Source organism: Miscanthus floridulus, chromosome 9, assembly GCF_019320115.1.
Source record: "Miscanthus floridulus cultivar M001 chromosome 9, ASM1932011v1, whole genome shotgun sequence".
Classification (NCBI taxonomy): domain Eukaryota; kingdom Viridiplantae; phylum Streptophyta; class Magnoliopsida; order Poales; family Poaceae; genus Miscanthus; species Miscanthus floridulus.
This window is the reverse complement of record NC_089588.1, coordinates 11,289,200-11,360,829: the sequence shown is the minus strand read 5'-3', so window position 1 is coordinate 11,360,829 and position 71,630 is coordinate 11,289,200. Positions and strand designations below refer to the sequence as shown.

General features: G+C 46.2%; 4 protein-coding genes across 4 annotated transcripts; 2 read left to right on the top strand and 2 right to left on the bottom strand.

The window, feature by feature from the left end:
- Positions 1-27,382: 27,382 nt before the first annotated feature.
- On the bottom strand, positions 27,383-27,859 carry LOC136479230 (uncharacterized). The gene has a single exon (XM_066477164.1). It carries the CDS (start codon positions 27,857-27,859, stop codon positions 27,383-27,385), a length of 477 nt encoding a protein of 158 aa, XP_066333261.1.
- Positions 27,860-34,567: 6,708 nt separating this feature from the next.
- Positions 34,568-37,917, bottom strand: LOC136481351 (receptor-like protein EIX2). The gene has a single exon (XM_066478709.1). The coding sequence runs from the start codon at positions 37,883-37,885 to the stop codon at positions 34,973-34,975; it is 2,913 nt and encodes a 970-aa protein (XP_066334806.1). The 5' UTR covers positions 37,886-37,917; the 3' UTR covers positions 34,568-34,972.
- A 6,594-nt stretch (positions 37,918-44,511) lies between these two features.
- On the top strand, positions 44,512-46,203 carry LOC136479228 (uncharacterized). The gene is made up of 3 exons (XM_066477162.1): positions 44,512-44,857; positions 44,929-45,570; positions 46,166-46,203. Exons 1-3 carry the CDS (start codon positions 44,512-44,514, stop codon positions 46,201-46,203), a joined length of 1,026 nt encoding a protein of 341 aa, XP_066333259.1.
- Positions 46,204-64,634: 18,431 nt separating this feature from the next.
- Positions 64,635-67,262, top strand: LOC136483414 (ferritin-1, chloroplastic). The gene is made up of 8 exons (XM_066480477.1): positions 64,635-65,045; positions 65,420-65,503; positions 65,631-65,691; positions 65,795-65,882; positions 66,303-66,364; positions 66,537-66,602; positions 66,740-66,803; positions 66,892-67,262. Exons 1-8 carry the CDS (start codon positions 64,753-64,755, stop codon positions 66,933-66,935), a joined length of 762 nt encoding a protein of 253 aa, XP_066336574.1. The 5' UTR covers positions 64,635-64,752; the 3' UTR covers positions 66,936-67,262.
- Positions 67,263-71,630: the final 4,368 nt, after the last annotated feature.

Genomic DNA, 71,630 nt, shown 5'->3' with positions numbered 1-71,630 from the left:
CTAAATCTTCCCATGGGTTTTTATGCATCCCCCACTATTGACACCCATAGCTGGTAGGCCCAAAACTGAGAGGCATAAAGGTGGCACTGAGAAGAAAAAAAGAAAGGGCCAGCACCAGTGTCCTATTTGCCTAGACTATGGGCATCATTGGCACAATTGCAAGAAAGGCAACCCGGCTGACATTGAAGCTATGAAGGCTGTGAGGTAAGAAATGTGTTCATATTTTGCTGCATCAAATAATTTGCTACAACCCACTTACTAATCTCTTATTGCTCAATGTAGAGGACCACGAAAGAAGAAGGCAAAGACTACAAAATCTGCTCAAAGTTATATTATGCCTTTAGAGGATGAAGTACCAGCGCTATCTATGTCTTTTCCACCTAGGTAAATTTCTAAGTACAAAATTTGCTTACTTGTGCTCACTTGTGCTGATTTCTATGTACAAAATCTGCTCACCTGTGCTGATTTGTAATTATATTGTTTGATAACATAGTCAAAGCTTGGGAACTACAACTAAGAAGTCTCCAATTAAGAAGATAATAAGTAAGAAGAGAAAAAAGCCTGACTCTACATCTAGACCTTCAAAGAGTTCAAATTGGTATTAAGATCTCTTTTCTATTTTATTTATTGAAACATGGTTTCCAATCTAATTAGAGAACCTAATTACCAATCTTCTCTCACCATAGCCAAAGCATGGAGACTACAAGCAAGCAAAATGAGAAACATGGTAACTCCAGCTCTAGAGCATCAAAAAGGTAACTCACTATCTTCACACTGGAGAGTGTACTTAACATAGTATGAATTTGCTTGTATATATGTACATGTGCTGGCATCCTGTATATATGTACACGGGAGATGATCAACTCCGTTGTCTTTGCTCTGTACAGACAACCAGTACATATATATCAACTTTTTTGGATAGTGAGTTACCACCGGATGTACACTAGAGAGCTGCTTCTGAATGTGTTGCATAATGGAAGATTAGCAAGCAAAATGAGACAAGACTTGCTTGTATATATGTAAAATCAACTTGAGAACAGTACAGTCGAAGTTTTACTAGTATATATGCCATCAGAGGCTTAGCAAATGCCAGTTACAATTCTCTGCTGTAGTCTCTATGCTGCCAAGTTGGGTTGGTGCTACACATGCTGGAATCAGCTGTTAACCAAGTAACTGACTGTCACCTCTGTGCCAGTTGATGTCTTTGCTCTGTAGTATGAATTTGCCAATCTTGTCTCGTATTTCTGAATATTATTCTGTAGTCAACGAAGAGCAAGGATGTCATCCTAGTTTGAATGTACATGTGCAGGTCAAGAAGCAGCTCCAATCAACCCGAGCCAATTTCCACCGAGTTTCAATCTCCATCAAAGGAGAAGGCTAAAAGGACCAAGAAACAGCTTGCTTCAAACCTGAAAAAAATTGACAGTCCTGCAATGGCCACCAGAAACAAAACAGCTAACCTTGCTAGTCCTGCAAATAGCACAAGAAGCAAGAGAAGGTTGAGCTTGTGATTCTCTATGTAGATGTGCTTGGCAATATGTAAGGCATATGCTCTATGAATTGTAATGTGAACTTAGACTCTCTATGTATGAACCTTCATGTGTTTATGTTTATGAACCTGGTAATGTATGCATAACCTGGACATGTGAACTGTAATGTGATTCTCTATGTAGATATGCTGACAATGTGGTCAGATTTGTGAAGCTTGTGCATCAAGTATATTTGTCATATTTGTGCTTTCCTTATTTGACATTATGTCCATTTATTCTTTTTCTATCTAGCACTACATGTTCCTGTTACATATAAGGGCATATATGTCATTTTAGGTGGCACTTGACACCGTTACTGCCTAAATGGACGGAAGTGCCATATACGGAAGGAATCTTTAAGTTGATGCTAGATAAGGAAGTTCAAAATTTCCAGTGCCAAATACAGAAGAGCGATTTGTTTCAGTGCCAAATAAAGAATTCTCTCCAAACATAAACCCTACTCCCCTTTTTTTAGTTTTTTTAAGGACGGTATGGTGGGGCATTTCCAAGCAATAGTCTCAAAAGACAGTGCTTCGCACGTATTGTTCTCCAACACTCAATTCAACAGTCAGCAACATATTCCAGTTCATATTAATTATAAGGCAATACGTAAATCATGGCGCACAGGCGGAGTTACTATTTATTATTGTTCTGCAAATGAAAAACAGTCTACAAATACTGAAGATAACAACTTACTTGCAGAGTGAGTATGATACCAAAGGATGCAAGTACTCTTCGAAGTCTTTTTCTTAATGTTGAATCAAAGACTCACCCATCCATAACTCCACTTCATGCCTCCACTGCATAAATTCTCACCTAATTGAACTGCATGTAGATAAAGCAAATCAACGTTTTCCAAATATAGTAAGCACAACTGTGCACAGCTAGCACCACTTCCCAGATTGAGCAGGGTAGGCAACCACGCTGCAATATGTGGTTAAGGATTGTAGTAATGTAATCAGCAAACCTTTGTAGTAAATATGCCAATGACAAATGACATGATCCATGTAAGCATCTTATTTCAATGCAATTGACTTTTAATTAAACTTTTTGAGCTGATGAAACAAGACATGATGATCTAGTCACGGTTTTCTTATTTATTTCAGGGGTCCAATGCCACAAAACTAAGCTGAAAAATACTGTTCTATTTTGGAGAGCTCATGAACAGAGGTTCTGGACTACTTAAGAAAACGAGGACGGCTGGCATGCACGTGCTGCCAATGCCATTCCCACATACCCAATATTTCAATCAACAACAACAACAAAGCCTGTCCCAAATATATTAGGGTAGGCTAGAGTTGAAACCTAGCAGAAGCAATCAAGGTTCAGGCACGTGAATGGTTGTTTTCCAAGTACTCCTATCTAAGGCTAAGTATTTGGGTATATTCCATCATTTCAAGTCTTATTTTATTGCCACTACCCAAGTCAATTTCAGTCTTCCTCTGCCTCTCTTCACGTTACTAACCTGGCTTAGGATTCCACTACGCACCGGTGCGTCTGGAGGTCTCCGTTAGACATGTCCAAACCATCTCAACCGGTGTTGGACAAGCTTTTCTTCAATTGGTCCTACCCCTAATATATCACGTATATCATCGTTCCGAACTCGATCCCTTCTTGTATGACCGCAAATCCAACGCAACATACGCATTTCTTCGACACTTATCTGTTGAACATGTCGTCTTTTCGTAGACCAACATTTTGCACCATACAACATAGTATGTCTAATCACTATCCTATAAAACTTGCCTTTTAGCTCTGTGGTACCCTTTTGTCACATAGGACACCAGATGCTTGGCGTCACTTCATCCACCTTGCTTTGATTCTATGGCTAACATCTTCATCAATATCCCAGTCTCTCTGTAGCATTGATCCTAAATATCGAAAGGTATCATTCCTAGGCACTACTTGACCTTCCAAACTAATATATTCCTCATTCCGAGTAGTAGTGCCGAAGTCACATCTCATATACTCAGTTTTAGTTCTACTGAGTCAAAAAACTTTGGACTCCAAAGTCTCCCGCCATAACTTCAGTTTCTGATTTACTCATGTCCGGCTTTCATCAACCAGCACTACATTGTCCGCGAAAAGCATACACCAAGGGATGTCCCCTTCTATGTCCCTTGTGACCTCATCCATCACTAAGGCAAACAGATAAGGGCTCAAAGCTGACCCTTGATGTAGTACTATCCTAATCGGGAAGTCATCCGTGTCTCCATCACTTGTTCGAACACCACAACATTGTTGTATATGTCCTTAATGAGCCCGACATACTTCATTGGGACTTTATGTTTGTCCAAAGCCCACCACATAACATTCCTTGTTATTTTATCATAAGCCTTCTCCAAGTCAAACCTTGATAAAACCAATGGTGAACACATGTTGGTTGATGAATTTGAGTGTTGCACTTGCACTGTTGCTTGCTAGTGTGTTTGAAACATGCTGCCATCATCTAAAATAAGATGCTGCAAGCCTGCAATTAGGAATGTATACTGAACTGAAGCACGACTACTGTGGGCGCACAAATCAGAGTAAAACTAAAACCATAGGTAGGGCGCACGAACTAGCAATAGCAGTGCATAATCTGCAGCACACCTAATGCTGCAACCACTAATTTCGCTGGGTGCTGACCTCGACATCGCCTACGAGCGTGAAGCAGGGCCGGTCCTGAGATTTTTTTTTTGACCTAGAACGAAACTAAAATTTTAGGCCTTTTTATATAAACACGATAATACTAGTACCATTCATGGCCAGTATATATACACAAATATATAAAATGTTACTAATAAGCAGTTAACTGAATGCAAAAGCAATATTCATGTGAAATAATTTGTATACATATTGAATTACCTCAAAATTTTCTTCTAACATTCCTTGATGCGAAGACCTCGATGATGGTGCCAATATCAATCTCCAACAATCGCTTCTCAATGATTAATGTTTCCAATCCATTTAACCTTTGGATCTTCTGGATTAGCGTTAGCTGGTTCCTCCATATCTCAAATCATCTGTTAAGAAATTTATGAAGATCCCCTCTCTGTTATTGTATCAAAACATCTATTCGTGTTTTCTTCTTTCTTTTGTCATTGTCAGAAGCATACTTTCTTGATGACATGGTACCATTAAAATTTAGAGAAACAATTAGTTAAAGATTAAACAGTTTGCAAATCTAAAATTCCAAATGATGTCCTTGCAGGTACGTGAAATCTGAAACAATGATTAACCTTTACCTTAGCGGTCGGCAGTACATGGTTAGGGAATACTCCCTCTGTCCCTTATTATCTGTTGTTTTCTGTTTTCGTGCCACAAGTTTGACTAGATTTATAGATAATGTGTGCAACATTTGTATCTCCAAATAAATTTATTAAAAAACTAGATTAAAAGATCTATCTAATGATATCAATTATGAATCATAAATATTAATATCTTTTTTATATAAATTTAATTAGAGTCATTCGGAAAGCGAGAACGACAGATAGAGAATTAGGGATCGTACAGGAGATAGGACAGAGAATCAGAGATTTGTACCTATGCGGATCACGTATTCACATTCAGTCTCACTCGTTCACGTGCGGCCGTGCCTGCCTGCAGCCTACCTGGCTAGCCACCGCCCGCTGGCAACTCGCAGAGCGGCAGAGTCACAGTCGTATGAGAGGAAAGAGAATGAACAGTCACCGACTCCGCGACTCGCAGTCGAAGGCTCAAAGCGTCTCGCGTCGTCATGAGGACCGAGGAGTCGCTGCTGCGGCGTGCCTACGTCTGCGACTCTGCGTACGTACGTTTGTTACTAGGCTCACATACGCCGAAATACTACTAGTGTCTGCGTACCTGGGGAGGGCCCATGCGGCTCCCTAGGCCTGGGACGGTTGTCCCTCTCGCCCCACCCCAGCGCCGGGCCTGGAAGTAGGGATCCATCTGCTGGAGAGATGCACTTAATAAAATATTATACACGTTCAAGGGATTGTCAACTGTCAATTTAAATGTCAGTTTAAACAATGGGGCTTCCACTCTCTTTTGGCAGGACATATGGAATGGGCAGATACATTTGAATGCTTTCCCTGAGCTGTACTCCTTTGCCCAGAATAAATTCATCTCATTTCAACGAGTCAAAGACTTACAGGATTTATTTGATCTCTTTCACCTTCCCATGTCTACCCAGTCCTTTATTCAGCTACAATAGCTGACGGAGGAGCTAGGTTCAGTGCCGCTTACACAACCTTTTGATGTTTGGCAAAATGTTTGGGGTTCAGCTATTTTTGCTCCTTCAAAAACTTACAAACACCTTAGTAGAAGACAAGTTCATCAGGCATTTTCATGGGTCTGGAATTCTTGTTCTCAGCACAAGCATAGGGTCTTCTTCTGGGTATTGCTCAAGGACCGGTTGAGTATAAGAGAACTTCTCAAATGCAAAATTATGGATCTTCCATCATATAATTGTGTCATTTTTGCCCTGTTGATCAGGAAGAGACACTCCTACATCTTTTGAAACGACATCTTTTTCAATCAGTAAAATTTATAATGATGTGGAGGAAAGAGAGAGATGAGAAAGAGGTTGTTGCTTCGCGAAGCAACCACCTTATAAGCTAAAGTTTAGGACTATAAGACAGCTATTGCACCATTGTACCAGTTGTTGTTGCCATGCAACTCATAATAATCCTTTTAGTCTATGCATAAATTTAGGAATTGTGAGTTGCTATGAAACAACTCAAAAGACAATTGTTATACATGCTATTAACTCTGTCTTAAGATTACTGGCACTGCATGAAACCATCTATTAGACAACACCAATATACTTGTCCTAAGCTATTCAGGAAAATGCTAACTGATTTGGTTGCCCCTGGTAGTGGCGTGGCGCGGACGGGCCGACGCCTTGCATGCATATAAGCTACCATGCAAGCTCACAGACGGGCCGGCCCCTTGCATTGCGAATGGAAGTTTTGCCGGTATATATATAGTACAGTACTCTCTTTTTTCCAAATTATAAGACGTTTTGTTTTTTCTACATACATATTTTTTGATATGCACTTAGATATACACTACGTCTAAATACATAGTAAAAATAATATATCTAGAAAAGCTAAAACATCTTATAATTTGGAACGGAGAGAGTATTTATATAGTTTCTTTTCTTACTACTACCATGTACTACGAGGTACGTTACCACATGCAACAAGTAAGGAATAACCTTTGGGACCTGCTCGCTTTTGTGACCATGAAGAAAATTCCAAAGCAATGCAGAGACCAGCTGGAAATACCTAAACCAACAGTCAAGGAAAGGATTAGATGCTGCCCAATTGATGATCGGTTCCACTGACCGGCGATTCTACCACCATCCAAGTCGACGTGAGAAGCAGGTCTGGTTTAATAAGGCTGTAACCTTCAACCTTGTGCGCGCCAGAGCCAATATTCAACCCCCCCCCCCCCCCCCCCCCCTTTTTTTTTAAGAAGAAGAATTTAACATTCCGGCCTGCAACATTCACACAAGAATGAGTATAGCTGTTTAACACAGACTAATGGTGCTTAGACCACGGTTCACCACACGGTGACACAAAGTTAAGGCATAAAAAGAATCAGAGACTCAATTTCCTATCCTAATCAAACTTCGTTACCCAAACTTGTCATAGGCTCATAGCATTCCAACATCAAGGCCTTCCACAACTGACTGCCTTGCCCTAGTGAAGACAACACGTAGTACACCTTGCACAAATTTGAAGCTCGACCGCCCCAGATGTTGGGGTTACATAGACCCACCGGTCGACGTTGTGTGAAGAAGGACCTCCGAGACAATGCCTCCAAGAAGGAAAACGACGAAAGATGCCGACGCCGCCCACCTCAAAATCCGAGGCAAGTTTTTCACCTGGAGATCCATGGACAGGAGGGGTGCAGATTGCCATAACAACACCTTCAGAAAGGGAAACATCGCCTGAAGGCGTCGCCATTGTCAAGATCAGTAAGATCTCCCTCAAGGCTTTCGCCAGCACCTCCACAGCACCCCACTCACGACCATATGCAGAAACAGTCCACCACCAACACATCAGGAACTCGCCTTGAGGTCATGGTATAGCCACCCTCAAGCTCCGCTAACAAGGATATGCCCGAATATATTTCCCGACCTTTGACGGTACGAGATAAAAAATATAGCTTCTCTGACTTTTCTTGCCAAGAAAAACGATAACAATATGTGCAACTAAATAACTGCCGCCTCAGCTGAACAATAATTAATTGGTTCTCACGCTGCAGCCAGTAACTCTCTAATCACATATGAAACTCATGGCAATAGTACCATAGCACCAGGTGTTGACACACCAGCAAAAAAACTAGCGTACGTGTTCAAATGCGCCGTGATCTTTAGTTGCGGTTTTCGCACGTCGGCAAAAACTACCGTGTGCAAATGGCGCTTCAAAACTCAAACCTGCTACCGTGTGCACGGGCAAGTACGCCGCAGAAGTAAACGCTAGCTGGTGGCGTCTAAACATTTCTTACTCCATATCTGTCTCGGCCTCTCGGGGCGTCACGGAGTACATTTTTTCTATCTGCATTTCTGAAGGATTGCTTTTAGACCATTTTTTTCTGCGCATGCCACATGGTGTTGTACCGAGTAAGAGATAAGCACAGGCGTGCATTGCAGTTCTATCATCTCTGATACTGATCAAACGGTCAAATTTGTGGAGGGATCTGTGCTCCTTCAACTGGGACCTGTGATATACTTTGACGGCGTGAGAGTGGATTTCATGAGCCTTATAGGGACAGATACGGCCTTCTTATGATGTACATATCTCACTGCTAGACGTTGGATAACACCGGGTTGTTGAAAGCCTCAGTCGTTTGGTCTATCTGACGTACGATTGACGTTAGGGTGGCACCTTGTCCTATGCTTGCAAAATATTTTTTGAATTTCTAAGGATATTTCAGTTTAATCGCATGAATGGCTAGGACATGTTCTTTCAGTTCTGTCTCATTGTCTATCGCTAGTACATAAACAATTTCTATTGACGGTGTCGGTGTTTCGAGTAAACACCAACGAGTAAATTCATGTAATTACGTGTCTGGCCCGGATAATATGCTAAAAAGACACAAGGTTTATACTGGTTCGGACAGAATGTCTCTACGTCTAGTTCGTGGCTGCTGCTCGTGTTATTAGCACTGAAAAGTTCGTAGTAGGGGTTATAAACGGTCGAGAGAGGGACATGTCCCAAGTCTCTGATGGAAAGGTCGAATGGGCGCTAAGAGCTCGGTTGTTGCTCAACTATGTGCTCGAGGTTCGAGCCTAGTGGATCTGTTGTGATGCGATGAATCGATCCCCTTAGTGGGGTGTCCTGCTTTTCCTTTTATAGGCCAAGGGAGAACATGGATTACAGATGGGAGAAAGGAGAAAAACGAGAGGCAAAGGAAGTCCTTCAAGGACCCGGGTCTTCCTTTTCCTCTATGCGGGCCCCGCTGACATGGCAGGTAGTAACAGGGACAGCCCCACGCCAGGCGCATGTCCGCTGACCCTGTCAGGGCCGCGCTGGGCGTCTGGCCGCTGACGACGCCACGTCCTGGCATTATCAGCGGGTTGTCACATCCCATCCTGCCCCGGCGGACCAGGGTGCTGATCGATGGCCATACAGGGAGCAGGCGGCACAGTGACCGCACGTCCGTTACTGTGGATGATGCGAGTTTCCTTCTGGACCGTAATGGTTGTTGTGAGCTTCCGTAAGGATTCGTGCCCGAGGGCAAATAACGGCGCCCACAACACTGTAAGGCAAATTTCGGCGTCTACAACACTGTTTGGGCTCTAACATGCCTGGACGGTCGCAAAGTACCCTTCTGGCATGGCCTGATAGCACTGTCCTGCAAGGGTGCAGGGTACGGTCCTCGATATTGCAGTTGACTTTGAATGCCTTGCGTTATCTGCTCCACGCGTTGTTGTAAAGGAGTCGCGCGTAGACCTTGGGCGAGGCGGAGCCAGCCCTCAGACATCGGGCGAGGCAGAGCTAGCCCTCAGACGTTGGGCGAGGCAGAGCTAGCCCTCAGACGTCGGGCGAGGCGGAGCCAGTCCTCAGATGTCGGGCGAGGCGGAACTAGCCCTCAGACGTCGAGCGAGGCGGAGCCAACCCTCTGGGGTCAGGCGAGGCGGAACCAGCCCTAAGACATCGGGCGAGGCGGAGCCAGCCCTTGGGGGTCGGATGGGGCGGAGCCAACCCTCAGGGGTCAGACGAGGCGGAGCCAACCCTCAGGAGCCAGCCAAGGCCGAGCCGACCCTCGGGGGCCGGGCGAGATGAAGCCCGTGGCCTTGGTGGCTGGATGAGGCGGTGCCCAGCAAGAGGTGTAGTCGTGCTCCTGATCACTTGGATGAATCAATGTTGATGGTTATTAGCTCCTTCTCTTTGGGTACCCTACTATTGGTCCGACAGTAGCCCCCGAGCCCTTGGAAAATTCGAGTAGAATCGCCTGGGGGATTTTTCGACTTGCCAGCGGGTGCGCGCGAGCGCACCCGATGGGTGTAGCCCCCAAGCCCCCGAGTGATTCGGATAGAATCGTCTAGGGGTGATTCGGATAGAATCGCCTAGGGGTGATTCGGACCCTTTGTGGGTATGGCTGTGAGATTTGGCGGCTTGTTTAGCTAGATAGCTCAATTGGGATCCTGGTATCCCGTTCGCGGGGTCCCAGCTAGGGTCAGCCCGGCTGAGACTCGATCACGGGCCACGACTTCTATGACGTTCGCGCGCCTGAGTTTTGGCCGCTCACGGGCCCATCCTTTGTCGTAGGGTTGCCCTGGGACGGCCATCGAAACCGTTTGATGGGCCAGCCCTCGAACTCCTAGGCCTAGGTGGGCCAGAAAAAACGCTTTTTGACCCGCATCCCTTTGCTAGTAAAGAGTCCTGGTCCGCCCGGGGAGGCGAAATGTCCAGCGTGTCTTCGGAGGGAAAGGATAGGGATTGCGGGCGCATATCCCGTGACATGACGTGGTGGTGGATCATGGTGGGCATGGAGATCTAGGTGGACAGTTGCCTTCCTCACATCCGTCACCCTATAAAACCAAAGGGTTCGCCCCCAGGGTTTCGTACTTTGCCTCCTTGCTTTCGCATCTACGACCTTCGCTGCCAATCGCCCAAGCTCCCTGCATCCGCATCTCAGCCGTCGTCAAGTTCACATCCACCCACCCCAATCATTCAATGGAACCGTGGGGCAGATCCGATATCACCCTCCAGCGCCTGGAGGGCCTCGTCCGCCACGGTCTTCTCTGCGCGTGGACCGCCACCGAGGAGTGGCTGCTGCCCTACGATGAGGATGCGCCGTCACCCCCCGATGGCTACGTTGTGTCCTTCTCTCACTTCCACGAGCGGGGATTCACCACCCCCACCCACAAGTTCCTTCGGGGGTTGCTGCCTTACTATAAGGAGAGGGGCGTGAAGGGGTCGGGGATCATCAGCAACTACCACACGAGGAGGGTGGCACCATTGATGAGGCACGCGCTTCCCCAGCACATGATGGCGCTCGGGGCATCACGCGACGGGACGGCGCTCGCCGAGGGAGCGCTCTCCCCCTTCGAAGTGGCGCAACGCATCAAGGAGGTGATGGAGCCTCCTCGGGACGATGCCGGCACTATTCTCTATTTTGTGTATCCGATGCCGGGGCATCCCCCAATGCAGCCAGAGCCAGGGCACATCATCTTCGTAAGTTCTCTTTCCTCGTGCCTCCTTTTTAATTGAACTCCCGACCCCCTGATGCTGATATTGAGATAGGAGGACTAGCCGAAGAAACTCATCCTTATGGATCACCCAACCCTGCTGCTGAAGGATCCATTTGTGACAGCGGCAAATCGCACCGTGGCCGAGTGGCAGAGGAAGGTCAAGGAGGACGAGAGGAGGAAGAAGCAACAGAAGTTGCACGCACGGGAGCAAGGAGAGGAGACTGACAGCGATGATGAAGACGACGATGAAGGAGATGATGAGGTAGTTGCCGGCACCGAGTGGGATGACCTGGAGAGTGAGGATACGCTGCTGGGCATTTGCTCGTCTATGTAGGGGCCTTTCCTGTTCCATGCAGGGGAAAGTGCGCCCGAGGGGCTAGCGAAGATGGGCCGAACAGTCGGCATGCCCCAGAAGACAGTTAGAGCAGGCGGGTCTACCACCGCACCCAAGATGCAAGTGGAGGGGGTGGCCCTACCACCGCACCTCAAGAGCCATCAGGGGTGGACGGATCTGTCGCCACACCCGAGGTGCTGGTGGAGGGGAGCGGCTTCGCTGTTGCACCCCCGGACATAAGGGAGGTGAGCCCCTCTGCCCGGGAGCAGAGGGTGGGCTCAAAATGGCCCCGCCCCAATGGGGTGGAGCAAGGACCTGGAGGTTGATCCCCCAAATGCCTTCACCGCCCAACAGCTCCAAAGTAAGTCACCAACTCCTCTCTTTTGCTCTGTTTTTTAGCGTGACTTATGCCTTTTAACTCTTGTAGAGTCTTGAGGTGGGGCAACTTTTTGGTGCTGGCGCCCAAGAAGAGTGTCGCCATTCAGGCGAGACGGCGACATCGCTCCCATTTTGGGCAGGAGTGAAGCCAGTGTTACAGCCTCATCGGCCAGTCAGGCGCCACCTGCGGTGGTGCCCGCGCCCTTGGCAGTTCAAGCGGATGTCGGGGCTGAAGGAGCGCCCTCAGAGGTCACCGACCAACCGGCGACGGAGGCGATTCTGCTACCGACATCGGGGCGGACGGAGCTGCCGCTCATGCCTATGGCATCGGCCATGGTGGGTGCGACGCTGCCGGTCGAGGCCCCATCGACGCAAGTGGAGGTGACCACGACTGTGACAAGCCCGGCACAGACGGACGTAACCGCTGTGTTGCCCGAGGAAATGACATGATCCATGCCACTGGCGGCCCAAGTGACGATGCCCGACGTGGGCTGGATGGAGGGGGATACAGCCTATGGGTCCCCTGGCATCGTGGAGGTGGTGGAGAGGACCAGCGGGGAGTCGCCCTTGGCCCTAATATCAGGGGGCAGCCACTCGCCCACGTGGGGCGAGCCGCTGCTCCAGTGGATGGATCCGCAAGACCCGACGTTGACACTCTTCTCTCTCGATGATGCTACCGAGAGCATAAAGCGGGAGAGTCTCAACAATGGGATCTTGACCATGCTAGAAGCTCTAAACCAAGCTAGGGGCATCCTACGCGACATCGTCGTTCCTACTGGCCAGGTATCCACTTAACCTTTCCTCTCGCTTTCTTCTTTCTTTATGTATTTTTGTGTTTTGACATTGATCTTCTTTCAGTCCCTTATCGCTCATAGCCAGGAGAAATCCCGGTTCCTTCATGAGCAGAAGGAGAAATGGGACCGCCTCATCGAAGAGGCCCGACTGCGAGGGGATGTGAGCGCTCAGCTCACTATCTTCCAACAGAGGGTGGCCGAGCTGACTCCCCTGGCCGAGGAGGTGGCTAGTCTCCGGTTGCGGGAGGCCAAAGCCCATTATGACGCGGAGGATGCCGATAAGTCATTTGAGGAACTATCGGTGAGGGCACGATAGGATGAGGAGGAGGCTGCCAGAGTCCAAAAGAAGCGGGATGAGCTGCTCTAGAAGGACGCCGAGAACCGCCAGCGGATCCTCGACCTCCTCGCCGAGGCAGAGAAGGAGCAGGAGCTCAAGCTAGGAGCTGACCAGGATGTCGAGGCGGTTGCCTAGCTGCACAAGGAGCGAGACAAGCTGTGCTAGACTATAGAGAGGCTCTGCTCGGAGCACGGCATGGCCCACGAGGAGCGCGGCCAGGTCATCCAAGAGCGCGACGAGGCATAGCAGAGGATCAGCTCCCTCCAGGCTGAGCTTGGAACTACGACAACCTAGAGGCTAGAGGCCAAGAGCGTCTCTACTGGGCTAGCCACAGAGCTTGCCGAGGCGTGGAGGATCCTTCAGGCGGAGAGCGATGAGAACGATCTCCTGCGGGCTGCCCTCGGAGTGGTTTACGATGACATGGAGGTGGTGAGGCTAGAGGGGACCAGCTCGATTGTGGCCCATGCTATAGATATCACGACGTGGGTGCGCCAGCTCGAGAGGGAAGCTCTTCACTCTGGGACCACCCAAGCCTTTGCCATCACCCACTTGCATTATGATGAAAGCATCGACTTGGAGACAATGAGCCTTGGCTTTGCGCCTGGCAACGAAGCCTCCGAGCTGGACGAGATAGAAGCGGCGGTGGCTCCTCTTGCGCAAGACCTGGCGAGCAGAGTTGAAGACATAGTTCTCCCCTAGAGGGGATAGTTAGTCAAATAGGTTGGGTGAATTCGGATGAATGTCATTGTACTCTGTGGACAATTGCCGATCCTTATGTATCACAAGAATAAATTTGTAACTTCGTTATTTTGTTTTGTTTGATTAAGTTTGTTTCCTTCCCTTTTTGTATGCGAAAAGAGAAGGCTCACGTATTCTGACCCTTCCATTCGTTAAGACCATAGGGCCTAAGGTATAAAGGGAGAACTTCGATCACACTGGTGAGCGAAGACACCGTGGCCGCCGAGGCGTAGGTGTTTTGTAGTCCAACCAGACATGATCAATTATTCGTTTCCACAAACCTTGCCACTAGGCTTAGTGTGAAGAAGAGGTCTGATGCAATGACGGTTTCAGAAAAGGTATACTTATACCTTTATCAGCCCTCGAGTGAGATCCGACCCCTTGCCGCTGCTGGGGTCGGATGTCACTGAAAATCGAGGGGAGGATAACGAAACTTAGGAGAATGCATCTCTTGTATTACCCTCTCCCTAGGATCTTTAGCTATCATTCTACGACCATGCGTTAGGTCTCCTCGCAAGTCCAACCTTCCTCGAGCCCCCGCGCATGGCGGGGATTCGGTCAAGGATCGGCTCGTTTTTGTGACTGTCACCCCATCCACGGTTTCTGCAACTAGAGGGGTTGAGTTAATGTTACTTGCCTCAGTGGCTCGAGTGACATGTTCGGTGAGCTTGGTAATGGGCATGTTCAAACGGAATCCGGTTCTGTGGCTTGTGACGGGGTCGACAAAGCCCCCGTGTGGCATTCTGTTGCTCCTTAACCCGCCTTCCAACAAATTTCCCCTCAATGGGGATTCTATGGGCTCGGCTAGAGGCTAGGATCGAACAAGAAGGTTGAGATGACTTTGTTTGCTTCTAAGCGGGATGGGCATAGGTCGCTGAGGCTCATCTGCATTTCCCCCTGGCTCTTTGTTTGACACGAGGCGGCCTCGGACCCTTCGCTAGCCCCGTACATCATGAGAGCCACTTGTACTAACTTGATTTGTATCATCTTGCACATTTGAGTTAGAGAGCACTTGCACTTGATCATCTTCATTATCATTCACTTGCCCAGGCCTCAATTCACCAACATCCATGTTCTTCATGGCATTTGAAAGTTGAATGCCTCTAACATCTTTTAAGTTCTCATTCTCTACTTGTGAACCCTTGGTTTCATCAAATTCAACATCATGAACTTCCTCAAGAGTACCACTATCCAAATTCCAAACTCTATATGCTTTGCTTGTAGTGGAATAACCAAGTAGGAATCCTTCATCACATTTCTTGTTAAACTTGCCCAATCTAGTGCCTTTCTTTAAAATATAGCATTTGCAACCAAAGACTTGAAAATATGCAATGTTGGGCTTTCTACCATTCAAGAGCTCATAAGGTGTCTTCTCTTTTAATGGGTGACAATAGAGGCGGTTGCTACAATAGCAAGCCGTGTTGATAGCTTTGGCCCAAAAAGATTGACTCACATTGTACTCACTAAGCATAGACCTTGCCATATCTATGAGTGTTCTATTCTTCCTCTCAACAAGGCCATTTGATTGTGGAGTGTACTTGGCCAAGAATTGATGTCTAATTCCAAATTCATCACACAACTCATCAATTCTAGTGTTCTTGAACTCACTACCATTGTCACTTCTAACTCTCTTGATGGTTGTTTCAAACTCATTGTGAATGCCCTTGATAAATGATTTGAATGTTGCAAACACATTACTTTTGTCCACTAGAAAGAATACCCATGTGTATCTAGTATAATCATCCACTATCACAAAGCCGTATTTATTTTCACCAATGCTAGTGTATTGTGTTAGCCCAAACAAGTCCATATGCAATAACTCAAATGCTTTACTAGTGCTCGTCATGCTTTTCTTAGGATGGGTGTTTCCAACTTGTTTGCCGGCTTGACAAGAGCTACAAAGCTTATCCTTTTCAAACAAAACATCTTTCAAGCCTCTAACCAAGTCATGCTTAACCAATCTATTCAATTGTTTCATTCCAACATGACCAAGCCTTCTATGCCATAACCAACCCATGCTAGACTTAGTGAACAAGCATGTTGATAATCTAGCTTCACTAGCATTGAAATCAACCAAGTATAGATTCTCATATCTAAAGCCTTTGAAAATCAAGTAAGAGCCATCTACACTTATGATCTCTACATCATCTACCCCAAATATGCATTTGAATCCAAGATCACACAATTGAGCCACGGATAGTAAATTAAAGTTCAAGCTCTCTACTAGCAATACATTGGATATGCTCATGTCATTTGATATAGCAATCTTACCAAGCCCTTTGACCTTGTCTTTGCCATTATCACCAAATGTAATACTATCATAACCATCATTGCCATTGGTATTGATTGAGTTGAACATTCTTGCATCACCGGTCATGTGTTGAGTGTACCCACTATCAAGAACCCAATGCCTTCCTTCGGCTTTGTAATTGACCTACAAAAGAAGATCAATTCTTTTTAGGTACCCAAACTTGCTTGGGTCCTTGAAGGTTAGTCACTAAGCTCTTTGGTACCCAAATGGCTTTCTTCTTTGAGCCCATCCATGGTTTACCAATGAACTTAGCCATTACACCATTTGCACCCTTGGTAAGCACATAGAAAGAATCAAGCTTAATGGAGGATACATTAGCTTGTGACTTCTTGTTCATGCACTTTTGCTCTACATGACCAACTTGCTTGCAACTAGTGCAAAACCGACCATTGTTCTTCACAAAACTAGTCTTGTGAGGAGCAAAGGCCACCTTGCCTTTCTTGGGGGTATAGCCCAATCCCTCTTTGTAGAGAGAAGCTCTTTGGCTACCCAAGCACATAAGCAAGCGGTCCTCACCACCATAGGCCTTAGCCAAGGTGTGTGTGAGCTTATTGACCTCCTTCTTGATGTTCTCATTCTCAACCATTAGTGAGGCATCACAAGTGAGACCATCACTACTAGATGAGGTGGAAGTAGAAGTACTACAAGAAGGGTTAGTGGGAGGAACAATGATAGGCATAGATAATGATTCATCAATTAAATCACAAGCTAAGCCTACATCACAAGTATCAACATGCTTCTTTTTATTTTGCTCATCAAGCAAAGAGGAATGAGCCTTTTTAAGCTTTTTGTGAGCCTTGCCAAGCTTCTCATGGGCTTCCTCTAGCCTCTCATGAGATGCATTGAGCTCATCAAAGGCTTGCTTAAGGGCTATTAGTTCCTTACGCAAGCTTTTGCATTCCCTTCTCTTGATGTCAAAGTGTTCTTTAGCATCTTCTAGCATGTCAAATAGTTTATCCTTAGTAGGTTCATCATCATCACTATCACTTTCATTTTCATTTTCATTATCATGTTCCTCATCACTTCCATCATCACAAATTTGTACCTTAGTGGCCTTAGCCATGAAGCATGATGGAGTGCCGAAGAGAGAAGGCTTCTCATTGATAGCAATGCTTGCAAGTGCCTTCTTCTTGGTGGTCTTATCATCATCACTATCATCATCATCACTTGAGGAAGCATCACTATCCCAAGTGACCACATATGAACCACCCTTCTTCTTCTTGAAGGTCATCTTGTCCTTCTTCTCTTTCTTTTCCTTCTTGTCCTTCTTCTTGTTCTTCTTGTTGTCATCATCATTGTCGCTATTGTATGGACATTGAGCAACAAGATGATCTTTGCTTCCACACTTGAAGCACCTTCTTGATTCTTCTTTGTTCTTGGATGAAGACTTCTTTCTTCTAGCACGGTAGCCCTTCTTCATCATGAACTTGCCAAATTTCTTTACAAAGAGAGCCATCTTCTCATCATCATCATCATCCCATGAGCCATCATCTTCACTTGATGTATCTTGCTTTGCCTTGCCCTTGGATGATGTGGCCTTGAATGCCACGCTCTTCTTCTTCTCATCCTTCTTCTCATCTTTCTTTTCCTTCTTTTCTTCCTTCTCATCATCATCTCTATATGTATCATCGGTCATTATATCTCCCAACACTTGGTTTGGTGTCATGGTGTCCAAACCACTCCTCACTAGAATAGTGACCAATGTGCCAAATCTTGAAGGCAAACATCTCAAGAACTTGAGGGAGAAGTCCTTATCCTTCACCTCTTCTCCAAGTGCTTTGAGATCATTGACAAACACTTGAAGCTATGAAACATCTCCAGCACACTCTCATCCTCCTTCATCTTGAAGCTTGTAAACTTCGCTTTGAGCACTACAAGAGATTGGGCCTTCTATGATAATTTTCTGGATTATGACGGACCTTCTATGACAACAGCATATTGTCAGAGAAGGGGTACTATGACAAGAAAAAGCCTACAATTGTCACAATCAGAGTGTCAGAATTACTGATTGTGACAATTTTTAGGATTCGGTCATAATTACAGGCTTTTTCTTGTCATAATACCCCTTCTCTGACAATATGCTGTTGTCATAGAAGGTCCGTCATAATCCAGAAAATTGTCATAGAAGGCCCAATCTCTTGTAGTGGAGATTGTAAGCCTTTGCACCCTTCACGGCTTGAGTGCCCTCAAATGATTCTTCCAACTTCTTCCAAGCCTCATGAGCCATCTCAATTTTCTTGATTTGCTCAAATGTTCTCTCATCAATTGCATCATGAATAGCACTTAGATTAATGTCACTGTTTTGGAGTAGTATTTCTTCAGCGGCAGTGGGAGCCTCTTCATTTTCAATCTCAATCTTTATCTCTACCACCTTTAAAACCTTCCTATTGATTGACTTGATATAAGTTGTCATCTTAGCTTTCCAATATGGATAATTTGAGCCATCAAATTGGAGTGGCTTCTTGATGCTGTTGATTTGACCCATTTTTACACCGAAGGTTGTTAATCCTAAAATCACGGTGACCTCGGCTCTGATACCACTTGAAAGGTTCTAATGGCTAGAGGGGGGGTGAATAGCCTATTAAAAATTTCTACAACAACACTTAACAAAACGGTTAGACAATTATGAGGCGAAGCAAGTGTTGCGCTAGCCTACTAAAAATGCAAGCCACCTACCACAATTTTAGTATCTATTGTCTCTAACCACACAATGGCTATGACACTACACTAAGTTAGTGTGCTCTCAAAGACTAACTAAAGAGCCACACTAACCAAACTAACAAGCTCTCACAACTAGCTACACTAAAGAGCTTGATAACTAGTTTGCGGTAATGTAAAGAGAGAGAGAGAGAGAGAGAGAGAGAGAGCAATTTGTTTATACTGCCATGTCGAGGAAGGATCCAATCAATCACTAGAATGAATACCAATGAAGACCAATCACCTCAGAATCAAATGATGAACACAATGATTTTTATCGAGGTTCATTTGCTTGCCGGCAAGCTAGTCCCCGTTGTGGCAATTCACTCACTTAGAGGTTCACACGCTAATTGGCATTACACGCCAAACCCTCAAAAGGGTGCCGCACAACCAACATAAGATGAGGATCACACAAACCACGAGCAATCCACTAGAGTACCTTTTGGCTCTCCACCGGGGAAAGGTCAAGAACCCCTTACAATCACCACGATCGGAGCTAGAGACAATCACCAACCTCCGCTCGACGATCCTCGCTGCTCCAAGCCGTCTAGGTGGCGGCAATCACCAAGAGTAACAAGCGAATCCCACAGCGAAACTCGAACACCAAGTGCCTCTAGATGCAAACACTCAAGCAATGCACTTGGATTCACTCCCAATCTCACAAAGATGTTTAATCTATGATAGAGATGAGTGGGAGGGCTTTGGCTAAGCTCACAAGGTTGCTATGTCAATGAAAATGGCCAAGAGAGTAAGCTTGAGCTAGCCATGGGGCTTAAATAGAAGCCCCCGTGAAATAGAGCCGTTGTACCCCTTCACTGGGCACAACGCGGGGTGACCGGACGCTCCGGTCATATTGACCGGCGTTGGACCTCAGCGTCCGGTCACGCGATGCATGCCACATGTCCCCTCTCTTCAAATGTTGATCGCCCGATCTCAACGGTCAAGTGATGACCGGATGCACTGTTGCAAGGTGACCGGACGCTAGACCTCAGCGTCCGGTCGTTTCCAGTAAGCATCCAGAAATGAAAAATCATGACCGGACGCGTCCGGTCATGCTCGACCGGACTCTCCCAGTGTCTGGTCACTCAGCGTCTCCTCTGTGCGCCCCACGTCAGCATATGTCAGCACTAACCGAACGCACCCAGCCAGTGTCCAGTCACTTTTAGCCCCAGCGTTCGGTCGAAGACCGAGACGCACGCCCTCTGTAGCCACTGACCGGATGCACCGGTCCAACCGAGACCAGCGTCTGGTCACTTACAGCGACCTTCGTCTTTTCTGTCTAGGGCGCCGATGGCACCGTCAGACTGTCCGCACTCTATGGGCGAACACTCCACCGGTGAAGTTCCTAACCCTTGCTCAAATGTGCCAACCACCAAGTGTATCACCTTGTGCACATGTGTTAGTATATTTTCACAAACATTTTCAAGGGTGTTAGCACTCCGCTAGATCCTAAATGCATATGCAATGAGTTAGAGCATCTAGTGGCACTTTGATAACTGTATTTTGATACGAGTTTCACCCCTCTTAATAGTATGGCTATCAAACCTAAATGTGATCATACTCTCTAAGTGTCTTGATCACCAAAACAAAATAGCTCCTACCATTTATACCTTTGCCTTGAGCCTTTTGTTTTTCTCTTTCTTCTTTTCAATTCTAAGCACTTGATCATCACCATGGCATCGCCATCTTCATGTCATGATCTTCATTTGCTTCACCACTTGGAATGTGCTACCTATCTCATGATCACTTGATAAACTAGGTTAGCACTTAGGGTTTCATCAATTCACCAAAACCAAACTAGAGCTTTTAGCGTCCTAGCTTGTGACCCAGGGACTCGTAGGTGGTCCTAGATAGGAAAGCTCCTATAATGTTGGCGTCGGCGACGTTAGGTAGCTCGTTGGACTATCAGAAGAAGCACTGGATGTACCCATAAAGGGTTTCTCTGGCCTTCTATCGGTGGTTCTTGAGGTCCCATGGGTTCCCTAGGCGCTTGTATGTGCCTTGGAAGTTCTCCACGAAGATCTCCTTCAAGTCCACCCAACTCTGGATTCTGTTGGACGGCAGGTGTTCCAACCATGCTCGTGCCGAGTCAGCCAAGAACAATGGTAGATTGCGGATAATGAAATCGTCATTATCCGTACCACCGGCTTGATAGGCAAGCTGATAATCCTTGAGCCATAGTCTGGGGTTTGTTTCCCCGGAGTACTTCAGGATGTTGGTGGGTGGCTGGTACCTTGGTGGGAAGGCAACATTGAGGATGTGTCGTCCAAAGGCCTGAGGGCCCGACAAGCCGGGGCTTGGGCTTCGGTCCTCACCGTTGTCATAGCGTCCGCCATGATGAGGATGATAGCCACGGCTAGGTCCCTCTCTCGGGTCATCGCAGGTACGTCTACGGGCATCGAGGGTGTCGTGTGCGTCTCGATTGCGGCTGAGACGCTGGTGCATTGGGACCATGGTGAGCTGCCTACCGCCTTGTAGTGCCTGGTGGACCTATGCATCCCTGCCGGGGCGCTCCGAGGGTGTGCGATGGCTGGCGTCGAGCTCGCGTCGCTGGGACAACAAGATTTCGGCCTACTATGCCGCTGCACGCTCGAGCAGTGTGCGAACCTCATGGTGGGCTCGACGATCTTCGGGCATCGCAGCTTCCGAAAGACCACAAAGTAAGGCCACAGTAGCGGCAATGTTTTGGCTTGCCCAGGCAAAGCAAGGAAGGGTTTCATCGTCCGCGATGATCCTCTGGTTCATGTTGCAGGCCATGGCGCTTGCGCGCCCACCGTCTCCGTGGCGCTCGATTTTCCGATTGAGCTCCATGCATTCCTGCTCGAGCTGGAGTCACGCTTCCTTGATTTCTTGATGTCAGGCTTTCAGCTGCTCCACCCTCATGTGAGGTGGGGCCGCTGTCTCCCCCTCAGCCTTGTCGCTGAGGTTGTTCGCCGGGGTAGCCTTCTCCTCGGAGACGCTTTCGATGTGTCCCTCAGAGGTACCCATCATGAAGCATTAACTAGAGGGGTGATGGCTCCCCCCACTGGAGTCAGAGCCAGAGGGCATCCCTGGCTCCTCTATGAGGAGGTCGTGGAAAGATTCCATGATGTGTTCGATCACCCCTACGAACTCGTTGTTCGTGGGGGGACTGGATCATGCGATGTGCCACAAGGTGGCCAACGGTCTATGTGGCATTATAGAGACTAAACAGGAGCATTGCCAAAGCATGGGTCTCCAGCACATGCAGTTGTAGCTCCTCGAGCATCTCGGTGATTGCGTTGAGGCTAGCAGAGTGGAAGGGTTGGGTGACGGCGGGCGCTCGCGCTAGCTCTCCCTCTGCTGTGATGATGAAGTCAAGTCCCCAAAGCACACATGTGTGCCTGGGACCCAGCTGATTCCACGGCTAGCCATCCACGGCCTGATGTTAATGTCGAAACGCGCAAAGGTCCCCTACCTAGCGCGCCAACTGTTGATGTTTTGAGTAAACACCAATGAGTAAATTTGTATTATTGCGTGTTTGGCCCAGATGGTGTGCTAAAAAGACACAAGGTTTATACTGGTTTGGGTAGAATATCCCTACATCTAGTTCGTGGCTGCTGCTCATGTTATTTGCACCAAAAAGTTTGTAGTAGGGGGTACAAATAGGCCAGAGAGGGACAGGTCCCAAGTCTCTGATGGAAAGGTCGAATACGCTCTGAGAGCTTGGTTGCTGCTCAGCTATGTGTGATGTGATGCGTGGATTGTTGAATCGACCCCCCCCCTTAGTGGGGTGCCCTGCTTTCCCTTTTATAGACCAAGGGAGAGCCAGGATTACAGATGGGAGAAAAGAGAAACACCAGAGGCCAAGGAAGTCCGCCAAGGATGCCGGGTCTTCTTTTTTCTCTATGCGGGCCCCGCTCAGATGATGGCAGGGACTATCCCCTGCTGGGCGCCTATCTGCTGATCCTGATAGGGCTATGCTGAGCGCTTGTCCACTAATGATGCCACTTGCTAGTATTATCAGTAAGTTGCCACATCCCATCATGGCTTGGCGGGTGGCGTGGCGAACCAGGGTGCTGATCTATGGCCATACAGGGAGCAGTCAGCATAGTGACCGTACGTCCGTGACTGTAGATGGTGCAAGTTTCCTCCTAGACCTTAATGGTTGTCGTGAGCTTCCATCAGGATCCGTGCCCAGGGGCAAATGGTGGCACCCACAACACTGTAACACAAATGTCGGCGCCTACAACACTGTTCGAGCTCTGACATACCTGGAAGGGCTTAAAGCGCCTGTCTTGTCATATCCTGATGGTACTTTCCTATAGACATGTAGGGTATGGTCCTTGGTATTGCGGTTGACTTGAGTGCCCCACTTTATCTATGCGTGTAGTTATGAAGGAGAAGCGCACATATGAGTCAGCCCTTAGACCTCGAGCGGAGCCAGCCCTCAGACGTTGGGCGAGCGTGGAGCCGGCCCTCAGACCTCGGGCAAGGCAGAACTGGCCCTTAGACCTCGGGTGAGGTGGAGCCAGCCCTTAGATTTTAGGTGGGGCAGAGCTAGACCCCAGACTTCGGGCGGGGCAGAGCCAGCCCTCAGACGTCGGGCGAGCGCGGAGCCAGCCCTTAGACCTCAAGCGAGGTAAAACCAGCCCTCAGACGTTGGGCGAGGTGGAGCCAGCCCTTAGACGTCAGGCGAGGTGGAGCCATCCCTTAGACCTCGGGCGAGACAGAGCCAGCCCTTAGACATCGGGCGAGGCGGAGCCAACCCTCGGGAGTCGGACGAGACAGAGCCAACCCTCGGGAGTCGGACGAGATGGAGTTAACCCTCGGACATTGAGCAAGAGGCATAGTCATGCTCTTGTCTTGTTGAGAACCATCAACATTGATGGTTATTAACTCCTCCTCTTCGGGTACCCTAGTATTTGGTCCCCGACAACAAGCTTTTAAATTTTGTTAAAGCACACAACTTCTTAGCTCTTCTCCCCTTTTTGTATAAAAAAGGTTTAGCGCATTTTGACTCTTTCCATAGTTAAGGTCGTAAAAGCTTGGAGTGCGGGTGAGCCAATTCTGATCACTCTAGTGAGCAAAGGCGCCATAGCCACTGGGGCGTAGGTTTCTCATAGTCTGACCAGTTATACTCAGAGCTTGTTCCTGCAAACGTAGCTCCTAGGTCTTAACATGAAAGAGGGGGGACACACAGAGAATGTTTGCAGCATAAATGTACTTATATCAGCACCCGAGTGAGGTCTGACCCCTTGCTATTGCTGGGGTCGGATGTCTCGAAGGATCGAGGAGTTTTGATAACAAAACTAATAAGGGAAAGTGTGCATTTATTAGGGGTAAAAGCGACGTAGCTCCTCGATGTTCTAGGCATTGGTGAAGACTTCATCGTCGATGGTCTTGAGCTTGTAGGCGCCTGGATGGAGCACCTCTATAACAACGTACGATCCCTCCCATGGTGGGGAGAGCTTGTGGTGGTCCTTGTTGCTCTAGATGAGACGGAGGACCAGTTCTTCGATGTTGAAGGCCCAAGCCCACACCCGATGGCTGTGGTATCGTCATAACACCTGCTGGTACTTGGCCGAGCGGAGGAGGGCAATGTCACACGCTTCATCCAGTTGGCTCATGGCATCTTTGTGGGACGCCATGGCCCCTGTTCATCGTATGCTCTGATCCTCGGTGCTCCATAGTTAAGATCAGTTGGGAGGATGGCCTCGGAACCGTAGACCATGAAGAAAGGTGTGTAGCCGGTGGCTTGACTAGGAGTTGTCCTTAGGCTATAGAGTACCGCGGGAAGCTCAGTGACCCACCGTGCACCAAACTTGTTCAACCAGTTGAAGATCCTAGGCTTGAGGCCCTGTAGGACCATGCCGTTTGCGCGCTCGACCTGCCCGTTTGTTCGGGGGTGCGCGATGGCGGCCCAATTGACTCAGATGTGGTATTCATCATAGAATCAGAGGGACTTCTTGCCAGTGAACTACGTGCTATTATCTGTGATGATGGAGTTTGGGACTCCAAAGCAATGGACGATGTCGAGGAAGAACAGCACGGCTTGCTCAAAATTGATCGTGGAGATCGACCGAGCTTCTATCCACTTTATAAACTTGACTATGGTGACAAGCAAGTGGGTGTAACCTTCGGGTGCCATCTTGAGAGGTCTGACTAGATCGAGCCTCCAGACCATGAATGGCCACATGATGGGGATCGTCTAGAGTGCTTGGGTCGGGAGGTGAGTTTGTCGAGTGTAGTACTGACACCCTTCGTAGGTGCGCATGATCTGCTCAGTGTTGGCTACTGTAGTGGGCCAGTAGAAACTTTGCCAAAACATGTTTCCAACTAGGGTTCTAGGCACAGCATGGTGACCATAGACCCCACCATGAATATCGCTCAACAAACACTTCCCCTGTTCAATGGGGATGCATTGCTGTAGGATCCCGATGTGGCTCTACTTGTAGAGTTCTCCCTCGACAAGGATGAAGGACTTGGCGTGGCGCACGAGTCATTGAGGCTTTTTTTGTCTGTCGGCAGTGTGTCACGGAGGCGGTAGTCGAGGTAGAGCATCCTCCAGTCGACTAGAGGGTCAGGTTCTATCGCTGGGTCCTCTTCGAGCTCCATGACTTCAGGACCGGATGGAGCCGACGGTTGGTTAGCCCCCGGGCCTAGATCGGACAGACCATCACTAGCCTATTCTGACCCCTCATAGCGAACCAAAGGCTTGTGTTGATCGCTGGCGAAGACACCTATTGGTACCATCTCTCGGCCAGATGCTGCCTTCGCAAGTGCGTCGGCCGCCTCATTAAGACGCCTCGGGATGTGATTGAGCTCGAGGCCGTTGAACTTGTCCTCTAGCCGGCAGACTTCTCGGTGTTATGTAGCCATCTTGGTGTCATGGCAGCTTGACTCCTTCATGACTTGATCGACGACCAGCTGGGAGTCTCCTCGAACGTCGAGACATCAGATGCCCAACTCAATGGCAATGCACAGGCCATTGATGAGCGCCTCATATTTGGCCACATTGTTGGAGGAGGGGAAATAGAGACGAACTAGGTACCTCATGCGTACCCCGAGGGGCAACATGAAGACCAGCCCCATGCCGGCGCCCTTCTTTATCAACGATCCATCGAAGTACATTGTCCAGTACTCTTGATCAACGACCGCTAGTGGCATTTGGACCTCGGTCCATTCCGTGACAAAATCAGCCAACACCAGGGACTTGATGGCCATCCAGGAGGCATACACAATGCCCTGACCCATCAGCTCAAGTGCCCACTTTGTAGTTCTTCCCGTGGCATCCTGGTTGTGGATGACTTCGCCGAGGGGGAAGGATGTCACGACCATCACTGGATGTGACTCGAAGTAGTGGCATAGCTTACTCTTGGAGATGAGGACGGCATACAAGAGCTTCTGGATTTGGGGTAGCGGGTCTTAGAGTTGGATAGGACCTCACTAATGAAGTATATAGGGCACTGTACTTTGAGGGTGTGCCCCTGTTCTTCTTGCTCCACTACTAGGACGGCGCTGACCACTTGCGTGGTGGCCGTGATGTAGAGCAGAAGGGGTTCTCCATTGGTAGGAGGAACCAGGATCAGGGCCTTTGTTAGAAGCTGCTTGACCGTATCAAGTGCCTCCTGGGCCTTGGATGTCCACTTGAAGTGGTTGGCTTTCTTCAGAAGTCGATAAAGGGGGGAGACCTCATTCGCCGAGGCGTGAGATGAAGCGGCTGAGCGCGGTGAGGCACCCTATAACTCGTTGTACCCCCTTTATTTTCTGAATTGGGCCCATCCTCATGATGGCTGAGATTTTCTCTGGGTTGGCTTCTATGCCACGCTCGGAGATGATGAAACCGAGCAGCATACCCCTCGAGACCCCAAAAACGCACTTCTTGGGATTGAGCTTGATGCCATTGGCTCGGAGTTTTGTGAAGGTCTACTCAAGATCAGCTATGAGGTGGTTAGCTTGTTTGGACTTGACCACGATGTCATCAACGTAGGCCTCAATGGTCTACCTGATGAGGTCCCCGAAACACTTGAGCATGCAACACTGGTACATAGCCTCAGCGTTCTTCAGACCGAACAGCATTGTGACATAGCAGAATGATCCAAAGGGGGTGATGAAAGATGTCGCGAGCTAGTTGGACCCTTTCATCGCGATTTGATGGTACCCAAAGTATGCATCAAGGAAGCAGAGGGTTTTGCACCCCGAGGTAGAGTCAACTATTTGGTCTATGCACGGCAAAGGAAACAGATCCTTTGGGCATGCTTTGTTGAGACCCATGTAGTCAACACACATCCTCCATTTCCCACTCTTCTTTCGTACAAGAATAGGATTGGCTAACCACTCTGGGTGATACACTTCCTTGATGAATTCAGCCACCATAAGCTTTGTGATCTCCTCGCCGATGGTCCTACGCTTCCCCTCATCGAACCGACACAGGCGTTGTTTCACCGGTTTGGAGCCTGGGCGGATCTTCAAGGTGTGCTCGGCGACTTCCCTCAAAATGCTCGGCATATCTGAGGGCTTCCATGCAAAGATGTCTCTGTTGGCATAGAGGAAGTCGACGAGCGCGCTTTCCTATTTAGAGGAAAGCGTGGTGCCAATGCACACCACTTTGTCATCGGAGCTGCCAGGACCTATGAGGACCTCCTTAGAGCCCTCTTGGGGTTGGGTGCTTCTTCGGTAACCTCCTTCCTAAGGGCCGTGAGCTCTCCGAAGGCGACGATCATTGTGGCATGATCGCAGCACTCGACCTTGCACTTGTAGGCGCACTGAAAGGAGGTGCCGACGGTGATGACCCCGCCTAGGCCCGGCATCTTCAACTTGAGGTAGGTGTAGTTGGGGACGGCCATGAACTTCGCGTAGCATGGTCGTCCTAGGATGGCGTGGTAGATTCTGTTGAATCCAACCACTTCAAAGGTGAGGGTCTCTGTCCTATAGTTGGACGGACCCCTGAAGGTGATGGGCAGATCGATCTGCCCAAGTGGCATGGCCTGCTTCCTAGGCATGATGCCGTGGAAAGGTGCTCCGGTTGGCCGGATACATGCTCGATCGATGCCCATGGTGTCGAGCGTCTCGACATACATGATGTTGAGGCCGCTGCCTCCATCCATTAGTACCTTGGTGAGCCGCTTCGTTCCGACGATCGGGTCAACCACGAGCGGATATCTCCCCAATTATGGGACGCTCTCTGGGTCATCGGCCTAGTTGAAGGTTATGGTGGACTCCGACCATTGGAGGAAAGTGGACGTGGCCGGTTTGGTCATATAGACCTCGTGGTGTGCGACCTTCTGGTGGCGCTTGGAGTCATAGGCCGCCGACCCTCCAAAGATCATGAGGCAGCCATCCGACATTGAAAAGCCACCGTCTTTCCCCTCGGTGTCATCTGTGGTTGGGTTAGGGTCCTTCCCGTGTTCCCCTTTGTTTGAGCCTCCAGACAAGAACCCCTTCATGAGGCCACAGTCCTTGTACAGATGCTTGATGGGGAAGGTATGGTTCAGGCATGGCCCCTCGAGCAATTTCTTGAAGTGGTTCGAAGTTCCCTCCGTGGGCTTCCTGCCACCCCTGTGGTCTATGGTAGCCATGAGCGAGCCCTCGCACCACTGCTTGTTCTTCTTCTTGGAGAGACGATTAGAGGCGCCTTCGCCGACGTCCTCGTCCTGCTTCGCCTTGCCCTTGAGGCGGCTGAAGATTGCTCTGATCGCTTCTTCACCCGAGGCATGGCTGGTGGTGATGTCGAGGAGTTCCTTGGTGGTTCGTGGGCCCTTGCGTCCTAGCTTGTGAACCAGGGACTCACAGGTGGTCCCAGACAAGAAAGCTCCTATAACGTCGGCGTCGACTACGTTAGGTAACTCGTTGCACTATCGGGAGAAGCATTAAATGTACCCATGGAGGGTTTCTCTGGCCTTCTATCGATAGTTCTTGAGGTCCCATGGGTTTCTAGGATGCTTGTATGTGCCCTGGAAGTTTCCCATGAAGATCTTCTTCAGGTCCGCCCAACTTTGGATTCCGTTGGACGGAAGGTGTTCCAACCACGTTCGTGTCGAATCGGCTAAGAACAATGGAAGGTTGCGGATAATGAAATCATCATTATTCGCACCACCGGCTTGGTAGGCAAGCCGATAATCCTCGAGTCATAGTCCAGGGTTCATTTCCCCAGAGTACTTTGGGATGTTGGTTGGTGGTTGGTACCTTGGCGGGAAGGCAACATCGAGGATGTGTCGACCGAAGGCCTAAGGCCCCGGCAAGCCCTGGCTCGGGCTTTGGTCCTCTCCATAGTCGTAGCGTCCACCATGATGAGGGTGATAGCCATGGCTAGCTCCCTCTCTTGGGTCGTCGTAGGTATGTCTGCAGGCGTCGAGGGTGTCACATGCATCATGGTTGCGACTGAGACACTAACGCACCAGGACTACGGTGCACTGCCTGCCGCCTTGCGGTGCCTAGTGGACCGATGTGTCCCTGCTAGGATGCTCTGAGGGCGCGCGCTGGCTAGCATCGAGCTCGCATCGCCGAGACAATGAGCTCTTGGCCTGCAGCGCCAGCGCACGTTCGAGCAGCGTGCGAATCTCATGGTGGGCTCGACGATCCTCGGGTGTCGTAGCCTCTGGAAGACCACGGAGCAAGGCCGTAGCAGTGGCGATGTTCTAGCTCACCCGAGCGAAGCAAGGGAGGGTTTCATCGTCTGCGATGATCCTCTAGTTCACATCGCGGGCCACGGCACGTGCGCGCCCACCATCTCCATGGCGCTCGATCTCCCGATCGAGCTCCACGCGTTCCTGCTCAAGCTGGAGTCACGCTTCCTCGAGCTCTCGATGTTGGGCTTTTAGCTGCTCCACCGGCATGCGAGGTGGGGCCGCTATCTCCCCCTCGCCCTCGTCATCGAGGTTGTTCATCAGGGTTACCTCCTCCTCAAGGATGCTTTGGACATGTCCCTCGAGGGTACCTGACATGAAGCATTCACGAGAGGGGTGATGGCTCCCCTTGCTGGAGTCAGAGCCAGAGGGTGATTCCGACCCCTCTGCAAGGAGGTTGTGGAAAGATTCTGCGACGTGTTCGATCACCCCCATGAACCCGATGTTCGTGGAAGATGGAGTCATGCGTTGCGCAACGAGGTGGCTACCGGTCTCTGCGGCGTTGCGGAGACCAAACAGGAGCACTGCCGGGGAGCTTCGGATGAAGCGTTCTAGAGAGAGTGGCTCTCCTCCGATGAGCTATGCCATGATGTTGGCGAATGAGAAGGTGAGGCAGCGTAGGTCCTCTCGGGATAGACAGGGTCCTAGGAAGACACTGAGCTAGCACTCAAGCCTCCCGTAGTCGAAGTCGAGGGGCTGGCTGCATCCAGGGGCACGGGCCTTTGGCGCACACAACCGCAGCTCCTTGAGTACCTCGGTGATCGTGTCGAGGCCAGTGGGCTGGAAGGGTTGAGCGACAATGGGTGCCCACGCTAGGTCTCCCACCACCGTGACGATGAAATCCAGATCCCCGAAGCACACGTGTGCCCCTAGGACCCAGCTGATGCCATGATTAGCCATCCATGGCTTGATGTTAATGTCGGGATGCACAAAGTCCCCTACCTAGCATGCCAACTGTTGGTGTTTCGAGTAAACACCAACAAGTAAATTTGTGTTATTGCATGTCTGGCCCGGTTGGTGTGCTAAAAAGACACAAGGTTTATACTGGTTCAGACAGAATGTCCCTACGTCCAGTTCATGGCTGTTGCTCGTGTTATTAGCACTGAAAAGTTCGTAGTAGGGGTTACAAATGGTCGAGAGAGGGACAGATCCCAAGTCTCTGATGGAAAGGTTGAATGGGTGCTGAGAGCTCGGTTGTTGCTTAACTATCTGCTCAAGGTTCGAGCCTAGTGGTTCTGTTGTGATGCGATGAATCGACCCCCTTAGTGGGGTGCCCTACTTTCCCTTTTATAGGCCAAGGGAGAGCATGGATTACAGATGGGAGAAAAGAGGAAACCGAGAGGCAAAGGAAGTCCTTCAAGGAGTCGGGTCCTCCTTTTCCTTTGTGCGGGCCCCGCTAACATGGCAGGCGGTGACAGGGACAGCCCCACGCCAGGCGCATGTCCGCTGACCCTGATAGGGCCGCGCTGGGTGTCTATCCGCTGATGATGCCACGTCCTGGCATTGTCAGCGGGTTGTCACGTCCCATCCCACCCTGGCGGGCGGCGCGGCGGACCAGGCTGTTGATCGATGGCCATACAGGGAGCAGGCGGCACAGTGACCGCACGTCCGTTACTGTGGATGATGCGAGTTCCCTTCTGGACCGTAGTGGTTGTCGTGGGCTTCCATAAGGATTCATGCCCGAGGGCAAATGACGGCGCCCACAACACTATAAAGCAAATTTTGGCGCCTACAACATTATTTGCGCTCTGACATGCCTGGAAGGTCACAAAGCACCCTTCTGGCATGGCCCAATGGCACTGTCCTGTAGGGGTGTAGGGTACGGTCCTCGGTATTGCAGTTGACTTTGAATGCCTTACCTTATCTACTCCGCGCGTTGTTGTAAAGGAGTCGCGCGTAGACATCGGGCGAGGCGGAGCTAGCCCTTAGACAGCCCTCAGACATCGGGTGAGGCGAAACTAGCCCTCAGACGTTGGGCGAGGCGGAGCCAGCAGAGCCAACCCTCGGGGTCGGGTGAGGCGGAACCAGCCCTAAGACGTCGGGCGAGGCGGAGCCAGCCCTAGGGGGTCGGACGGGGCAGAGCCAACCCTCAGGGGTCAGACGAGGCAGAGCCAACCCTCGGGAGCCAGCTGAGGCCGAGCCGACCCTCAGGGGCTTTTGGAACCGGCAGTACTAAAGACCAGTGAAAATAGTGCATTTCTTTTTAGATAATGGATAGAAATCCGGCCTCTATATCCATATATCCATTGGTGGACATACATAGCCAAAGTTTACAAGAGCCTTTAGACTCTAATCCTCAAAAGAGGTACGCAAAAAACATAAAGCAACAAAACTAAGGGAGCTAGAAGAACTAACCTTCTTACTTCAATGCCCGTGCTTCAAAACTGCTTTGATCTTGTGCGGTAGCAATCCTTCGCATCCTAATTTACTTAGAAACCCTTGATTTCAGGCCACAAAATTTGATCTTGTGCAGTAGCAATCCTTCACATCCTTGTTTACTTAGAAACTTTGATGTCAAAACAAAGGTACCAAAGTGGGAACTGTGTGTGGAACTGCAAAGACAGTGCCTTCAGGAAGGAACACAACGTAGGCACGCCGCCGCTGCCCATCCAACATGGACAATGATTTTACCTGCAAGATCCACATCGAGAGAGGAGGGGTGCATCGACAGGCGCCTCCAAGGAATATGGACCCCAAAGACGTCGTTGTTGTCAGCCCAACAGCAAGACGAAGACTTTCGCCTAGCACCCAACCCACTTCCAATGACAACACGCCAATGCCCAGCAAGATCCAGTGTTGATGACTGTACATCGATCACGGCCACCACCGCACAAACCTGCACGCCGACAATGCCATGGGGAGCACAGATCCATCCATATCAGGAACAAATCTAAGTCCCAAGGAGCCATGGAGGGGAACCACCGCAAGGAGGCTGCCACCGGTGCAGAGCCGGCCATAGCCAGCCCGCACCACCTGCTACATCTGCTCTGCCGCTGGCCTCCGAGAGAGCCCACCCTTGGATCCCGCCAGATCCGACCTCATGGCCACTAGATCCGGTGAAGGGCGCACCAGATTAACTGTGAGGCGCCATAAGAAAGCCGCTACCATATGTGGCATGTCGATTTAGCGCTTACATGGATCTCACAGATAGGACCCACATGTCAGCGGCAGTACTATTTGGCTCCCTGAAGTTTGTATCAATTTTTGGACCATCTTAACGATCTCGAACGAAAAAACTCAAAACCAGGAATTTATAAATCTCATCGACAACAACAATTTTTATATACAAATTATCTTTATTCGACAACGAACAAGAATGATATTATTTTTCTAAGGTGACAAGCCATAATACGCGATTAATATGCTGCTGGAATATTATATTATTTTTTTAAGCATCTTAAGGACCTTAAATGAAAAAACTCAAATATAAGAATTTATAGATCTTATCGAGAGCTCATGGCATGAAAAAAACAATAACTTTTAGAATGGAGTATTTACGAAGGGAGTCATTAAATGTTCAAAAATAATATAAAATTTGAGCACAACAGTAATCGTGACCAGGCTTGTCTGAGGTGAGACGTCCTCCTACTTCACGCCTTGACTACACAAAGCCAGCAGCTGTCGCCCGCACCACACCGTCATGCCTCTCTCCTACACCGCATAGGTACGTCACCTCCCCCCTCCAGCGCCGAGGAAGCTAAGCGCGCTACGCCCACAGCACACTGCACACATGGCTTCCTTTTGCTCCTCTGCTCAACACCAACGGGACCGCCGCCGTCAAGAGGACCGTCGCTACGTACTCTCGGGCCTGCCGACGACCTCACGCTGCACGTCAAGCGCTGGCGGCTCACGTTGGCGTCCCCGGCACTGTCGTCGGTGAAAGCCGCCTCGCAGGCGTCATCTCCCTCCGGCTCTGCTGGAAAAACTGCCCCACGAGCGGACAGGGCCGACAGGCCCAGGGTGTTGTCGTCGCTGGCGCCATCCATGCATGAAAGCCGGCTCACAGACGTCGTCGTCTCGCTCCACTGGAAAAATAGCCCCATGGGCCACGGCCGGTCAGGGGCGCGCCCAGGGCGGCGACGACGCCAGCGCCGTCCAAGTCCCAGCATGTGGTATGTAAAAGCCTAAAAGGTAGCTATGGAAGGGAGAGATGCAGCAGCAGCCGTTGCAGCTGGCAACCTGCAAGTGGCCGTTGGTTGTTGGAAAGTTGGAATTGCTAAGATTTACTCTATAAAGGTTACACAGTTCGATCTGTAGCCTTTTGGTGAAGTTGCGTTCTTGGTTTTTGTTGGTGCCTGATTTAGTTTATAACTTGTTTAGAGCTGTGAATAAATCATTTGCTTATCATCTTAGACTGCCTTATGTGTTGCTTTTCGTCTATGATGAAGAGAACCAGAACCGGACCATCATCATTCCGTGGTTCAGTTTTCGTTTTATTATTATGACCATATTAGCAGTTTTGTGTTGAGTCGAGTGTGTGCAGATTGAACATGATTATTCCCTTGCGATGGTACGTAACAAAGATCATGCTGGTGACTATATATGAACTTTATTTTTATTTTTTTATGAAAACTTTATTTTTTTATTTGCCTGATCATAAAAAGTCATCATCTCAAATGTGCCTGGAGTACTATCCCCAGGTCATTTTGCACCCCATTTGAGATTTGACTAGTAGCGCTCTCCAGTTTGTAGGTAGCGGTACTGCAGGTGTAGTAGTATACTACTGCTCCAACAGTTAAGCGGTGCTCATCTCTTGGGCTCTTCAATTTCTGAGAAATTTGCTCTCCTTGTTCTCTGTTTTCTTGTTCAATGTGTATGGTAAGTGAATGTTGCTTATATGTAATACTTTGGTTGCAAATGAGACCATGATATTTTGATTCATATCATCCCTCGCCTAGGTACACTGAAATTCCACGGCATGCCAAGCCTTGTTTGGCTGCACATTGTATTCACCTCAATCCACTTCAACACACGTGGACTAAGGTGGATACGGGTGCAGCCAAACAAGCCCTAATGTGGACGATGAGCGTGGAACATGCAACGATAGGTCGTATTCAGGTTGCCGGATCCGACTACCATGGCCCACAGGGACCAATGATGTAGTACCGCCTGAAGCGCTACATGGAATTGATTGACCATGTCTTAATGTTCATCATCATAAGGAAATAATTATTACTGTAAAACTTGGTGAGGCGTGTTAACCTCTGTAGAGGTTGCGTCTACGTGTTATATAGCGCCCTGAGCTGACCAGGCGAACGTCTTGTACAGACTACAAACCAACATCGTGAACATCAGCCAGAGTTTACAACATACTTATGTTATCTACATACTAACAACTAATATATATCTTGTACAACAAACACTAATGTTGGCCGATGATCAAGTGTCAGTTCTCAGTTTATTACATGATATAAGAGATAAACATGGACACACAAATCTTCATTTCGTAAAGAAAACCATGGCAATATGTAATACTGGTAGTAACAAAATTCAAAGCACTCTTGAAAAGACTTCTCTCCGACTTCCATTATTCATACATGCATGCATTGGCTAATTTTAGTTGAAGCACCGACCATCGCCTTTGCTTCATGCTTGCTAATCAGTTTGTGTTTGTCTTGCTCTTGCCCATGTAGCAACAAGGACATATACTTTGTCGTACAACTTGTCCGAGAGTCGAAAGCAAGCAATTCTCCAGTTTCTCTTGAACAACAAAACACCAAATGCAATCCATGTACCAACCACGAAGCCGCACCCGAGTCCAAGATAAAAGAATGGTATCCCATAACCTTCTTCAGTTCTTCCTAGGCCACCCTGCTTTGGTGCATGACGCTCTCTCGAGCAATTGTTTTGAAGAGGATGTCCACAAAGACCGATGTTGCCAATGTACATAGATGGATACTCTGCATACAGGGTATCAAGCTGTACTCCCGATGGAATTCTTCCTATAAGATTGTTGTATGATAATTCCAAGTAACTTAAGAACGACAGCTTTGATAGAGTGGCTGGTATTTCCCCTGAAAGCATGTTCCTCGAGAGGTCCAATGATTGCAGTGATCGCATTTCCCCGATCTTCTTTGGAATAACTCCAGTCAAGTGGTTCCTTGATAGATTCAAATTCACAAGCGCATCAAGAACAACTATTTCTTCTGGAATTTTGCCGGTTAAGTCGTTTGAAGATAAATCAATGCTCATCATACTTGTGTCCAAAATTCTTTGAATGGAACCATAGTTCAATTCCTGCCCCTTCCAGACCGTAGACAAACTATTAAGATGAGAATTAATTATTTCAATGTCATCATAATCCATTGTTTCAATGTCGTCAGAACAACCCATCATGGATGTGTTTGTCATAAATTTAAGATTTGATAGGTAGATCGGCAGAGAGCCTGATATCTTATTGTTATTTAGGTCCATGTACTGAAGGCAAGAAAGGTTTGTGATGTTCATTGGAATGCTACCAAAGAACTTGTTGTGACTTAATCGTATAGCTCTTAATGATGTTAAGCTTCCAATCCACATTGGCAATCTTCCAGAGAATTTGTTCCAAGACAAATCTAGGAAGAGCACATTTGTCAAGTTTTGCAGAAAAGACGGGAACTTTCCTGACAAACTATTGTTACTTAAGGCTACAAATTTCATAGAATCTGTTACCCTAAGGCATGACGGTGGTTCTCCCTCCAAAAAATTGTTGGATAAGTCCAACACACCCAGTCTCTGAAATTTACAAAAGGATTCAGGAATATGACCAATGAGTCGGTTGGAGAACAAAGACAACGATTCTAGATTGGTGGATCTAGTAGCAGAGGGCAGAGGTCCTGACAACAAGTTATTGGATAAGTCCAACCACGCTATGTTTGGTGGCAGCGTGGGTATCTGACCAGTTAATTTGTTTGAACTGAGGTAGAGTTCATGAAGTGACATGGAGCCCATATCAGCCGGCAAAGTTCCGTTGAGTTGATTGTTGGAGATGTTCATGAATTCGACATTTGAAAAGGCATCGGAGAACCACTGTGGAAGCCTATCAGCTATACCTGCACTCGAGATATCAAGATAGGTGATGCTCACATTCCACTGAAGCCACCTAGGAAACAGTGGGCCCATCTGGCAGGATGCAAAGAATACATACTCTAATGTAGATGGTGATTGCCAGTCCGAGCTGATCTCAATCTTGAGGGCATTATATGACAAGTCTATATATTGCAAGCTCCTTGCACTAGCAAAGTGTTCCTCAGTTATCGTGCCATCCAGTTTGTTTGTATATAGACGCAGATGGGTCAAATTACTAAGCTTACCAATCTCATATGGAACATGTCCTGTGATGTAGTTCCCACCTAGATTCAGAACAACCAAGCTCAGGAATTGCCCTATCCATCTTGGTAACATCCCGGTTAAATGGTTCCTACCGAGGTCCAATTCTTGCAATTTGTTGGGTGAACATCGAGGTAGATTCCTAAACAGCTCAGCTACGTCACCATATAAGAGAGTGCAATAAAGGTTCAGGACCTCCAAATTGCATAGGTTCTTAAGATTCGTGATCATGCTGCGCATGTTCTTGTCATCATCATGATAATCATAATGACAATCATCATTTGAAAGATCAAGGACTTGAAGGGATGTCATGTCTCCAAGAGCATCCGGAAATTGACCGTACATTCTAGTGGATCTAAGGTCAAGGAATCTAAGGCTTGTTATGTTCCAGAACCAGCTGGTCACCATTGGATGGTGGAAGGAGTTCACGGAGGCACCGAGCTCCTCGAGATTTGTAAGGTTCAGGTGTGGCAGCGACTGGTTTGCGCTTGCAAGAGAGCAGAATGAAAGATGGAGAGCCCTCAAAGAAGGAAGCATATTCATGACACGAGGCCAATCCGCTACTGTGCTGAGGTTCACTCCGTCCAAGTTAAGATATTGTATGGAAGGAATGTGTGTTAACCATGAGAGATCCATCGAGTTCGTGTCTCCCCCAAAGTTGGTAAGATCTAGAAACTGCAGCCTCGACAAGTTGCCAAGCTGGGGAGGCAAAACACCGTAGAATGGTATTTCAGAGAGGTTAAGATACTTGAGATTCTTTAGAGAGCCCAAGAACTCGGGAAGACGACCCGTTGGCCCTACTAGATCACTCCCGCTGAGGTCAAGGTGCTCTAGGTGATCCAGAGCAAGCAAAGAAGGACTTATCTGGCCGGCCAAATATTCTGGTGTGCCTCCACGTCCAAGTCGAAGCTCGTGGACGTGGCCAGTTCGGTTGCTGCACCGGACGCCTCTCCACCGGCAGCAGTCTTGCTCGTCGTGGCGACCGTCTCGCCGCCACGAGCTGAGGACGCCGTCAGGGTCGCTGGTGACGCCGTGCTTGAATGCCAGCAGGGCGTCCCTCTCGTGTGGTATGCAGCTCGGGCTCGCTCTGTTACCACCGGCGGCTGGCTGGAGCTGCTGCTGCTGCGTGGCGAGGAACAAGCAGCAGCAGCAGAGCAACACGAGCATGGCAGCAGCTAGGCGATGCATGGTGGCAACCATCGACAATAATGTCGCTATGGTGGCAGGATCAGTTCTGGAGTCAGAGTGGATGAGTTCTGGAGTGAGAGTGTTATTATTATAGACGGATGCAGAGGATACTGCAGATCGGTCAATTGACCGTGGACTGACGTCGTCGGTCACCTTCCGTGTAGAAGCGGTCAGGCATCTGCGTGAAGGCCCACGCGCACTCCTCCGACGCGGATTGGATTGGGTGGGATTGACGCGGATTGGATTGGATTGGATTGGATTGGATTGGATTGGATTGGATTGACGCGGAATGGATATCTTCCTTCCTTCGGTTATTCTGGGTTCATGGATATCTGCCTGTAAGATGGGCTCATCTGCTGACCGACGACCTCAGTCCACGGTCACCTAAGCGGTCAGGCGTGTGTCAGTGTGGTCATCATCGATTCGATTATTGCCTCTGCCTCTCATCCCCTCACAAAAGCTTACTGTACATTAGTAGCGTACTCCCCTTCGTGCCAAAAGAAAAGATGTTCTCACCTCTCCACAGGTTAACTTTTTTTTTTTAACTTTGATCAAATATATATAACAAAATATTAATATTTATAATACATAATTAGTATCATTAGATAAATTCTTGAATATATTTTATAATAAATTTATTTAGAGATATAAATGTTGTTAATATTTTCTATAAATCTAGTCAAACTTAAAAAACTTTCATCAGTACGCATTCCATAACGGACGGAGCGAGTTTACAGTACTAGTTGATTGATCTTCTCGACGCGTAAGGAAAAGCGCCGCGCTGATGGCCTCCGCGTTGCACCCCGTCTACGCGGAGAGACAGGACGCTAATTGCTTGGCTTGGGTGCCTCCTCTCCATCTGTTTGTTTCTATGGTCGTCAGCAAGGTTTCCTGTACTATCTTTTTGTTTACTTAATTAAGGTGTATGTTTATGGTAACAACCACTATCGAAAACTGGGTGTTTGCCGAGTGCTAAAATGTTTGCCGAGTGCATTCTATCGAGCACTCGGCAAAGAAGCTATTTGTCGAGTGTTGCCACAAAAACACTTGGCAAAATAATTGCACTCGGCAAAAGAGGCAAAAAAAAACACTCAGCAAAGTTTAGCACTCGGCGAACGAGAAAAAAAAACACTCGGCGAAGTCCACGTCCGTAAGTACGTGTGCCGTCCGTTAGTACGTTTGCCGAGTGTCCGTTAGTGGAAAACTCGGCAAACAAATACACTCAACAAAAGAGACAAAAAAACACTCGGTAAAGGAAGACACTCGGCAAAGAAATATGTTTGCCGAGTGCTAAACCTGTGGCACTCGGCAAAGAAATATGTTTGCCGAGTGTAAACATGTGGCACTCGGCAAATAATTTCTTTTTTGGTCTTCTGATCTTGAAACTTTTTCTACTCTCCACATACAACATGTGTTATTCCATGTTAAAATTTGGTATATTTCTGGATCTGTTTGCTATATTTAATTAATTTATTGCATTTCTAGGAATTTTTTGGTATAAGTCAAATTTGAACAGCAAGTGATTTAAATAATAGAATAAAATGAGTAGAAAATGATATTCATGTTATTGAGTCCAGTGTAAGGCCTTATCCGGGAAATGAAAAGAAATTTCGAACATCTTGTTCAGAAAACACGACCACGAACGTGTGGTCGATTGGTTTTTAAATTCTAAAAAAGCAAACGAAGTCTGAAAATCATGAGATTTGTCATGATGTGATGATATCATACATGGAGGTTGTGGTAAAAAATTGAGAAGGTTTGGCATAATTTGTCACGCACGATGTTTACAAACCGAAGCATCTCAGAAGAAGGATTGTAGCGTTGAGAAGGATTCGGTAAGATTTAGAGTCAAAGTGACGGTCGAATTGGAGTTTGGCTTCAAAACTTTTTGTATAGGCAATAGAGAACATAGATTGTTTTATGTGAAATTTTGGTAAATTTTTGGATCCGTTTGATAATTTTAATTTATTAAGTGCAATTATAGAATTTTTATTGATATAAATTAAATTTGAGCAGTAATTGCATAAAATAATGTAATAATATTCGTAGAAAAATCAAATATATATTGTTGACTCAATTTGATAAGGTATTTTCAAAGTACATCGAAAAAAAGAAAAACACGTTATGGAAAAGAAGGGAAAAAAGGAAAATGAAAAAAAAGCGGTGTTTGCCGAGTGCCCCATTTGACACTCTCCCCGAACCGACACTCGGCAAAGCCCAATCCGACACTCGACAAACCTTCTTCATTTCCAGCCTGGCGCTCCCTCACCTGCACACACGCCCAAACGCAAACTCACCTCCACACACGCACCTCCCGCGCCCGCGCACCGCGCCGCTGCCGCTCGCTCCCAACGCCCCGCAGCCGGCACGTCTCGCGCCCACGCCGCCTGTCTCCCGCCGCCAACCTCCCGCGCCCGCGGTCGCCCCCTGCCCCCGCCACCGGTGGCCCCCTACCCCCGGCGCCGCCCCCTGCCCCCGGCCCCCGTCGACGCCGGGCCCTACCCTCAGCCCCTGGCCCCACTGACGCTACCCCTGCCCCCGACCCCCTACGCCGCCCCCGTCGTTCTTCAACGCGCCTCTTCGCCAGTTCCTCGTCGGACCCATCACCTGCGACGAGCACCAACATAGGTATGGCGGCCCCTTCTATCCCCAGAGTACGATCCGAGCGCCCATGACCTTGATGGAGAAGTGGTCATGAGGGCGGGAGGAGGCAAGAAGAATGGCCGGTTCTGGATTGGCGACGGCACAATTGACACGACCGGTACTCCCACTCTCTCCAAGCTTCGAGCATGGAGCACGAGTTCTAGCCCGGCGATACGCCCATAGCTGGACTCTACACAGTTCCAGATGGACGCACTCCAGGTTATTTCTGTTTTATTCATCGTTCATTGATTTTTACATACTTTTGCATTGCATTGTAACATTGGAATGAAATATTGTAGGCTCAGCTGGAGCAAGAAATGAGGCTCCGGGAGGAGCTAGAGGTGAGGATGGAGGTAGAGCGACAGAGGATGGAGGCAGAGCGACTGTAGATGTTTGAAATGATGAGGGGTGTTTACGCTGCAATCGGTCAACCTCTGCCACCGATGCCAGTCCCTCCTTCTCAACCTGCTCCAAATACTATTTCCGACACTCTGAGTCACTTCACTACCTTATAATCACCGTTTCTAATTTATGCAGAATCAATCTTTTCTCCTTTGTGATGTGCGTATGTTTCTAGTTTCTAATTTCTAGTTTATTTCTAGTTTGTAGTTAACCTTGTAATCACTGTTTCATTCTCAATCACTGTAACTTAGCTACTTTTAGTTTTCGCAGAATTAATTACTATTTCTAGTCGCTAGTTTATTTCTAATACTTGTACATTTCGTTCTCAATCACTGTGAATGATTTATCTCTTCTCCTTTGTGCAGAATCAATCTGCGGCATTGAATGAGCCTTATGACCAACCGTGGTCACAATGGTCACCGTGGTCACAGTGACTACGTTTATTTGCATTTCTGATGAGCCTGGAGAGTGACTGTGAACAAACTTAACTGTGAATGTGAATTTTATTTGCATTTGTGACTGTGAATGAACCTACTTGTGATTCTGAAGTTTATTTGCATTTATGTATTGTTGATATATCTATACGAACTACCTGTGATGCTTATTGTGAACTATCTGTGATGGATGTAATGTTTATTTGAGTGTGGTACGTTATATCTGACTGAACCAAATAAAATGCATATATATGGTATCTTTGCCGAGTGTTACATTTGGCAAAAGGGCTATTTGCCGAGTGCCATGCTAAATACACTCAGCAAAGAGGCCATGTGGCAAAAATCTATGCGTTCTGGGCCTAAAATGGCCATCTTTGCCAAGTGTCACTGTAACACTCGGTAAAGAGAACAAAATCTGGGCCTAGAATGGCCAGTCTTTGTCGAGTGTCCAAGATGTGACACTCGGCAAAGAAGCCATGTTTGCCGAGTGTCAGGTCCTGGACACTCAGCAAACAAAGGCATGTTTGCAGAGTGTCATGCCCGGGGCACTCGGCAAATAAGGGCATGTTTGCCGAGTGCCCAGGCTGTTAGACACTCGGCAAATGCGCCGTGACCGTCGCAGCGCCATCACATTGCTTTTTTTGTCGAGCGTCAGTTTTAGCACTCGACAAAGTCTTTGCCGAGTGCCCGATAAAAAACACTAGACAAAGAAACTTTTGCCGGCACTATGTACGCCGTGTGCTATTTACCGAGTGTAACACTCAGCAAAGCCTTTGCCGAGTGTTTTTTGGGCTTCGCCGTGTGAAAGCCCTAGTTTGGTTTTGGCTAATTGATGAAACCTATTTGGACTAACCTAAGTGCTAAGTGTGTGTAGCAAAGAAAGGATTGGTCCAAGATCAAGTTGAGTGTTCGGCTATGACACTAGTGTGCTCGGCCAAAACTCTTATGTGGTCGGCTATGGCGCTACTGTGGTCGGCAAGGCACTTGAGTGGTCGGCGTGTGGTCGGCTATGCTTTGGAGTGATCGGCCAAGTAAAGGAGTGGTCGGCTATGATGTTCAAGTGATCCAACCTGAAAAGAAGAAAGAGAAAAACAAAATAGGCTCAAGGCAAAGGTATACTTGATAGGGCCATTTTGTTTTTGGCACTCAAGACACCATAGAGGGTGTGAGTGTATTTAGGATTGATAGCCGTACTATGAAGAGGGGCGAAATTCATTGTGAAATGTGGTTATCAAAGTGCTACTAGATGTTCTAACTCATTGCATATGCATTTAGATTCTAGTGAGTGCTAACACCCTTAAAAATGCTTTGAAAATATGCTAACACACATGCACAAAGGTGATACACATTGTGTTTAGCACTTGGGAGCAAGGGTGAAGTGTTGAAGATAAGAGAAGGGGTCACTGCTGTAACTGGATGCTGGTCCCCGTGGGATCGAGCGCGTCCGGTGACAAACCCTAGGAGAAGGGCAGCAGCGCAGCGGTGACCGGACGCGATGCTGCCTCGGTTTCTCGGCAGGTAGAGCAGTGCAGCGGCGACCGGACGCTATGGCTTGTCCGGTCAAGCGGACCGGACTCGTCCGGTCGGGAAAAATCATTTCTAGAACCTCTCTGAGTTGGACCAAATGCTGAGGCATTGCGAGTCCGGTTAGTTGACCGGACGCGTCCGGTACGAGTGCAGTGAGCATGCGCAAAGGAGGCATTGCACGCCAATGGTAACATTCAAATGGCTAGGACATGTGGCATCGAAAGAGTGACCGGACGCTGGTGACCGAACATGTCCGGTGCACCCTGCAGCGCGTCCGGTCGACGCGCAGTCAGCCCACTAAAGGGGCCAACGGGTATGTTTTCAATGGGGTGTCTATAAATAGTAGTTGGCTGGCTTTGAGGTATCTCTCTTAGAATTTTGACATCCTTAACCTCCCTTTGAGCTAAGCATACTCCCTCCCACTCATCTCCTTGCTTGATAGTGCAAATCAAAGTCAGATTGAGTGATTCCAAGTGCATTGCTTAAGTGATTGCATCTAGAGGCAATTGGTGATTGGGTTTCACTGTGGATTTCTCTTGTTACTCTTGGTGTTTGTCACACCTAGACGGTTTGGAGCAGCGAGGATCGTTGAGCGGAGGGTGGTGTTTGTCTCCGGCTCCGATCGTGGTGATTGTAAGGGGTTCTAGAGCCTTCCTCGTGGGAGTTCACAAAAGGCATCTCTAGTGGATTGCCCGTAGCTTGTGAATCCCCATCTTGTGTTGGTTGTGCGGCACCCGATTGCAGGTTTGGCGTGTGATGCCAATTAGCTCGTGAACCTCCAAGTGGGTGAATCGCTACAACGAGGACGTAGCTTGCCGGGAAGCAAGTGAACCTCAGATAAAAATCTTGTGTCATTACTATTCTGAGGATTTCATTGTATTTATTGTTGATCACCTACCACGGTGGTATAACCCTCTCTATCACTCTATTGTATTTACTTTGATATACATCTTGTGTAGTGATAGCTTTCCTTGCTAGTTGTAATTAGCTTTCTTGCTAGTTCTCTAGTAGTAGTTTTTAGTCTTAACTTTTGAGTGCCTAGAAAAGTATAGCTCACTAGACTTGTGGATAGGTGGCTTGCATATTTCTTGTAGTGCTAGAGCAAAACTTGCATTACGCCATTTAGTTATCTAACCACCTTGTCTTAAGTGTTGTTGTAGAAATTTTTATTAGGCTATTCACCCCCCCCCTCTAGCCATTTAGGACCTTTCAAGTGGTATTAGAGCTAGTACACTGTTGATTCAAGGCTTAACAACCTTCGGTGTTAAAATGGCTCAAATCAACAATACCAAAAGGCCACCCCAATTTGATGGCACTAATTATAGCTATTGGAAGGCAAAAATGACATCACATATCAAGTCAATCAATTGAAATATATGGCAAGTGGTAGAGACCAAGTTTGAGGTTGCTAATCCAAATGCTCCCACCGCCGCCGAAGAAGAAAAGTTGCAAAACAATGACATTGCTCTTAGTGTCATTCATGATGCTATCAACCAAAGGGTATTTGAGCAAATCAAGAACATGGAGATGGCTCATGATGCTTGGGGAAAGCTAGAAGAGTCATATGAGGGCACACAAGCCGTCATGGGCACCAAAGCTTATATCCTCAAATAGAAGTTTGCTAGCTTCAAGATGAAAGAAGATGAGAATGTACCTGAGATGTTTGATAGGCTCCAAGTGTTGGTAAATGATCTAAAGGAGCTTGGTGAGGAGGTGAAGGACAAGGACTTCTCTCATAAATTCTTGAGATGTCTCCCTCCAAGATTTGGCATGTTGGTCACATTATTGGTAAGGAGTGGTTTGGACACAATGACACCAAACCAAGTGCTTGGTGATGTGATGACCGATGATACATACCGTGATGACAAGGAAGAAAATGAGAAGAAGGATGAAAAGAAGAAGAGTGTGGCATTCAAGGCCACATCATCATCCAAGGGCAAGGCCAAGCAAGAAGAGTCAAGCAATGATGAGTGCCCAAGTACTTGTGATGAAGAAGATGGTGAAGCAATGGCTCTATTTGTAAAGAGATTTGGCAAATTCATGATGAAGGCTATCATGCTAGAAGAAAGAATAGATCCTCCAAGAATAAGGATGAACCAAGAAGATGCTTCAAGTGCAATAGCAAGGATCATCTCATTGCGGATTGCCCACATAATAGTGACAACGATGATGACAAGAACATCAAGAAGAAGGGCAAGAAAGAGAGCAAAATGATCTTCAAGAAGAAGAAGAAGGGAGGATCATATGTAGTCACTTGGGATAGTGATGCATCCACAAGTGATGATGATAGTGATGATGAGAAGACATCAAGCAAGAAGAAGGCTCTTGCAAGTGTTGCTATCAACAAGCCTTCACTATTTGACTCTCCATCATGCTTCATGGCCAAGGGCTCAAAGGTACAATATTATGATGAGAGTAACAATGAAAGTGATAGTGATAACGATGATGAACCCACTAAAGATGAACTAATTGACATGCTTGAAGATGCTCGTGATCATTTTGACATAAAGAGAAAGGAGTGCAAAGAATTGCGCAAGAGCAACAAAGCTCTTGAGCAATCCTTTGAGGAGCTAAAAGCATCTCATGAGAGGCTAATGGAAGCCCATGAAAAGCTTAAAGAGGCTCACACCAAGCTTGAGAAAGCTCACTCTTCTCTTGTTGCCCAAAATGAGAAGGAACAAATTCAAACAAGTAACAAAGGCTTAACTTGTAATATTATTGATGAATCCTTTTATAAGCCTAGTGTTATTGCTCCCACTAACCCTTCTTGTAGCACATCCACTTCTATGTCATCTACTAGTGATGGTTTCACAAGTGATTCCTCACTAATGGTTGAGAATGAAACCCTTAAGAAGGAGGTAAATGAGCTCACTCACGCCTTAGGTAAAGCCTATGGCGGTGAGGCCTGCTTGCTAAAGTGCTTGATAGCCAAAGATTTTCTCTCAACAAAGAGGGATTGGGCTATACCCCAAGAATGGCAAGGTGACCTTTGCAACTCACAATACTAGTTTTGTGAAGGGCAATGGTCCGTTTTGCACTAGATGCAAGCAAGTTGGGCATATAGAGCAAGCATGCAAGAACAAGAACAATACTAATGTATCCTCTATTTGTTTTGATTCTTGCTACATGCTTACCAAGGGTACTAACGGTGTAAAGGCAAAGTTTATTGGTGCTCCCATTGTTGGCCCAAAGAAGAAGGCAATTTGGGTGCCCAAAAGCTTAGTAACTAACCTTGGAGGATCCAAGCAAGTTTGGGTACCTAAAAAGAATTGATATTTTCTTGTAGGTACATTACAAAGCCGGAGGAATGCATTGGGTGCTTGATAGTGTGTGCACTCAACGCATGACCGGTGATTCAAGAATGTTCAATTCAATCAAGTCAAATGATAACAATCAGTTTGATTCTATCACATTTGGTGACAATGGGAAAGGCAAGGTCAAAGGGCTTGGTAAGATTGCAATATCCAATGACATGAGTATATCCAATGTGCTGCTAGTTGAAAGCTTGAACTTCAATCTATTGTCGGTAGCTCAATTATGTGATCTTGGTTTCAAATGCATATTTGGAGTTGATAATGTAGAAATCATAAGTGTAGATGGTTCTAATTTGATATTCAAAGGATTTAGATATGAAAACCTCTACTTGGTTGATTTCAATGCTAGTGAAACTCAATTGTCAACTTGCTTGCTCACTAAATCTAGCATGGGTTGGTTATGGCATAGAAGGCTTGGTCATGTTGGAATGAAACAATTGAATAAATTGGTTAAGCATGATCTAGTTAAAGGCTTGAAAGATGTAGTATTTGAGAAGGACAAACTATGTAGTGCTTGTCAAGCCGGCAAACAAGTTGGAAATACACATCCTAGCAAAAGCATGATGAGTACAAGTAGAGCTTTTGAGCTATTGCACATGGACTTGTTTGGACCAACCATATATACTAGCATTGGTGGAAACAAGTATGGATTTGTTATAGTTGATGATTTTATAAGATATACATGGGTATTCTTTCTTGGTGATAAAAGTTAAACATTTGATATATTCAAAACTTTTATCAAGAGATGCCTTAATGAGTTTGATACAACTATCAAGAAAGTTAGAAGTGACAATGGTAGTGAATTCAAGAATACTAGAGTTGATGAGCTTTGTGATGAATTTGGAATTAAACATAAATTCTCTCCCAAGTACACTCCACAATCAAATAGTCTTGTTGAGAGAAAGAATAGAACACTTATTGATATGGCAAGATCAATACTTAGTGAATACAATGTGGGTGATTCTTTTTGGGCCGAAGCTATCAACACGGCTTGCTATTGTAGCAACCATCTCTATTGTCATAGAATGCTTGAGAAGACACCATATAAACTATTGAATGGAAGAAAGCCCAACATTGCATATTTTAGAGTGTTTGGTTGCAAATGTTATATTTTGAAGAAAGGCACAAGATTAAGCAAATTTGAGAAGAAATGTGATGAAGGGTTCTTACTTGGTTATTCAACTACAAGCAAAGCATATAGAGTATGGAATAATTCAAGCAAGATAGTTGAAGAAGTTCATGATGTTGAGTTTGATGAGACAAATGAATCTCAAGATGAAGATGAGAATCATGATGATGTGAGAGGTCCAAGATTGGCAAATGCAATGAAGAATATGGACATTGGTGACATAAGACCTAGAGAAGTGATAGATGAGCAAGATGATGAATGCCAAGTATTCACACCATTACATGTGAAAATTAATGCAAATCAAGCTAGTTCATCATCCCCAATGCAAGATCAACAAGTGGCAAGTACATCATCTCAACCAAATGACCAACCAAGCTCAAGCAATCAAGTGCAAGTGCTACAACTAACTAGTATTACAAGAGATCATTGTATAGATCAAATAGTTGGTGACATTAGAAGTGGTGTACAAACAAGATCAAGATTGGCTTCATTTTGTGAACACTACTCATTTGTATCATCCATTGAGCCTACCAAGATAGAAGAAGCATTACAAGATGTTGATTGGGTGAATGCAATGCATGAAGAGCTAAACAACTTCACAAGAAATCAAGTTTGGGAATTAGTTGAAAGACCAAAGAACTACAATGTCATTGACACTAGATGGGTCTTTCGCGACAAACAAGATCAAGATGGAATAGTTGTGAGCAACAAAGCAAGATTAGTTGCACAAGGATATACACAAGTGGAAGGTCTTGACTTTGGAGAAACATATGCACCGGTTGCAAGATTGGAGGAAATTAGAATCTTATTAGCCTATGCTTGTGCTCACAACATAAAGCTCTATCAAATGGATGTGAAGAGTGCTTTTCTCAATGGCTATATCAATGAGCTAGTATTTGTTGAGCAACCTCCCGGATTTGAAGATGACAAGAAACTCAACCATGTGTTCAAGCTCAAGAAGGCATTGTATGGTTTGAAACAAGCACCTAGGGCATGGTATGAGAGGTTGAGGGATTTCCTACTCTCAAAGGGATTCAAAATGGGCAAGGTTGATACTACTCTCTTCACCAAGAAGATAGACAAAGACTTGTTTGTGTTGCAAATATATGTGGATGATATCATATTTGGATCAACCAATCAAGATTTTTGTGAAGAATTTAGAAATATGATGGCCAATGAGTTTGAAATGTCTATGATTGGAGAACTTAGTTACTTCCTTGGACTTTAAATCAAGCAAATGAAGAATGGTACATTTGTGAGTCAAGGCAAGTATATCAAGGACATGGTCAAGAAGTTTGGATTGGAGGAAGCCAAGGCAATTCATACACCTATGGGAACAAATGGTTATTTGGACTTGGATTCAAGTGGTAACATGGTGGATCAAAAATTGTATCGGTCAATGATTGGAAGCCTACTCTATGTAACCGCATCAAGACCGGATGTCATGTTTAGTGTATGCATATGTGCAAGATTTCAAGCCTCACCAAGAGAAAGTCATTTAAAAGCAACAAAAAGAATATTGAGGTATTTGAGGCATACACAAGGAGTTGGATTGTGGTATCCCAAAGGGTCTAACTTTGAGTTAATTGGATATTCGGACTCCGACTATGCGGGATGCAAAGTGGATAGAAAGAGCACGTCGGGCACATGTCAACTGCTTGGAAGATCACTTGTTTCATGGTCATCAAGGAAGCAAAATAGTGTTACGCTTTCAACCGCCGAAGCCAAATACATATCCGCGGGTAGTTATTGTGCACAACTACTTTGGATGAAGGCTACTTTGAATGATTTTGGAATCAAGTTCAAGAAAGTGCCATTACTATGTGATAATGAGAGTGCTATCAAGCTAACCAAGAATCCGGTTCAACATGCAAGAACAAAGCATATTGATGTCCGCCACCATTTCATAAGAGATCATCAATTAAAAGGGGACATTTCAATTGAGAGTGTGGGCACCGATGATCAACTTGCCGATATATTCACCAAACCATTGGATGAGAAGAGGTTTTGCAAGATAAGGAATGAATTGAACATGCCTCTCCTCCAATGAATTGAGAGTGTAGGCACTGATGAATTGAATATGTGTTAATAACACCCCCCTCTAGCCATCCCCCACATATATATGACATGCCTCTCCTCCAAGGAAAGCAAAGGTAAAAGTTGTTTGGCATGCATACATTCCTTGCTAAGGACTTGCTTAGTGCATCTAGACATACTTTGCACTTATTAGACTTATTCACTAAAAACAAATGTTTTTAATGATTATATGGTGCCACTATTGCTTCTATGTTTACTATGATCTAGTGGTAGCATATAACTTGTTTATGAGCTTGTGAACCTAGTGTTTGATCTAGCTAATGTGTATCAAGTATTTAACTCAACACTAGCAAGATAACCATTGCATGATGTGTGAAGAAGCTTGTTATTGGTTTAAACCGAGTTAAATATCTTATACATGTTGTCTAGTTTAAACCAATTAAACTATTGACTCAACCCCAAGAGGCTTATTCACACCCCTCTAGCTATTAATTGACTAAAATCTTCCTACTAAAATTGGGTACCTTTTGTGATAATGGATGACAAAGGGGGAGAAGGGGAGAAGTGGTACAAAGATATTAAATGCATTATGGTAAAAGAGATTCCATTGTAAAGCTTGCATAACATAGGGGGAGAAGTTAACATAGGGGGAGAAGTTATTTGCAAGAAAGATATGACAAAAGGGAAGGATCTATTAAAATTTAAGCACACAAGTAGGGGGAGCAAGCTCATGAACTTGATTGTAGCCTTTACATGAGCATATTCATATGATTGATTGCATTGCACAAGTTTCTAGATTCAATGAACATGCTTGTGTGGTGTATGATAGAAATAGAAATTGTATGGTGATTGAAATACTAGCATGCATAAGTGATAGCTAGATATGCTACAAAGTGATAGTTTCACTAAATGACACTAGAGCCTATCATATAATGTTGATCTCATGAGGTATCTAGTTGTTTATTGTTTTTCAAGTGGCTTTCAAGTGGTATCTAGCTATCCATGGTGCTAAGGATGGTTGAAATTGTGCACTCCGATGGTATCATGCTTCAAAGGTCCATTCTTTACTCCTTAGCATTCATTTGGTAGTTGTTCACTCTCCCACAATTCTTATCAATACATATGTGCAATGCTTTGTACCAAACTCATCTAGCACATATGTAGGGGGAGCTAATAACTACCAAACCGAATTTGTGTAACTTGTCCAAATACAATTCATGAACAAAATGCTTGGACAAGCAACTCAAGTTCAAATTGATTATATTTCATATCTTTGTGAAGGTTGTCATCAATTACCAAAAAGGGGGAGATTGAAAGCCCTAGTTTGGTTTTGGCTAATTGATGAAACCTATTGGACTAACCTAAGTGCTAAGTGTGTGTAGCAAAGAAAGGATTGGTCCAAGATCAAGTTGAGTGTTTGGCTATGACACTAGTGTGCTCGGCCAAAACTCTTATGTGGTCGGCTATGGCGCTAGTGTGGTCGGCAAGGCACTTGAGTGGTCGGCGTGTGGTCGGATGTGCTTTGGAGTGATCGGCCAAGGTAAAGGAGTGGTCGGCTATGATGTTCAAGTGATCCAACTTAAAAAGAAGAAAGAGAAAAACAAAATAGGCTCAAGGCAAAGGTATACTTGATAGGGCCATTTTGTTTTTGGCACTCAAGACACCATAGAGGGTGTGAGTGTATTTAGGATTGATAGCTGTACTATGAAGAGGGGCGAAATTCATTATGAAATGCGGTTATCAAAGTGCCACTAGATGTTCTAACTCATTACATATGCATTTAGATTCTAGTGAGTGCTAACACCCTTGAAAATACTTTGAAAAAATGCTAACACACATGCACAAAGGTGATACACATTGTGTTTAGCACTTGGGAGCAAGGGTGAAGTGTTGGAGATAAGAGAAGGGGTCACTGCTGTGACCGGATGCTGGTCCCCGTGGGACCGGACGCGTCCGGTGACAAACCCTAGGAGAAGGGCAGCAGCGCAGCGGCGATCGGACGCTGGCCCTCGGGCACGACCGGACGCGACGCTGCCTCGGTTCCTCGGCAGGCAGAGCAGTGCAGCGGCGACCGGATGCTGTGGCGTGTCCGGTCAAGCTGACCGGACTCGTCTGGTCGGGAAAAATCATTTCTGGAACCTCTCTGAGTTGGACCAGACGCTACGGCGTTGCGAGTTCGGTCAGTTGACCGGACGCGTCCGGTGCGAGTGCAGTGAGCATGCGCAAAGGAGGCGTTGCGCGCCAACGGTAACATTCAAACGGCTAGGACACGTGGTGTCCAAACAGTGACCGGACGCTGGTGACCGGACACGTCCGGTGCACCCTGTAGCACGTCTGGTCGACACACAGTCAGCCCACTAAAGGGGCCAACGGGTATGTTTTCAATGGGGTGTCAATAAATAGTAGTTGGCTGGCTTTGAGGTATCTCTCTTGGCATTTTGACATTCTTAACATCCCTTTGAGCTAAGCATACTCCCTCCCACTCATCTCCTTGCTCGATAGTGCAAATCAAAGTGAGATTGAGTGATTCCAAGTGCATTGCTTGAGTGATTGCATCTAGAGGCACTTGGTGATTGGGTTTCGCTGTGGATTTCTCTTGTTACTCTTGGTGTTTGCCACACCTAGATGGTTTGGAGCAGCGAGGATCATTGAGAGGAGGGTGGTGTTTGTCTCCGACTCCAATCGTGGTGATTGTAAGGGGTTCTTGAGCCTTCCCCGTGGGAGTTCACAAAAGGCATCTCTAGTGGATTCCTCGTAGCTTGTGAATCCCCATCTTGTGTTGGTTGTGCGGCACCCGATTGCGGTTTGGCGTGTGATGCCAATTAGCTCGTGAACCTCCAAGTGGGTGAATGCTGCAACGAGACGTAGCTCGCCAGCAAGCAAGTGAACCTCAGAAAAAAAATCTTGTGTCATTACTATTCCGAGGATTTCATTGTATTTATTGTTGATCACCTGCCACGGCGGTATAACCCTCTCTATCACTCTATTGTATTTACTTTGATATACATCTTGTGTAGTGATAGCTTTCCTTGCTAGTTGTAATTAGCTTTCTTGATAGTTCTCTAGTAGTAGTTTTTAGTCTTATCTTTTGAGTGTCTAGAAAAGTATAGCTCACTAGACTTGTGGATAGGTGGCTTTCATCTTTCTTGTAGTGCTAGCGCAAAACTTGCATTATGCCATTTAGTTATCTAACCACCTTATCTTAAGTGTTGTTGTAGAAATTTTTACTAGGCTATTCACCCCCTCTAGCCATTTAGGATCTTTCACCGTGCGCCGTGGACACACAGCAAAGCTACTGTTTCTAGTAACGAACCATCATGCTGCGGACTATAACTTTAATTTTTACGTCTAGTCATAAAGTAATCTCAAATGTGTCTGGAGTACTACTGCATCTCAAACTCATTATGCACCCTATTTTACTGGCACCTCTCCAGTGCGTCGTCAAGATTACAAGGAACCATGCATGTTCGTCACTAGGCAAGTAGGCAGTGGAACTCCTGCTGTAGCAGTGTACGCCACCAGGGAAACTGTGCTCATGTATTGGGCTCTTCAATTTCGGAGAAATTTGCTCCCCTTGCCTGTTCAATGTTTGTAAGTGAATGTTACTTATAGTGTACCTTGAGTATGCAACTGTTTTTTTTTTTTTAAGAAACCGGCAGGACACAGGAGAGGAGATCAGCTGCTCAATCATACAATCTCCGAACTAAAACAATGTTTTGCCAGCAAAGAAACTTCTGAATGCCAGTGCAATCCATCTTTTTTTTTTTTTTTTGAGAACAACCAGTGCAATCCATCTACCTAAGCAACACCACACAGGAACCGATTTTGAACTGCTGGATCAAAGTCAGAGTGGGCCCACACGGGAGCCGTCCATCTGGAAGAGAGGTGGGACCCATCTCCATCTGGAAGAGATGTTGGCCAAATGTAAAATCAGAGCAATCAACCATGAAATTTAATGTGGATGTGGATATTATGTGTGTCTGTAAGTTGTGTGCTAATTATACACTGAACATAAGTGCAGTCGCCTCTTTCTCACTTCAGCAATTAACGGTTGACAACGAGCATGGAAACAATGGTAATGGAGGAGACGTGAGCCTTCCTTGATGTGGATGACGAACATGGAAACATGGCACCACAACACGAGTAAGCAATTAGGCAGAATCCGACCCCAAAACAGGGACGCTGTGATCAACATAAGCACAAGCCTGAATTATTATTAGTATTTAATTTGGCCATGTCATCGTAATTCGTAAGGGACGCTGTGATATTACAACTCTTACGGCAAAGAGTGTGGATATCACATTTCATTCCAAAAAGAAAACCAGCAACATTATGTAACAACTTCTACATACACTTTAATTCATGCATGCGTTGGCTAAATTTAGGTGAAGCTCTTGAGAGTAGTATGCCAGAGAGGTTGAGATACTTGAGAGAGCCCAAGAACTTAGGAATATGACCAGTTGGCCCCTCTAGTTCGTTCTCGCTGAGGTCAAGGTGCTCTAGATGATCCAGAGCAAGCAAAGAAGGACTTACCTGGCCGACCAAATCTGGTTGATCGGCCAGTTCGGTTGCTGCACCTGACGCCTCTCCACCGGCAGCAGCCCTGCTCGCCGTGATCACCGTCTCGCTGCCACGAGTTGACGCGGCCTGCAGGGGTCCCAGGTGACACCTTGCTTGAATGCCAGCAGGGCGTCCCTCTCGTGTGGTATGCAGCTCGGACTCTTTCTGTTACCACTGGCGGCTGGCTGGGGCTGCTGCTGTGCATGCGTGGTGAGCAGGGAACAAGAAGCAGCTGAACAACACGAGCATGGCAGCTCGGCGATCCAGCATGGTGGCAACGATGGATAATAATGTCCCTATGTTCAGCTTCCTGTGAGTGGTTCTATTGGAAGCCATGGTATGGTAGGTAGAATGGCAGGATCAGTTCCAGTTTGTTAGAGGACTGTTATAGGATGGATCGGTCAATATATGGGTCCGAGGTCGTCAGTCACATAGCGTGTTCATTCAAGCGGTCATCTCATCCATTATTGCCATGCCAGCCACCTAACAATCTAATTACCGGTGCGTGCTGGGCAACTTGCAGAAGCCAGAATGTGGCAGCTTGTGTTCGGGCCTCTCTGGTAGAGATTCTTAGGCAGCTTCACAAAGTTGTTATATAGCTTCTCTACCAAACAGGTCCATGGAAACGGCTTCTTCATGCAATCTCTTAGAAATGCGCTCTCACAAGCCAAAAAAAACTAGCTTCACCCAGCTTCATCATGCCCCCAAGCTGGCGTGGAGAGCAAGGGCCGAGCGGAGCCGCAGTGACGCGGAGGGCCACGCGGGGCCGCGCGGAGAGGTGCTGGATGGCTGGAGAGAGAGCGGGAGAGGCGGAGGCATGCAAGAGAGGAGATAACTGGAATTTTGCAGAAGCCAGAAACCATATACCTGGCCATCTTCTGCTTGCGCAGATCCTCTTGCGCGATCGCCTGAAGAACAAGGGACCTGCCGCCGCCGTCAGAGTCCACTAACATGAGCACTTGACTCCACTATCCCGAAGACTATAGGTATAGGACTCGAGCACAAAGACACGATTACACGACGTTGGCTGACATGATAACTGACTAAACTGAAATACCTGAAACTAAATACTCAAACTGACCAAACTAACACCACAGCTAGGATTACATCCTTCACTGTCCAGTGGCAGACTAGCAGAGCTCTGTGCCCAGCGGCTGCGTCATGCATTTGTGCGCCCCCACTGTGGAGCTCGTGCCCGTCGACTGCGTCCCCGCACGGCTGGTGCTCGCTCCCAGAAAAGCCCGTGCGTTGCACAGCTCGCGCCGGCGGCTAGCGCTCGCACTCGGAGGAGCCCGCGTGCTGCAGAGCTCGCGCGCCCCGCGGCCGGAGCCCGGAGGCCCACGCACATCGAAGCTCGCCCATGGCCACAGCAGCAGCAGCCCGCAGGCACCCCCAAGCGCCACCGCCTCACCCCCGTCCATGATCCACAACGAGCTCAGAGTCTCGCACCGTCGATTCCCTCTTCGAGCTTCGCGGCCTCGTCTTCTCCAATAGGACCATCCACGACACCGACGGGTGCCACCTACATATCGTTGACTATGGCCTCGGCTACGGGTTCCAGTGGCCGGGCCTGCTGCTCGTCCTCGACGCAAGGGAAGGCAGCCCGCCGGAGCTCCGGTATGGACCTGCCGCAGACTGCTGCCGGAGTGGACGAAAAATGTTAAGCGTTGTAGGCTTTTGCTTTGAATGCGTGCTTAGTCGTTGGATACGGAATGGAGGGTGGAGATCGCAGGAAAATGTAACTTTGCTCTGTAAAGTCACCCAATCTGGCTCCCTAATTTACGCCCTGTTCGCTTCAACTTATCAGCCCGGCTTATCGGCCATGGTACAATATTTTTCTCTCACAACAAAATAGCATCGGCCGGCTTATTAGCTGTAGAAACCATCATCCGAACAGCCCGTTAGATGGTTCGGTGTACAGTTTGTAAACGGTCTGCATGTTGTATCAGCTGCTTTGGGCGTGTAATAATTAGTACTCTTTGTTCTTGTAGTCTTAGCAGGGCCGTTCCAGAGATTTTTTTTTTGACCAAAACTAAATTTTTGGGCCTTTTTATATAAACACGATAATACTAGTATCATTCATGGCCAGTATATATACACAAATATATAAAATGTTACTAATAAGTAGTTAACTGAATGCAAAAGCAATATTCATGTGAAATAATTTGTATACGTATTGAATTACCTCAAAATTTTCTTCTAACATTCCTCGATGCGAAAACCTCGATGATGGTGCCAATATCAATCTCCAACAATCGCTTCTCAATGATTAATGTTTGCAATCCATTTAACCTTTGGATCTTCAGGATTAGCGTTAGCTGGTTCCTTCATATCTCAAATCATCTATTAAGAAATTTATGAAGATCCCCTCTCTATTATTGTATCAAAACATCTATTCGTGTTTTCTTCTTTTGTCATTGTCAGAAGCATACTTTCTTGATGACATGGTACCGTTAAAATTTAGAGAAACAATTAGTCAAAGATTAAACAATTTGCAAATCTGAAATTCCAAATGATGTCCGTGCGAGTACGTGAAATCTGAATCAATGATTAACCTTTACCTTAGCGGTCGGCAGTACATGGTTAGGGAATACTCCCTTTGTCCCTTATTATCTGTCGTTTTTTATTTTCGTGCCACAAGTTTGACTAGATTTGTAGAAAATACGTGCAACATTTGTATCTCTAAATAAATTTATTAAAAAACTAGATTAAAAGATCTATCTAATGATATCAATTATATATCATAAATATTAATATCTTTTTTATATAAATTTAATCAGAGTCATTTCTCGGAAAGCGAGAACGACAGATAGGGAATTAGGGATCGTATAGGAGATAGGACAGAGAATCAGAGATTCGTACCTATGCGGATCACGTATTCACGTTCAGTCTCACTCGTTCACGTGCGGCCGTGCCCGCCTGCAGCCTGCCTAGCTACCCGCCGCCCGCTGGCGACTCACAGAGCGGCAGAGTCGCAATCATATGCAGAGGAAAGAGAATGAACAGTCACCGACTCCGCGACTCGCAGTCGAAGGCTCAAAGCGTCTCGCGTCATCATGTGGACCGAGGAGTCACTACGTCTGCGACTCTGCGTACGTATGTTTGTTACTAGGCTCATATACGCCGAAATACTACTAGTGTCTGCGTCCTGGGGAGGGGCCCATGCGGCTCCCTAGGCCTGGGACGGTTGTCCCTCTCGCCCCGCCCCAGGGCCGGGCCTGGCGCGAAGGCGCGTGCGAAGAAGTCGGCGATGGCGAGGCTGGTCCCACCATCCAGCACTGAACCCATCATGGTGAACACGAACGCCTCCGCCGAGCTTGCTTCCAGCAGACTCCTGGCCGCCGAGCGCGTGGCGAGCAGCGCGGGGAGTCAGCGCCGGCGAACAGCGCGGCCTCCAGCACCCGGAGGTCCTCGTCCCCGAACCTGCAGCGCACTCGCACTGAGTCAAGGGCGGCTGGAGGGAGGTCGAAAGGTGAGCAAAAAGGCCGCGGCGTAGTACCTGCGATAGGAGAGGCGGGAGGCGAAGAGAGCGAGCATGGAGGGCGTCACGGCGTTTCCATCCTGCTCCGCCATCGCCGGCGGCATCGTCCCGTTTTTTATTTGGTTTTATTTATTTCGAAATGAAAAACGCTCGCCGTCGCCGGAGCTAGATAGCACGTGAATGGGGAGGAATCGGAACAAAATCTGTATTACCTCCCACAATTTTCGTGATAGGTCGTTTTTCTCCCTGAACTTTAAAACCGAGCAAAATGTCTCCCCCAACTTTAAAACCGTCCATATGACATTCCTAGCCCTATTATAAGCAGTTTTGAATGCGGTTTTGTCTTTTTCTTTTTTATTTATTTTGGCTGAATTTTTGAAAAATCATAGTAAATCACAGAAAAATCATAAAATGGCAAATCAAATTTTGTTGGACTCCACATGAGTAGATCTACACAGTGAACATATAATATGGTATGCTTTAATATAAAGTTTTTACTGTAACTTTAGATCTATGATTTTCTGTAATTAAATAGAATAATTCATAGCTGTAGTTTCTATGGTCCAATTGTGGTGAAATTTTTATGGTGGGCTAATTATTGTACACTTAAACTGTAGTAAAAATTTCATACTCATTGGATCATGTATAACTTAGTTATAGATTTTATTTAGGTTTATGCTTGTTAAATGTAAATAAATCTATAACTAAGCTATACATGATCCAATGAGTATGAAATTTTTAATACAGTTCAATCATACAATAATTAGTCCACCATAAAAATTCATCACAATTGGACCATAGAGAAACTGCAGCCATGAATTATTTCAATTAATTACAGAAAAGCATAGATCTAAAGCCTCAGCAAAAACTTTGTATTAAAGCATACCATATTATATGTTCACTGTGTAGATCTATGCATGTGGAGTCCAACAAAATTAGATTTTCCATTTTATGACTTTTCTATGATTTACTATGATTTTTTAAAGATTGAGCCAAAATAAATAAAAAAGAAAAAGACAAAACCACCTTCAAAACTGCTTATAACAGGGTCAGGGAGGCAAGATGAACGGTTTTGAAAGTTCAGCGAGGTGTTTTGTCCGGTTTTGGAGTTCATGGAGGAAAAACGAACTTTCATCAAAGTTGAGAAAAGTAATGTGGACTTTTTCCGAAGGAATTTTGTTTGCGGTGGGCGTGGGCTGGTTGAATTGAATTGAACTGAAAATGGACCGGGGCAGGCCATCAACGGAAATGATAGAGGCACGGGCACTGGCAGGCTGGGGATTGGGGAGGGACCCGTTGTCAGGGTTTTTGCTCAAAAAAAGTTGTTAGGGTTTTTAATTTCGGTGTTGTAAAAATTTTGGCCACCATCGAAATTACCGGATTTCGTGAAATTTGACGAATTTTTGCCGAATTTTTTTAGAAACTAGCATATGAAGTATGTTTTTTCTAAATAAATTTAGATATAAAACAAATATTAACATGATTTATGACTGAACATCTATTGAATAGAATAATATGCAACATAAGCAATAGTAATATGAGTCTAGAGTTATATAGCACGTGTATTAACATATTAAAATTTTGGATTTTTCTTTCGGTCACCGCCGAAATTCGTGAAATTTCATTGAAATTTTGAACCCTGGTTGTCGTAGTTGTTTCTCCGCCTAGTGCTCTAACGAAGATCGATGTCGACACAGCAATATGAATATCCGAACACAAGGACTGCATCGGCTGCAGCTGTGGCCAGGGAGGAGATGGGCAATTTTCTAGGAGCTTCAGCCCTTGTTCTAAAAGGCATAGACGAAGCAGTTGAGGTGGCCGAAGCAATAGCATGCCGAGAAGAGCTATCGTTTCCTAGTGATCTTGGGTTGTAGTCCATGAGTTGGCAACTGACTGCGCGAACGTGGTGAGAAGTATCAAGGTGATGGCTTTGGACATGGCTGCAGGGTGAGGATAGAAGGGACACCATCCGATCGGCAAGCAAAGCTTTGGAGGTCGTTGCTTTGGATATTTTCGCCAAAAATCGATGGACAAACAATAATAGAATTTGTTTTTGATTTTCCCTACTTTTTTTTGGTGTCCTCCTATCCCTCCGATTGTAATCAACTGATAAGCGAACTTGGCCGTGTGCATTCGCAGAGGCCGGAATATTTCCTTTATCAAAAAGTCAAGAAGAGAAAGCTTTAGCAAGGTGGAGTTTGTTGACGAAGGAAGGCAGTTGAATCATGAAGCTTATTTGTTAGTTAGAAGTTCGGTTAGCTTATCAAGGTGGAGTTCCTCTCTCCTCCCGATGAGTTTGTAATATAATTTCTGACGAACAAAGACGAGGGAGGGTTGTTTCTCAAAAAAACAAAAAAAGTCGTAGTTGTTTCTAAAAAAAAGTTGTGGTTGTAGCTCCCTTCGTTTTCCTATCTCATCATCACATACAGAAATTAGTTAAAGAGAAATAAATGGGAATTAATAAGAAGCTAATTAGACGAGACGAGACAAGCATACAAAAGGAAGAACAACGTGCGTAAGCCAAGCGATAGTCCAGTGAGGGGAATGGAATCCTGTGGCCTGTGCTTGCTATTGCTAGCAAAATCTCGGAAAGGAGGTGGTTCCCGCCGGACGACGGAACACGAGGCGTATCAAAGGCAGCAAATAAATAAACAACCCCATTCAGAGAACGATGATCCACCGTGAAAGTGAAACGATAATAACGATGTGCTGTTCAGGCTGATGAACAGAGACAAGATATGTGTCCACATGCAGACGTGGATGATGAGGACGGGTGCGGTGGCGGTTGCCGGGGTAATCTGGTCCAGAGCGCGCGTGAGGTCTCCACACGCACTACCTAGTCAGCTTGTGGTACTGCTGCTGGGTGCTGTGCTGGTACACAGGTCGTGCATGCATGTGAGGACTCCTGCAGCCTCCACTGTTTGATTTCCCTTGGAATTGTTGTGTGTGCTGTCGCCACCAAGAATCTCCCTCGTCTTACGTATCTCCTTGTCCTAGCTCGGCCACTCGATCTTTCTTGCAATCTCTCTTGCTCGATCGTAGATGGAGGATATGCTGTTTGGGTCATCGTCAGGCGTGTGCCCGCCACACGACTATTTTTGTACGAGTACGAGTAAATACTTCTACGTCATGTTTGTTGAGATAATAAAGGTGCTACAACTACAAGTCTCATCGTTATCCTGTGGATCAGATGGAGCTTAAGCTTTGCCTGATCTAAATAATTCGGTTTATAATCAAGCTTATCGCCTATTTTGAACTATCTGACAAACCACACACCGATAGACCTTGTAAAGAAAAGCTACGATCTAACTCTCCTTAGATTAAGTTAGGAGGAAGACCTCCTGTGTTATGCAACTCGAAGGAAATATAGTGCAATTTCAGAGGTCTGTCATGTGCTTTGATCAGGGGCAAGGATAGACCTCTAGCAAGCATCAAGATTGACTAAAGGAAGCCCCCCACCCCCCGTGTGTAGCGGAAAGATTAAAAGGAAAGGCATCCAGACCATTTTTTTTCTCGATCACGTAAAAGGTTTGCACGTCTTTGTATTACACATGGACGCTCAGACCCACCCTAGTGTACTGAAACCTACATTGTTATTACGTTGGATCGATACTGATCAACCCGAATTGCGGTGCCGGCTAGGAGGCTTATGCCCGGGCTACCGAGTGGCGACGGCGCGGCTTGCGTGGACCCACGTCACGCGCCTAATTTTTTACTATTTGGCCCTTTTTCGAAGAAAATTTATGTTTGGCCCCTTGGGAGACCTAATCTCATCTTTGGACCCTGGGGGTCGGCGCCAGGACTCATGGCGCCGACCCCCAGGGTCCAAAGATGAGTTTAGGTCTCCCAGGGGGCCAAACGTAAATTTTCTTTGAAAAAGGACCAAATAGTAAAAAATTAGGCGTCACGCGTCCGGTGGAAACAACACACGAACCGCCTGCATGTTGCCTAGGTCACCGCTGTAGATTTCGTCGTACCCAGGGCCATCAAATAAACTCTACTCTAAGTCACCAATCAAGCAAGTTGTTGTTGTAGAGTTTTTCACACCTAGTCTCTATTGTGTTCTTGCCTGCTTTAAGCAGGCACGGATCGCCAGAGAGTTGCAATGGCTAACTCATCAAACGAAGGAATGAGCAGCACTAGTTCGTTCATGTTCTTGTGTGTTCTAGTTCTAGAGCTTGTGACACTGCGGATCTAACGGTGCACACATTATAGCCAATCATCATCAAAGCAATAATACGTCATCAGTGGGAATAGAATCATCCGATCGATACGTGGCCCGTGCTTGCTAGCAACAACTGAAAGGAGGTAGAAGACTGGGATGAGGATGAGGATGAGGGACGGACGGAGGCGTGGCGTGTCAAAAGGTACTCCTACTTAAACCTAACTAACAACCATTCAGAGAACGGTGATCCGTATCCAACGAAAACGATTCACTATTCAGGCCGACGATGAACAGAGACAATGCGTGTGTCCACATGCAGACGTGGATGATGAGGACGGGTGTGGTGGCGGGCGCCGGGACAATGGATGTGGTCCAGAGCGTGCGCGAGGCCTCCACACGCACAAGCCTACTCAGCTTTGTGGTACTGCGGGTACACAGGTCGCATGCATGCACGATTTCCCTTGGACTTTTGTGTGTGTGCCGTCCCGACCACGAATCTCTCCCTCATCTTATCTCCTTTGTCCTTGGTCACTCTTTCATGCAACAACCTCTTGCTAGCTCGTTGATGGAGGATATGCATGCTTGTTGTTTGCTTGGGTCACTATCAGGCGTGTGCCCACCACACGACTATATGTTTGTAACTGATCAATGATAGTTATACATCATGTTTATTTATTTGTTGAAATGATGTGAGCTACAAGTGTCATGGTACGCTTCATTCCTTGCATTATTATCCTTTGGTGGTACGTACTACATCGTTGGATGTCTTGGATCAATTGGAGCTTACAAAAATCCGTACAAGGAAAAGAAAAACTTGTTGGGCCTCTGGCCTAGTTAGTTATAAGAGCTTTAGTACCAGTTTCTCAAAAAAAAAAAGTTTTCAATAGCATCTCAGGTCCTTGATTCAACTCCTCGAGAGCGCGAACTTATTGGGCCTCTGGCCCAGTTAGTTATAATTTAGAATGAAGAGAGTATTTCTTAACAAGATTTTCTTCTTCTTCTTCTGAAACTAACAAGATTTAAATTTTACTATATATACCAAAGAAAAACTAAAATTAAAGACCGCCAGAATAGGACGCCTCCATCCAAACATATCCTTGGTCCATCCGTGCGCAGAGGAGAGGAGGAAAGGGCGCTCGCCCGCCACGACCCTCCGCCGCCTCCAAATCCCAGCCGTCCACATGTCTCCAATCCACGACCCCCACGCGCCTATATCCAGGGATGAAAACGGATCGGATACGGACGGATATCACCGATATTACATTTGTTTTCATATTTTTGTCCGGATTCGGATTCGAATACGGATAGTGTCAACTATGTCGGATAGGATACGATTGGATATCGACATCATAAATATGCGATTTGAGTATTCGGATACGGATACGGTATCGGATGTTGGATATCCGGACTCGAATACAGACAGATCTCAACCCCTCTAAACGGATTCGATTTCGAATACGGTCGGAAAATATCCGTACCGTTTTCATCCCTACCTATATCTATAAGATGGATGTTATACAAAGTACTAAAATACAAAGTACTATTACTTGCATGAAAAAAAAGGAGAAATAAATGGGAACCAATAAGATGGATGTTAGACGAGACGAGAACAACATGAGTAAGCAAAGCAAAGCAAGGCTATAGTCAGTGGGAATGGAATCATCCCGTACGTGGCCCGTGCTTGCTACCTTTCGAGAAGACCGGAAGGAAGGAGGAACGGAGGCGTGTCAAAGGTAACTAGCATTAAGAGAACAATGTGATGAATGAAAACGATGTGCAGCTAGCAGTTCGTTCCGGCGGCTGGTGAACGTACAGAGACAAAGGCAGGCATGCAGACGTGGATGATCCAGAGCGCGCGTGAGGCCTCCACACGCGCAGGCCTAGTCAGCTTGGGGTACTGCCGGTACACAGGTCGCATGCATGCATGTGAGTGCTCTGGCCTAGCCTCTAGTAGTGTTTGGTTTTCCTTTGGAGTTTTGTGTGTGCTGTCGCGACCAAGAATCTCCCTCATCTTATCTTCTCGTCCTCGGCCACTCTTGCTTGCAATATACCTTGCTCGTAGATGGAGGAGGATATGCTGTTTGGGTCATCATCAGGCGTGTGCCCGCCGCACGACTCTCTTTTTTTCTTGGCGAATACATCATGTTATGTTGAAATATATAGTAATGTGCTACAAGTCTCATGGTCCTCCTTTGGTGCTCCATACTGGATTCATGTCCTGTTTGGATCATATGGAGCTTATAAGAATCCATATATATATATAAACTTTTCCTGGTTTAAATAATTCAACTTATAATCGAGCTATATAGCCTGTTTTGAAGTATATGACAAACCACACACCTTGTACAGAAACCTACAATCTGGCTCTCGCTCCTTACCACCTTCCGCAGATTATAAGCTGGGAGGATTCAAATCGATCAAACTTTGAAGCACGCGTTAAGATTATGTACCAATCATCAGTGGGATGGTGAGTTTTCAAGACGAGAGTCTATAAACTGGTTGTGGTCCACTAAACTTTTTATGCTTTTGATTGATGTGAGTAGGGTTATGTATGTCCGGAGCAGGCGCTCGGTTGCCAGTTGCCACACAACTCTTCTCTAGTCTAGGTATATAAATAAAGAACAGGCATGGTGAAACGTCCGACAAAATACTACAAACTTGATCTCGATCTTATATTTTCTTGCATCGCCCCCTTTCCTCTTAGCCTTACACCAAAACCGATGGTCAGCCTTTATGGCTTGTGTATCAAAGGTATGAATTTCTATCATCCTAGGAATTTTTTCTTCCAAATGACGTATATATATACTCTATATGTAGTAGTATTTTTTTTTGAGAGATATGTAGTAGTATTTTCTTAATAAGATCTAAATTTTACTACAAATACCAAAGAGAAACTAAAATTAAAGACCGCCAAAATAGGACGCCTCCGTCCGTGACTCCATCCTCCAAAAATATCCCCGTCCGTGTGCCACGAGCCCTCCACGCGCTATCTCCGCCTCCTCCAAATCCCAGCCGTCCACGTGTCTCCAATCCGCAACCCCCACGCGCCTATATCTATCCTTTTCATTCCCCGCCGCCGCCGCTCCCTTCCATCCACTTCCGCCACCGCCGCCCAGAATTCACGCGAACACGAACACGAACGCGCCCGCACACCTCCCTCCTCCGATCCTCTTCCTCCTCCTTCCAGATGATGCTTAGGGTTTCCCCGTCCCCGGCCGTCGCCGTGGCCAACCAGCTCGCTGGTGCGGGCGCGACCCCCGCTCCCGTCAGGGTGGCGGCGCCGCGTGGCGGCGTCCCGCCGTCCGCTGGCGCCGCGTGCAGGGCCGCCGGCAAAGGGAAGGAGGTGCTCAGCGGGGTGGTGTTCCAGCCCTTCGAGGAGATCAAGGGGGAGCTCGCGCTCGTGCCCCAGACCCCCGACAAGTCGCTCGCGCGACAGAAGTTCGTCGACGAGTGCGAGGCCGCCCTCAACGAGCAGATCAAGTAAGTACGATCACCTCAGTGCTCTGCTTGCGTTCAGATTTTCTCTTGCCAGTCGTTAGGATTTCGGTCGGTCGGGCTATTATTATGTGTGGATTGTGGATGGATGTTTGTCTCCCCCTAATGTGTGTGTTGCTCCATTAGTTTCTGCGTCTGTGCTGTCTGCTAAGTTGTGCGATTTATTTTTCCGTTTCTTTTTTTTTCTTCAGATTGTTGCTTATTCTTAATCGAGTGATGCAATTGATATCTAAGGCTTAGTATATTACTAGGCTATTTTTGGTGTTGTCAATCATTACAGCCATCTCTGCGATTTCATTTGGATTCAATTCAACCAACCGAAACATGGCAATTTGACCCTGGAATCTGTGGTCGTGCAGTGTGGAGTACAACGCCTCCTATGCGTACCACTCCCTCTTCGCCTACTTCGACCGCGACAACGTGGCTCTCAAAGGATTTGCCAAGTGAGTCGTAGCTTCTCACCACCAAGTTCAGTTACCCATCTGTAAATCAATTACAGCATTACCATTTTAATTTTTACGTTTCCTCTGTAATGATGGTGTGGTTCTGCACAATTGTTCCTCCATCCAGGTTCTTTAAGGAATCGAGCGACGAGGAGAGGGAGCACGCTGAAAAGCTCATGGAGTACCAGGTATCATTTGGTCCTCTAATTTCTTTGACTCTTTGGTCCGTTCCATTGCACTATGCTACATATTGGGGTACTGACAACACTGGATATGTTTTTGTGCCATCAGAACAAACGTGGAGGCAGGGTGAGGCTCCAATCGATTGTGACGCCCTTGACCGAATTTGACCACCCTGAGAAAGGCGATGCTTTGTATGGTGAGTTGCCGTGCATTTCCTTCTTGTTTGCCGAGTCTGTCACTCTGTCCTCTGGATTAGGATGGGGTCTGAATGTCAAGTGCCTCAGAGGAGTCTGCATGTGTGTGGTACAGCAGAGGAAGTAACAAAAGCCCACTGTTGTCAAAAAGTGGAATTTGTTCTGCAACTGAACCTAGTTGTATGGGTTGCAGCTTTCAGTATATGGATGGATGGATGGATGGATGGATGGATGATAGATTGAAAGACTAGTAGTGATTAACAGTTTAACACTACTTATATAGAAGTAGAAGGCTGGCTATTGTTAGTAAATGCTGTTTGGGTATCAGCTAGGTTGGTCTTTTGTAGTTTTGTTCATGTTTGGCATATTTGGAAGCTAATCTGGTAGCTATGTTTTGATCTGTGCCTCTTGATTGATTTCAGCTATGGAGCTGGCTCTGGCTCTGGAAAAGCTGGTTAATGAGAAGCTGCACAACCTGCATGGTGTAAGTTGCTTTTAGTCACATGCTTATTTGTGGAGAAATATTGTGAGCTTTGCTTAAGACATACTTAAAACATTTATGGGCATATATAAATTGATTAACTTGAGTCACTACATGTTGTTTGTACAATTGTGCCACATACAATTTCTAATCAGTTTTCACCTGTAATTAACAGGTGGCAACAAGGTGCAATGATCCTCAGCTGACAGACTTCATCGAGAGTGAGTTCCTCGAGGAGCAGGTAAATGTTCCGTATATAGTTTTTGCTCCGTATTATGGAACAAAATTGTGCAGAACCTTACTTTGTTCTATATAGTTTTTGCTCTACTTATGACGGAATTCTTAGCTGAATGAAAATTTTGGATTTTCTTTTGAAAGGTGGAAGCCATAAACAAGATCTCCAAGTATGTCGCCCAGCTGAGGAGAGTGGGCAAGGGGCATGGTTAGTCTGTCGCTGAACTTGGTTTCATCTGCTATGCCTCGTGCCCAAAGTTACCCCTAGTTGATATTGTTGAGTTATTTGCGTGCAGGGGTGTGGCACTTTGATCAGATGCTGCTTGAGGAAGAGGCCTAAAGGAAAGGACGGACCGTGGCTGCTCAAGGACTAAGGGGCCTGAAGGAAGGAAAGAAGTGTGAAATGATAAGGTTGAGGAATAATGGGGTGGCATGGACCAACTGACGAAGCCCTGGGTGTAGTAGGTGGATTTGTAGAGGGTTTTTTTTCCAGTTGGTTAGGGTTTTAGTTGTAGAACGGTGTTGCCCTCCTACAGAGAACATGATGCACTGGAATGCAGTAGAACATTGTGATACTATTGCTGCCGTCAGTTTGGGGTGCTCGTTGTTAGAGATGTTTCTCTTTGGGATTTTGATTGTTCAAAATAAATCATGGCGTTGAATGTGTGATCCGATATTACCTTGCTGTGAGCATTTGACTTTGCGAGCACCGAGGAGATGATTGTTGTTTGTACTTACTGTGTGAAGAGATGTGGAGGATTGTTTCTTATTTGTAATTCTGAAGGTAATCCGTCAGAACTGGTGGCTATTTACTATCCAGGCAACAAGCTCTTTTGAAGGCCACTTTAAGCACCCACTTAGTTCTTTAGGTTTCGGGCAAATATCATTTGAAGGCCACTTTAAGCACCCAACTAGTTGTTTAGGTTTCGGGCAAATATCAGGGCTTCCTGATGATTGTTGTTTGTGAATTTAGGTTCCCCCCCTAAAATGTGTTGGTCAGGTAGTTTCTGCTCCTCATATGGTAGTCATGCTGAAAAGCTGAGGAAGCACCAAGTTCTTAATTGCCCCTAAGTGATGTGGTCATTTGGTTACTGATGTTGTGTGACATGTTCTTGTGCTCTAGAACAAACGTGGTGGGAGGATCCAGACATCCATTCCATTGCGACACCCTTAGACAGAGTTTGATCACCCTGAGGAAGGCAATGCTTTGTATGGTGAGTAGCTTTCTGGTACCAGGTCTTTTCTATGTGCTTGCTTGATAGCTGCATCCGTACACGTACGTTTTGCTATGTGTTTCCGGGCTTCTGATGGGGCATCTGAAAAATAAACTGTGAGGAGGCTGCATGTTTTTGATATATCAGGGAAGTAACAGAAAGTTCGCAATTGTTACAAAATTGATTTTTTCTGTTTCCTCCAAATAAGAATATTCTCTTCTCTACTAATACATGGTTGGCAGGGAAACAAAGAAGAATATTCAATGGGGAAAAAATGATAGTGTTTAGCATGCGTCATAGAGTAGAAGCCTGTTATTTTTAGAAAATGTTTTGGGTGTCAACTATGTGTCTAGTCTTCGCAAAGCAGCGCTAGCCTACTACGAACATAGATTGGCCTTAGTGTGATATCTCAGAAGCTTTTATTTAGCTCGCACTAAGGGCTTGTTTGGTTAAGAGCCTGGAGCAATTTTGCCTGGCCGGTCTGCTGCCTGTGCCATGTTTGGTTCGTGTCCTGGTTAGCTGCCTGTGCCAGGCAAGTGGATCCTCCGCCAAGCCATCAAAATCAAGCGCCTGAAATACGTGCCCAGGCACGGTTGCGAAAAAAAAAAATCAAGCGCCTGGTGCCTGCCCACGGAAGTTGCCTGAGCGAATAATGTTGTTTAGTTGGTTGACTACCTACGAAAATTATGAAACACATCTTAATGAACATTATTTCTATGTAAAAGCTTTGTCACTTATTTATCCTTTACTTAAACATATCGGGACTTTTTACTAGAAATATATTTCCTATTCAATCTTATTAAACGTGATTATCCAATATTAAACATGTGACAACAATTTTACTAAATTATATATTTTGGTTAATCAGATTATAAAATACATGTTAATTATACAAAGATAAATAAGAACACACATTAATTTAAGCATATTATAAATTAAGAAAATTCACTTATCTGTTTTTATTTTGTCACCGTATGTTTATTTGTGTATATTTGAGGTATTATTAATTAAGAAAATGAATTAATTACCTCTCCATTAGACAAGAAAATACATGATCTCTATTGATTAGCTTTCTCAGGCCAGGCTTCTAACCAAACCAATAACTCTCAACTTGCCTCGCCAGGCAGATTCTTTCAGAATTCCAGACAACTCTCAGGCAACACTTTTCTCCATGCAAGACATCCAGGCTTCCAACCAAACAAGCACGATAGGGTTCCATTCTTTTTTTATTTGACAAATTTGTCACATACAAAATGTTATAGTTACGTGCATCTTTTTTCTAGTTGTCACCTTAAGAATTGTTAAAAAAAGATGTCACCTTAGATGTCACGGCCAAAATCTAAAATAACGCTAATCAAATTATGTCATATCCAAAGTTACAAAATAAAATGATTTACCATATCTAATAGATCACGCATACATCAATTAGATCTAGAAAAAAGATTTTTATATCTAAAACTTTCCTTATTTATTCTATTTTATAAAATTAAAAATTAAATAAATATACATTTCACTTATTACCTCCTAGAAAGTAATAGATGATACCAATTATCCGATCTAATTAAATGAATGGATCGCAGTCATTTGGATGTACCACAGCAAGGGCCGGAGTGCTTTGGTGGGCTATTCCTGTGGGCTAAACTGAAGAGCTGTAGTGGACATTTTTTGGGCTCAACCTGGGCTGCAGCCCGCCCCAACACCCCCCCTCTGTCGCTGAACATCAGTTGATATTGTTGAGATATGATTTTTTTCACTATTGTCTCCGTGCTCATTGTTAGAGACGACGTTCTTACTCTTGGGATTTTTTGTTTGTTTGTTTGAAATAAAACATGGCGATGAATGTGTGTGTAATGTGTTCCGATCTACATGTGCTACGATCTCTCATCGTCTTGCACATGGTGACACCTTGCAGCGAGCCTGCGACTATGCATGTGAGCACGGAGGAGATGATCATCGCTAGTGCTTTCTTTTGTAAAGAGAATGAAGATGTGGAGGATTATATTATTGTTTCTTGTTTGTAAATCTAAAGCCGATTCGTTTAACTATACAGGCATATATAGGCAACAAGCTCTTTTGAAGACCACTTGAAGCACCCATTCTCCATTCAGTTGTGTTGATTTCATTGATGTCTGCAAATTCAAACGTGTATGCTTGAATTAGTTGTGTTGATTGGTGCTGTCTGCAAATTCAAACATACATGCTTGAATCATTTGGGCTTTGTCGGTGGGCCGATGGCCTTAGGCACTCCACAATGTTGTCTCCGAATGAAGCTAGAAAGGGAGGGAGAGATAGTTTAAGCATCACCTTTCTAGTCAAGAAGTGATGCATGTGTGGTCTGGGGCGGAGGAAGGGCCGGTGCTCTAGTAGAATCTCTAAGAGAAATATAAGCCTAAAATTTAATCCTATATAAGAGAAAAATGAGTGTAAAACTTACAATTCAATCCATTTTTTTAATCATTCCAGCATCTTTTGTCTAGTTCAACTCTCCTTATCTAGCTTGTCTGGCTCCGCCACCGTGTGTGGTTGTAACAAGGCTATGCATGAGCAAGAGGCCTTAGGTTCGGCCGGATCCTAGGAAATCCATGAGTGCGTTGTGTGTAGATGCCTCCTAAAAATGGTTATTTATTCCGCCATCAGGGGTTAACAAAGCATTTGCATATATTCTTGGCTCGACTGCAACCGCAAGCAAGCTAAGGGTCTGTTTGGTTCAGCTGTGAGTTGTGCAAAAACTGTTGTGAGCTATGTGCTGTGGAAAAGTTGTAACCTGTTTGGTTGAAACAACCAACAAACCTACCCCCTCTCTATCCAGGCACGGAGCCAGCGGTGGGTGGGGCTAGGGGGGCTCCAGCCCCCCCTACCGCTCGCGAGCAAGCGAAGCCTCGTAGAGCCGCCGTCTGAAATTTCAGCTGTAGATGTACAGGTAGGAGGGGCTGAGATTTGCTGAACCTCTTTTTCTTGCTAATTGCCGTTGTTTAGCCCCTCCTAATTTTTTTCCTAGCTTCGTCCCTGTCTCTATCTTCCTTGAAACAGCTATGAAACATCTCTCTATTTTCACCTATTTGGAAAAACAGAGAGCGGAAAGCAGAGTCCAATGTATTGCGAAAATTATAACATGCCAAAGTAGTTGCTTCTGAAGAAGCAGCTTCAGGTTCTACCCGTTTGGTTGGTGTTTTGCTTTTTGGTAGCAGAAGCACTTTTTAGAAGCTGAACCAAACACAACCCAAATATACTACTAAGCTTATAAAGGGAATTACGGCTGCCAAAAAAAGGCATAAAAGAACGACAGCATATACCACCATCAATTGATTAAGAATAAATTCACTTATGATAACCTAATACATGTAGGCTCAGGCCGTTAAGAATAAATTCTTTTATAATAACCCAATGCATAAAGACCAAGGTAAAGGTTTTCATAGGACTAGCATAAGAAACCTCTTGCCAGCCATGTCCGGCACATGATAACGTTATTGGGCCTCTCCAATAGGATGGCGATGTCGCCAGCAGACGTGAGGAGAGAGCGCAGCACAGGCACAAGCAGTGCTTCGGGATACGTGTGGAGAGAAGGTGTCCGAAAACATGTGAGACTAGCACTTCGCTTCACGTTACACGCTGTTTATTTGCATTGTTCATTCATCAAGTAAAATATTATTTTGGCTGGCGATGGTGCTACTTGTTGGAGGGAGTCTAGAACCCAGTAAAATATACTCTAACCATTAAAATAGTATAAACCTCATTGTTTAGAGGTTTTATAGAAAATGGTATCAATATTTTTATATCTAAATATATTTATTATAAAAAAATATTTTATGGTTAGTCTAATG

Coding starts and splice junctions, on each gene's coding strand:
- LOC136479230 (XM_066477164.1), bottom strand. CDS start 27,859: ATGGATGGAGGCAGCGGCCTCAACATCATGTATGTCGAGACGCTCGAC.
- LOC136481351 (XM_066478709.1), bottom strand. CDS start 37,885: ATGGTTGCCACCATGCATCGCCTAGCTGCTGCCATGCTCGTGTTGCTC.
- LOC136479228 (XM_066477162.1), top strand. CDS start 44,512: ATGAAAGAAGATGAGAATGTACCTGAGATGTTTGATAGGCTCCAAGTG. Junction 44,858..44,928: donor AAGCAATGATGAGTGCCCAA/GTACTTGTGATG, acceptor TTCATGATGAAG/GCTATCATGCTAGAAGAAAG. Junction 45,571..46,165: donor GAAGGAACAAATTCAAACAA/GTAACAAAGGCT, acceptor ATTTTCTTGTAG/GTACATTACAAAGCCGGAGG.
- LOC136483414 (XM_066480477.1), top strand. CDS start 64,753: ATGATGCTTAGGGTTTCCCCGTCCCCGGCCGTCGCCGTGGCCAACCAG. Junction 65,504..65,630: donor GCTCTCAAAGGATTTGCCAA/GTGAGTCGTAGC, acceptor TCCTCCATCCAG/GTTCTTTAAGGAATCGAGCG. Junction 66,365..66,536: donor AGCTGCACAACCTGCATGGT/GTAAGTTGCTTT, acceptor TGTAATTAACAG/GTGGCAACAAGGTGCAATGA.